A 66,017-nucleotide genomic window follows, 5' to 3' on the forward strand; every position below is an offset into this window, starting at 1 on the left:
ATGCAAAAGAGAAGGAAAATTCAATGAATAAAAATGAGAGGAAAATCCTTATTTATAGACAACAAAGAGTAGTGTGAACAAGTGTTTATTGTGGCTTATCGAAAAAGTCACAATCCTTCACAAAAGTCACAGTCTTTCAGAAAAGTTGCAACTCTTTTAAAGAAGTCACAACTTTTTGAAACAGTCACAACCCTTTTAATGAAAAATCACGACCTTTCATTTCCAATTCACATCTTTAAAAGCCAACATTTTTCACCATTTCTCAATAGGGTAGTTTCCAGGAAAAAACATTTTTTTTTCTCCAAAGAAAAAAAAAAATAACTCATGTCGTGTTTATAAAGGGATTAAGATCACCAATCCACGGTTTCTGACCTATAGGCCCAATGGAAAATTATAGAAGGCCTTGATGTCGACAAAATGGGGCCCAGTCGGCCCAATTTGAAAAGATTTTTTTATCTTCAGAACCACAGCAAGTTATCACTGCTTACGTGGCGTTAACTGAGAAGGGTATGCGCATTACGCACCCCCTATTCTCCATGAAAATCCCAAAACATATCTTCCCCCCTCCATTTTTTTCTACTCTCTCCAAATAGCCAAAAAAATCTATTTCATATTTCAATCGTCTTTTACAAACCCTAACAACTTCAACTTGAGGTTTTTGAAGTAGTAATTACTCTGTTTTGTGGATTCTGATAAGGTAATTTCACTGTTTCTGAGCACCGGCGCCGTCGGAAACGGTTCAATATGAGCTTTTGAGCTAGAGCTGAGTTCTAGAAGCTTCTCTTATCCTGGTATATTTCTGGAAACTTCTACTGGTAGTTTATGTATTACTGAACTTGGATTTTAGTTGGTTAAACTTGAGATAGACTATTACTTATGGAATCTAAGTTGTTATGGATTTGGTGACAATCAGCGAGGTTGTTTAAGTTGTGATCGATGCTTGTTGTAGTAGTACGGTTTGATGCTCTTTTGTTATAGATTGGAATTAAAGGGATATTTTGAATATATTTTAAAGGAATTTAAGGGTGATTTTGGTGAAGGAGGTGAAGTTTTAGTGGAAAATGATGTCTGTAGAGAGATCATTTGAAGCATGGGAAGAGGTGCAAAGACATGGGCAGGATTTAGCGGATAAGCTTGCTCAAGGAGTTACCGGTTTGATTCAGTCGCATATTACTCCTCCGTCGTTTCCATGGCCTTATTCACAAAATTCCAAGTTTTTTGATGTAGAGTTGCCAACTCAAAGTTTTATTCCGAGAGATTTTGGGATAGCTGTGGATAAATCTGCAATTGCAGGGGTTTCAGCAATTTTTGATATGGGGAACAGAATAGGGCAAGCTTCCAAGCTTTTCGATGTAGAGTTGCCAAGTCAAAGTTTCATTCCGAGGGATTTTGGGATAGCTGTGGATAGCTCAGCAATTGCAGGGGTTTCATCAATTTTTGAAATTGGAAACAGAATAGGGCAGGCTGGAGCAGACTTTGGGGCTTGCTTGAATGGAATGGTTCACCAGTTTTTCAGGAAGTTGCCAGTGCCTTTTCGGCAAGATGAGAATTTAGGATTGTCTTTGATGGCTGGGACAGATAGCCAAAGAGCTGATCTGAATATTACCCTACAGGAGGATTTGGGGTTGTTGGCCGAAAGATTTAGGGGATATGGCTATGCTGAAAAGGATTCTGCGGAAGATAGACCAAGTGAAGAGGAGTATTTTGGTGTTAATTTGAAGGCATTCAAACACTTTGGCAGATCACAGGTAAAATTTTAGTGAAAAGTGACAGGGTTATGTTCTTGTCTAGTCACATCTATAAATTTCTTCATTTTTGCGCTCAATATGATTCCTTGCTTTGCGTGTTACAAACATTTGGTTGATGCTTGTTTTATAGAATACTTAAGGTGCAGTTTTATGGAATGAAGATTTCCATTAGTTTGATGTTGGATTCACCCCTTAGTAAGTATAATTTTGATTTTGCACTTAGAAGATACTTAAGCTGCAATGATGTGAAATACGGATATTTCCGCCTGTACTCTGTCTATAAGCATTAGCAAATATGACGTATGCCTACAGTCTACTGGTTTAGAATGCAGCACTAGTTGATCAAGGACTCCAGGCAGTGGTAGAGGTGTTGGGCTTGGCCTATAGTGACGTCAAAGGCTTGCTTTCCGATGCATAGTTAGCTTTCCGTCCTAGGGTGTTAACCCTATAATAAGTAGTGACAGTGGTCCCCTTCGAATGTGTGGGGTAAGTTCTATTATTGAATATGTAGGCAGGAGACCTGTTGAAGTATTTTCCTTGCTTCTCAGAGGAAAACTGAGGGAAAATCCTTTGAGGGGACCTAAGGCTAAACCCTGAAAGTTCCTTTAGAAAAATGTGAAGCCAAAGGCAACATATTATGGAGAATAACAAGTTGAATAATTACCAAGCCATTCTGTTTAAAACAGGTGGCTAAAGAACTCTAATCCGAATCAAACAAGGAATCCTTGTAAATCAAGAAACATTTAAAAGGAAAAGAAGTGATATAAAAAACTGCTAATTTGACTGGGAAACAAGCATGGCGTTGTTATCTAAACCAAATAAAACTAAAATTCAAATCCTTAAAGACTCGTGTAGTGCCCCTAGTGTTTAGCTCAATTGAAAAAACTTGAGGCCTTGTGTCTTTGGTCATAGGTCCGAGCCCTACGCCAAGCGAACTAAATCTGGTATTTAAGTGGGGAAGGGTAAAGGGGCAAGCCCATCTTCCCACTGTTTCAAAGGCTGTGGCTGGCCCAAAAGGCCAGCTCCAGACAGATTTCTCGGTCCTTAGAAAAAACTAGAGCAGTATGTAGATAACTGTAGTATGGACAAAACTGGTTTCACATATGAGAAATGAGTATTTCATTTTTAGCCGTTGACAGCCCTAGATTTTCCTTGTTATTTCATATTATTGGGGGACACATTGTAGCATCAAAAGCAACAAAGATTGCTTTTGGATAATGCTTCAGAACTTCTTTGTGTGCTTCTTATTGTTTATCAGTTTTTCAGTAAAGTATTCATCAATGTTGACATTCAGCCACAGCTGATCCAATTCTAAACTAGCAATTACTTTCCAATTATCTTCTGATATGCTGAGTGATCCTTGTTTTAGAATCTTGGCTAGGATGATCCGCATTTAAATGTCAATTTGCTTCTGTAGATAGAAAAAATATCAAACAGATCACCAAGTGACTGTGTGTTCGTCATGTCATTCATCATGCATGTGTAAAGTAACAATTCTCTTGATCCCTGCCAATTCCTTTTTAATGAATTGGGACTGTGGTTCCAGTTGTGGGATTGTATCTGTTCTAAACTAGTGTGGGTTGACTAGAGGTGAGAAATATGTTGTAATTTATGTTCCTTTCAAAAATATGTTGTGATTTATGCTCCTCTGTTGTGGGTTTTGAGATCTTACTTTCTTGATCTCCAAATGCAGGGTACAATCAACTTTTCATCAACATATGAAAGTAGGACCAGGAATGTAGAAAGTTCTGTGGCTGCTAGAGGAGATTTATGGAGAGTAGAGGCATCACAGGGCAGTTCCACATCAGGAAATGAAAATTCTTCCCTGTTCCTTGTCCAACTTGGACCAGTACTTTTTGTCCGTGATTCAACACTACTTCTGCCTGTTCACTTGTCTAAGCAACACCTTCTTTGGTATGGCTATGACAGGAAGGTATGCAAACTGTAACTTTAGAACATTGTTTGCTTGTGTTGAGAAGTCTTCCAGCACTTTTGGCCTTTTGGGCACCGGTTTGGGTGTGTACTGGTTGTATTGTAGTATGTTCTGTTGTACAGACACAAGTCTATCTATTCATGAATATAGCATCTCTAATTTCCACATGATTTATCTACTCTGCTGGAGATGAGATGCCATGAACTGTTGAATCAGATTTGTCTAAGTGATTGGCAGGGTAGCAGCAAGGTACCGATATGAATATAGCATCTCTAATTTCCACATGATTTATCTACTCTGCTGGAGATGAGTTGCCATGAACTTATCTTGAATACCAAGCCTGCCTGATGTCCTTGTGTACCATATTTAGTCAAGAAATTATTACCTTATTGAGTGAATGATTTCAATAACCTTGTGTACCAAAATGACTCATTTTTACATTTGTTGTGTGTATAATAATTATGTTTATTTACTTGTCTCTTTTGATCAATGGACAGCGTGGGATGCATTCTCTTTGTCCAGCCGTGTGGTCAAAACACCGAAGGTGGCTGCTTATGTCGATGATTTGTCTTAATCCTTTGGCCTGTGTAAGTGGAGTTTTATATTCACGTACACTACTGGTATTTGCTGCTATTTTTGTGGAGTTTTGGTTGCTCCCGTTCTTGATTTATTTATCATGTTTGCGCATGACACTTCTATTTCTTGGGGAATTACTTTTCTTTGACTGTATGCTAGCTGAGGACACAGCTGGTAAGAGTAGAATTTTATATTCATGTACACTATTGGTATTTCTGCTAATTTTGTGGAGTCTGTTCCCATTCTTCTTAATTTATTTATCATGTTTGCGCATGCAACTTCTTTTTATTGAAGAATTACTTTTCTTTTACTATATGCTAGCTGAGGACATAACTGGTAATATTCCCCTGGCAGCGATGATCTATTAAGTCTTTAATTCTTTCCAGAAAGATTTGTAAAGCTTGGTTAGTTCTTAAACTGATGTCTTGAATTTTTGAAGGCCTGGAAAAAAAACAGTTATTTGTATCACTAAACTTTCTTGGCCTCGGTTACGTTTAGCTCGTGCTAGAATAGAGACTCAATGATTGGAGGTGACTTGTAAACCTGATATTTTATTCAGGATGTGGTGTTGAAGTATTGATCTTCATTAACTTGTCTGTTGGTAATCATGCTAAGTTTATACACAAGCAAGAACATAGCATAGGGGAAGACAGTAACTTCTGTTGTGCAGAGAATTCTAGATGCTTTTTGTGGACAACCTAATAATCTTTTTTGTTTTCCAATTCTGAAGCTTAGTGGGTATGTGACCATCCTCCACTTAGGTAGCTGACTTGATTCACAAGGATTTGATCTCAGATGCTTTTCTACCCTGTTGTTTTTCTCTCTTTGCAAGCTTAATTACTCAAAATGTATTTTCTTTTAGCAGCTAATTAAACCTCTTTATTTTGCAGTCGTTTATGGACTTGCAGTTTCCAAATGGTCAAATCACTTACGTATCTGGGGAGGGCTTGTCCACCAGTGCCTTTTTACCTCTATGTGGAGGTTTGCTTCAAGCCCAGGGTCAATACCCGGGGGATCTCAAGTTCAGTTTCTCTTGCAAGGTGAGGTGATGTTTAATGTGAGGAAGTATTTGACATTCGATGATTTCTGTACTTTTTCCCACTTTATCAGTTGTTTTATTTAAGAACAATATTCACTTATTATATGCAGAATAAATGGGGAACGTGCTTTACACCGATGATGCATTGGCCCGACAAATCATTTAGCTTTGGGGTTACCCAGGCATTAGCTTGGAAGAGATCTGGTCTCATGTATAGGCCAACCGTTCAAATAAGGTAATACTAGCTGCTTCATATTTATTTAACACTGAACTTTTCTGCTATCTGCTGTTTTTATGGTGTTGGCATCAACATCTGATGGTGCAGTGGCATGAGCAAATATGAAGGTTTCTATATTTTCATGTGAGGCTGAAATCTTCAATTGTCATAAGCCTTTTCCTGGTTTTCTCTGTGATGTGGCAATTGTGTTCATTGCACTTGCATTCTGCTTACATTTACAGTCACTTATCGCTTGATAAGTATTGTTCATCTCTTCCTTCTTTAATGTGGAAACAAGTTTTATCTGTTGCTGTCTCATCATTTTCTTTTCTCACTATACCTATCCACCCATCAGTGTATGCCCGACATTTGGTGGGAGCAGCCCTGGTTTGCAGGCAGACATCACACATTCTCTAAAGGAGGAATTAAATATCATCTGTGGCTGTGCACTTGCAACACACTCTTCTGCGTTTGCATCATTAGCTGTGAGTCAATCCTGTTTCCCTCTTTCTTTTTTTTTCTATTTTTGTGGGGGGGGGGGGGGGGGCTCTCACTTGTTATATGTCGCTTCACCCATGTTCCTGCTTCTTTCTTATTTTGATATAAATCTTTTTCTTGTGCAAATGCAGCTTGGGCGGTCAAAGTGGAATGGAAATGTTGGGAGCTCGGGGGTGGTTCTTAAGGTTGAAACCCCTCTTGGCAACACTGGCAGGCCTTCGTTCTCCATTCAGTTGAACAGCGGGATTGAGTTTTAATAAAATTTCCCCTGTCCAAAAGCCACGTAATACTGCCATCATCTGTAAATAGCCTATGCATGGCAATGGACTGTCACATGTATAGTTCATCTAATCTCTTTACTGGGGTTTTTTTACTTTAATGGCAGAAAGGGGGAAATTAGCTCTTTAATCACAAAGTTAAGCATATTTCTGGGGCCGATCTTTTAATTTTTGTATCCATTTCCTCTTTTATTAGAGTCTTAAGGTCGTTACACCAATGTTGTGCAGGAGGGAAGTTGTGGTAATTATATATCCCTTTTGTTCTAAATTGACTGGTTTGGACTTCTCTTTTGTGCCTTTCATTTTTCAGGCTTTGTTGAAGTTATGACTAGTTTTCTAAAAATGAAATATTTACCTTTTGTTTTATTGTCCTAATTGTAAATATTTAAATCAGATTAGTCATTCAAAGTGTGACAAAGGGTGGATGTTTTTTTCCCCCTCGTAATCCTTGGAGTTATAGGAGTGGAGCAGATTTGTTGCAATAAGTTCTACCTGGCCAGTGCCATTGCTATTTTGCTGCAGATGCGCCCCATTGCCACAAAATTCCAATAATTGGTAGGTAAGAAGATTTTATAGAAACGTAAAGATTGTCACCTCATACAGCTTATCGTTCAATTCATTCAACTTCATTGGATTCTTTTTCATGTTTGAGAATCCCCTTCTTGTCTTAAAAGGATTTTTTTTTTAAATCTATCCCATCTTATTTTGGATATATCTCAAGTCTCGAGGCATGCTAGTGGTTGCTCTGTCTGGTTAAGGTCAAGCGGCCTTTGCCACTAAAAACTTGTGATATCATTGACCAAATAATATCTGCTTTTCGAAAGAACCCTGTCAAATGTTTTCTTTCATGCAAAAGATGAAGTGACCATATCAAGCATGTTTCAGTTTCAGTTGCATTGAATGTTCAACAACCAACATGGGTTGTGATTCAGTGATGTGATTGTTTCACCCACAGTTATGGGGTTAGAGTTTTAGGAATGAAAAAAATTCTGTTAGGAGCGCTACTCCCGAATGGGCCTTGCAGTGCGTGATTCGAATTTAGTCGGGGCTCCACAGGCTCCGAACACCAGGCGGGAAACCAAAAAAAAAGATTGTTCAACAACAAAACAATGGTGTTGCATAATCATTAAAACGAGTATTCATTCCATACAATCCTAAGAATAAATTAATAAAACTTTGCATTTAATATATATATAGAAAAGCCATTAAAATAGTAGCCTATCCAAGAAACTGACGGTTGTAATCTTCATTGAATAGAGTCATTGTGAATGGATCCGTGGAGCCCTTGAGAGGATCATCAATAATAGCATTGAGCTCTTCACTTTCAATTGTCTCTTTTTGGGTAATTGGATCATCTGCTCCTCTCTTTCTTTTCACTCGGCAAAGTACGTAATTTTCTTTATATCCCTGGATTTTTTTTTTGAGAGTTAATATACTAGTAGTAATTATGCCAAAAAGAATAAGGAAAAGAAAAAAAAAACTATGGTGAAATTTTAATGTACTAGAAACTTATAATGTAGTGAGGTGGGTGCACATAGTTTAGATTGCCTTATTTTAAGTAGTTTTTGGCTTTTAAACTTTCTTTTAGAAAACCTTTGGGTTGACTTATAAGTTGCTGAAACAACTTATAAACTATTTTCAGCTTTTTTGAGTATTTGACATGTCAACTTAAAATCATTTTGTGCTTAAAATAAGCCCCAAAAAATAATTGGTTATGTTTGACTTAGCTTATCTAAAACAGCTTATAAGTTGAAAAAAGATAAGTTGGGTTACCCAACTTTTTTTGACTTATAAGCTGCTTAAAATAAGTTATGTCAAACAGACACTAAAACAGCTTATAAGCATGAAAGTAACTTATAAGTTATTTTAGATAAACTAAGTCAAACAGTTAGTTTTAGAGGTGTTTGGAAAACACAAAAAGTGTGATAAAAAAGTACAAAAGAAGTCAAAAATCAAAAGAATACAGAATAATTATACCAATTTTTTCTTTTCAAATCAAAAACTTGGGAAATTATGATGATTGTGAACTTACACGATGTCGTTGACGCAATTTATTTTTGACTTCTTCACAAAGTGAATATTCTTTCATAAGCCATTGTCCATCTTCTGGTGAACCTAAATGTTGATATCTTAAACTTCTTTTGTATCCTAAAATTGAACCTCTTTCACTACACACTGCTTTACCTTTGTCTTGTGATTTCCATGAACCTTTTCCAACGCTTCTAACAAACCTCGTATTTTCTCTCCTTTTTTTCTTTAACTCTGTAAAAAAATACAATGTCCTCTCTTTTTTACCTTCAAAAAATAACCATGGTTCTTTTGAATAAAGATCTTCAGTCCCAATTGGAACTAATGTAGAAACATGTTTATCAATCACATGGTGTAATAGATATTTCATCAATTCTCTGTCCATTGGATGGAATCGAAATCCCTCTATATGTGTTGAATACGAGGTACTTTCCTGTACTTGCGTCATAGTCGTCGTTTGGTACAAGGTTGAAGATTGTCGGGAAGGGAAAAATGTTTATTTTTTTATTTTTTATGGTATAATTGTTGGTACGAGGTTGTTTTGTGTATTTATAGTTTTACGTAAGATGGATGGATTTGGGAATTTGTGATGTGTTCGGACTATAAAAAAAATATACAATTCTTTTAAACTTGTTTGATTTAGGTTTCTTTGTGTCCTAATTTGATAGGACAAGGAAATTCCCAAAATAAAAGGCATTTGTAGAAAACTAAAAACCATAAACCAAAAACCAAATTTGGGTAGGATTTGGTATTGTTTTAACTTTTTTTAGTTCGCGTCTAAATAGGACTAATTTGTAATTCAATTTAACTAGGACTAAATTTTCAGCTTCTAGTAAGTTTTCCCTTTTATAAATAGATAAGATAGTCAATACTATTTATTTTTCGGTGAATAGTCTAAAATGTCTTCAACTATTTAAATTGGTACAAAACTAACATTCATTCATCTTTTGAACTCCAAATACCCCTACGTCATTCTTTTGGCTAAAAAATACACTTATTTATAACGGGTCACACTGATAAGGAGAATGAAAGGCAATATTGTAACAAATTCCAGAGTCTAAGGGCATGTTAGGTCCTTCTCCGTTAAAATAATATTTAATATAATTTGGATTCCAATAGTAAATTAAAAATAAAAAAAGTTAGTCCTCTACTCCCTACACTCACCCTCCCCCCTTCCTTCACTTCCTCTCTCTTCCATTTTTTTTTCCTTCTTGGATCTTGTCCATCATTTTAAATTTTAATTTTTTTTCAACTTGTGACAACGAGAGGAAAATAGGAGGAAAATAATAATGACATTTATATAAAAATAATTAGTTTTATGGAAGATTATTTAATTAAACAACTATATATGTATACTGCATTTTTCTTTTGTGTGTATCAAAAATTTAAAATAAAAGAGTGCAAATAAACTTTTCTCCTATTCTCACCCCTACCATGATAATAATAAAATTAAAAGAATATGAACATCTAAGTCCATTTCAAGTTTGAGTCCGTGATATTTTAATTAAGAATAAAAGATTTTAAAAAAAGAGGGAATGAACAAGACGATTGTATAATTGATAGAAAAAAATTTATTACTAAAAAATAATAATTTTTTTAATAGATGGACAAACAGACGGACGAGTATGAATTTTAGTTGGATCCATAATTATGAGTTGGATTATAATAAAATTGGGGTTGATTTAAAATAGGCCAATAGGAAGATATCATGAAATTAATAATTTTTTAAAAATAAGGGCAAATATGAGTCAAAGAGTTAATATTGAAGGTGTCTGCTTATGTCGATGGTTTGTCTTAATCCTTTGGCTTGTGTCCTAGATAGCTGATACCATGAAAGAGATTAATCCCGTTGATTTATTTCATTAACCTCATCAGTTTATATACACAAAATATAAAATATAATTAGACTATAATAAAGAAAATTAAATATCGATATATTAGAGACTAAATATATATACAATCTGTTACCATCTGTCAGAATATATTTTCATATATTCTAACAATCCACCCATCAGTGCATGCCCGACATTTGGTGGGAGCAGCCCTGGTTTGCAGGCAGACATCACACATTCTCTAAAGGAGGAATTAAATATCATCTGTGGCTGTGCACTTATAAAGAGGTAAATTATTAATAGAAGAAGGTTTTTGTGATTTGTGAGTGCAGATTTGTAGTTTTTTGTTGTAAATTTGTATAATATTAACAATTCGTTGATATTTACACAAATTAGAATAGAAAGTTTGAAGATTTGAAAGTTTGAATGCTTGAAGATCTGAGGTTTGGATTTGGAGGTTTGAAGATTGTATTGAAGTTTTTTCAAAACTTTATTCAATATAAACGACAGTCGTAAAACATTTAGAATTCAATATTATTCATTATTATGTATTCCACAGTTGCTATTGTGGAAAATATATAATAGATTTTGAAAAACATAAACTAATTTAAATATTAATGTTTGAAATTCAGGTATAATACTCTTTTAATACAAGCACACTTAAAATATATTTATAATACATATTGCAAACGTCGCTTCTTTTTTAGTGATACCAACCAAAATAATTTATAAGAAACATATAATACATATTTTATTCGTAAACAATATATTTATAATACATTTCGCAGATTCTTCTTAGTGATACCAAATAAAATAAATTTATAACACACTTATAATACATTTTTAATACATATTGCCTACATCACTCATTTTTCTTAGTGATACCAAATAAAATAATTTATATCACACTTATAATATATGCATAATATATTTTTAATACATATTGCAGATATCACACTTTTTCTTAATAATACAAACTAGAACAACATTAGACACATATAATATAATATATATTTTATTATCAGTGATATTAACCAGAATAATTTATAACACTTATTACATTTATAATAAGTGCACAATACATTTTTAATACATATTGCAGACATCATTCCAATTTTAATACAATCTTCATATTTTTGAATTTTCATATCCTTGAATCTCCATATCTTCAAATCTCCGTATCTTATCTTCATATCTATAAACATTTATATCTTCAAATCTTATCAAAATCAACTCTAATCTTCACCAGATACCTTCAATATTGAGATATAAATTTCAAACGATATACTCAATCATTTGCAATAATATATAATTCAAATAAAATATATTTTTTATAAATCAAATTTAAAATCAAAGTTTTGAAGAATTTTAATATCGATTGTGGAGAATGGATGATTTTTTTTATTTTTTTTTTCAATTTCGAATCGTATACTTTTTTTTTATTTTATATAAAGTTACTATTTTCTTATTTGTAAAAGAGGTAAATATAGTAGTCTGTGGGTAAAAACATAGTCACTGCAATTAACCTACAGACACTTTCCCATTTGAAGCCCTAATTGCTATGTTCTTCTTCTTCTTCTCTCTTTATTGACATTTTTGCTGTTCTTGTGAAAATGATGATGAGGCCAAAAGATGTTGCTATGATGGTTTCCTTCTGATTCACACCTGATCTAACTTTTTTTTTTTGATGATTCTTTGCTCTGCATGTGTGTTTGTTGCCTTGAATAGTCAGAAGATGACCATTCTCGTCATCTTTAGTTTTCTGTCTTTGTGCTCTTCTCCTCTTACTGTTGAAGATGATGAAGAGACCATTTGATTTGATGGTTTCTTTCTGATTCACATCTGATTGCTCTGCATGTGTGTTTGGTGCGTCGAATTTTATTTTGAAGATGAACCTTTTCCTCGTCTTTTTTCTTTTTCCGTCTTTGTGCTCTTCTCCCCTTAGTGTTGAAAATGATGAAGAGACCAAGTGATTTGATGGTTTCTTCTGATTCTTATTTGGTATAGTTTGATTTTGGTGTGTATTCTACCTCTCTGTTGATCTTGTTGCTTTTGTGTGTTTTTTGAATGTTGTGAAATTTGTGATATGCCTTCTTTGCCTTTGATACAAATAAGTGTAGTTTGTAGACCTGCAAAATGAACAAACAATTATTAAAGAAACCAAACTCATTCTCCTTTTCCTGGGTCTCCAGTGTCCCTTTTCCTTTTTCCTCCCTCTCCTTCAACATTTCTTAATTCTTAGATAAGGAATTTGACTCTTATCACTATTTAGGATTCTTCGCATCTGCACATTCAACTCCTCAAACAAATAAGACTGCAGGGGACCCTCATCTAGGGCATAGTTTGCTAAAGCATCTGCCAATTTATTTGCTTCCCTTAGGGTATGTTTGAAAATGACATCCAAATTCCTCTTGTATTCCTCCACCTCTTCTACCCAACCTGCAATATTCCATAGAGGTTTCCATTCTCCGTTCAAAATTCTTTGAATAGTTTGGGAATCTGTCTGAAAAATGATGTTATTTAACCCCTGTTGCTTACAGTACTTCAAGGCTTCCAAAAGAGCCACAATTTCTGCTTTTATACTGGTGGCATAACCAATTTCCTCACCCTTAGTATATGTTAAGTTCCCTTCTGCATCTCTCACACAAAAACCATAGGCACTCCTCCCTGGGTTGCCTCTAGAAGCACCATCTGTGTTGCAAGCACACCAACTAGGTGGAGGTAGATTCCATTTAACTTTTGTTACCTTCACTCTTGCCTTGCCTTCCTCTAGCATTTGGACCAGATTTTTCCATCCAGGAGGGATAGTTCTAATTGAGGGATTTCTATATTGTACTAGTCTTTGGATAGAGATTAAGACTAGATAAATAACTGAACTATTAATCTTTCTATGTCCATGCTTGATACCATTTCTTCTCTTCCAAAGTTCCCACATTATAATTGATGGCACTGCAGCATAAATCTGTTTCAATCTGTTAGTAACTGGTGCCATCCACCATTTCACAATTAGCTGTTGCAGTTGCACCCCCTCCATCCTTATTCCTGCAGCCTTGCAGAAAAAGGACCAAGTCCTTTTAGCTGTATCTGATGTTAAGAATATATGGTGTATAGTCTCCTCTCTAGGATTTATACAACACCAACACTTAGACACCAAAATAAAGTTCATCTTCTTTAAAACATCATCTGTAGGAATTTTGTATTTCCAGCATCTCCACATGAAGAAGAAAATTTTAAAAGGCAAATCCTTTATCCACATGAACCTGTAAATGTCCAGTTTTGGTCCCCTTAGCCTAATAAAATCCCAAGTTGATTTAATTGTAAATTCTCCACTTGTGTCTAGAATCCACCATGGTCTAATTGAGAAAGAAAAAAGAAAGGAGAGAAATAAAAGAGAAGGACAATAGAGAGAGAGAGAGAGAGAGAGAGAGTGGTGCTTGAGAGAGAGAAAAATATGACTAAAAGCATAGTATTGTTATATATTGTTATAGATGTCAATAATTAAAGATTATATTTAAAAATAATAATTAATTATTAAAAAGAACTCATCCAAGTAATTAATCTTAAAATACTACCCCTTCGTCCTATTTTAACGATTGTTTTATCTTAAAAAAATTATCACAAAATAATTATTACTTTAAAAATTCAAGATTAAATTTGGCTATTATTACCAACTACGTCCTTAATATTATAGAAGAATCCACAATATTTAAGCATATGCAACCAATCTACTTTAATAAATAAGATCAACTTAATAAATTATATTTTATATTTGTTATAATGAGTCAGAAATAAGCTAAAACGACTAAGTTAAAATAAGACGAAAGCAGTAATTATATTGGTTGCATATTTTCGTTGTCATTGTTTCAGGATAACTTTAAGCTAATCCAAAAGGTTGTTGGGATTACTATATAAGATGGAATAGGTGTACTAGATAAAATCATCTTATTAAATAGTCAAAATTTTCTTAACCTACTTGGCATTACCCATATTTGGAATCTTTTATGAGGTATACCCATGCATTACGTTTATTAAATACTTAGTAAATCCAAATCTAAATTAATATGAATATAATATACAAATAAAAAAAGTCGAATAAATCAGCGATGAAACAGTTTGAATATAACTATTGCACGTTTTTTTATAACAAACTATTTGACATTTCCTCATTGTTTAAAGAATAACGGTTTTGAAACTATATAAAAGTAAGAACGATATAATAGAGAGACCTTGAAATGTAATACTTTCATATTTATTCATTCAAACTTGACAACGAGAAATACTACAAGGAGAGGCAACAATGATAATAAGCCTAATAAAATGAAGATGCTAAATGCATTCATGAACAATAAATGTTCTACCATGAAATTTTGTTCATTTGGACATTTTTTTTATTTCCAAGAATAGTCGTAATCCTTCTCCTTGGTAAAATCAGGGTCCGACAAAATATCAAAGAAAAACTCAATTGACTCAGGAAGACGAAAATCCCAATCCACACAAAAACAGTTCTTCTCCAAATCCATATGATTTTTTTAATTTTTGGCAACTCTATTTCCACATGTAATGTTGCTGCATAAATTTCTGGTATACCAGCACCGTGTGGTTGGTACTCTGCTCTTTTTTCAAGAACAACTTTAAAACATGCTGTTGGCTCAAAACCTTCAGTGAAATCATTTATGACAAGTTTAAGGTTTTGTACTTCTGATTGAAATCCAGTGACAAGTGGAACTGATTTAATTGCTGTTTCTACTAATCTGATTGGTTCGGATTTGAATTTCAACATGCTTGGATAGCTTGAAGTCGCTGTCACTTTTCCATTTGCTGATAAACAATCCACCCTTACCTTTAAACACAAAACTTATTAGTACAATCGTAACAAATAACTGCCGCTAAAGACTTTGATGATTCTCGATATAATAACGTCAATTCAATTATTACTAATTACAATAATATAATGTCTCTTTTGTTGTGGTGAATATACATCTAATTCTGCAAGAATAAGGATTAATTTCGCGGATTTATTACCAAACTTTAAGGGTTAATTACATGTATAGTATAGTAAGTATTTAATTATTGTACTTTATGTGCCCATTATAATATTGCAATCACTATTATTTTTTTAAAAAGAATTAGCCCAAATAACTGTCTATCCAATAATTTGAACTGAAAATAGTTTTCAGATGCATAACATATGTATAATTCATGTATAATATATATATATATATATATATATATATATATATATATATATATATATATATAATTAATAAATAATTTATGTATACCGACTAAAAAAACAATGAATCGAGGTGATTATTTGTGTAAAAATTCCCTTTTTATCACATTGAAATAGCTAAACTTTACTCACTATAATTATAAAATTACAAACTTTATTCATTGTAATGGTATGGTTACCTAGACAGGTAGGTCAAGTCATTATAGTGGGTAAAACTTAGAAATTCTATTGTTACAGTGGATAGTTATGTTACTCGGACACTTCAAAATCTATTTCAATGGCATTCATGTTAATCCAACTTACCTCGAATACTTTGACTATATAAGGAATTAAATTTTATTAGTTTTAGTTCACTAATTTTATATCGTAATATCTTAGTAGTCGAAAACTTGACTTTGCTACTAGTTGATAAAAATCAGTGACCATGCGTGAGATTAACTCGAAAAAAACAAACAAAAGAAGGCAACTTTAAAAGAATACCTGGAAAATCCCAAGCTTTCTGTTGTACTCAGATTCTGGCATGGTCAATGAAACAGTAAGCTGCAACTTGTGATTATATGGTATGGGCCTGTCTTCACTTTTGGGCTTTGAAATCAATGGAGTAGAGAGCCCATTAGATGCAAGAGGTGCATAAGCAACTGGGCTAGTTTTTGTATAATCAAAATTCAAGGCCTTTGTAGTTTCAATTGGTTCTTCTAACAAACGTCTCATAGTAAGCCCACTTACTACAAAGCCCATCACCAACAGCCCAACTAGCAGAAAACAAACATAAGCAGCCCAAAACAAAGCCCAACAAAACCTTACTGACAACTTTAACAATGATTTTTGGGCCTTAATTTGGCTGAATACAAAAGACATCATTTTCAACCAAGATTTTGTACCAAGATTCATTAGCTGCTTTTTAAAATTCTCTTTGGCAAAAGTTAGTGTGTTGAATGGTAATGTCAATACCTTTATCCATAAATTCATCAAGAAAATTGGGAATGTTAAAATCTTTACTAGTATACTCATTTGAAACCCGAAAAGTTTGAGCATCGATATCGCTAAAAATGAAGTGATATCGAACGATAATTCGTTATTAAAATGCTCTTTACTTGACAGAATTCCAGAGTTCCTAGAGGTTCCACATGCTAATTTGTCATCCAGAAGGACTGATTTGCCTTTGTTTCTCTTTTTTTCGCGAGCGGTCGCCTCATCGGTCCATGAGCTTAAGCTAGAGCTCGAAAATGCTTCTTGAGATTTTCGGCCCATTAAGACCTTTTCAGCTCCAAGTAGCAAAGAATATTTCACCAAGTTTGTGAAATAATTTGGTGATTTTTTGCAATTGAATTCAACAAAATTAGCACCATCATGAATGCCAACAACATTTTCACCAATTATTGCTTGTTCATCCATGGATCTGATGGAAAAAGATTAATTCAAGAATTAGATAGTGGAAAAAAAGAGAGGTGACAAATTAAGAGGGACTTCCCTGTGAAAATTGTTAATAAAGGCAAGAGGCCTATTTTATAAGGAAGGAATTAATATTTTTTTATTTTCTTGGAATGCTAAACAATTGGAGGGTTCACATTAGTAGATTTGCTTATTGCATTAGCCAATAGCACAGTAAAAATATATTATTCCCTCAGTCCAATTTTAACTACCGTTTTATTTTCCAAAATAACATCATTTTAGAAATTCAAGATTAAAGTTGACTATTATTTTCAACTATGTCCTTAATTAAAAAGAATGCATGGTATTTAAGAGAAAATTAAATAATAAATCTATTTTTTATCAAATAAGGTTAACTTAATAAGTACATCTTATATTTTTTTTTTAATGAGCGTGAATTGAGCTAAAACAACAGTTAAAATTGGACATGAGTAATTGGTTGCATTGTCATCTGATGACTGTGATTCTCAGCTCAACTTTCATTGTCATTGCTTCAGGATAACTTTTGCTGCAGTGTGACACACATATCAACACCCCTTTGATTAATTCCATTTAAAATTTGAAAATTTAATGGGAAAAACAAACAAAAGATAAAGAAATAAGAACGCATATCACTGGAATTTATTTCTATTATATGTTGATTTTTTTAGTATCAGCCTTGGTTATTATAATTATCTCAAAAAATGTAGAAGACCCCTAAGGAGTACTTACAATTAATGATTAACCAACTAAATTGGGATAAAAAAGACCAGTTAACAATCTCGTCATAAGATTTGAAAAGAGTTTATATCTATTGCAAATATTCTATGCACTAATTCAACACATTATAATTACTACAATTTATGAGGAGAGCTAAATTTATAAATCACGGATTTAAATCGTGAAATAAGTTATTGATGGTTACATCAATGTAGACTGTTGCGGAGTGGAGCTGCCGCTACACTTCCTTACTGGATCTCTATCTATCGTACATTTGTACTCCATAAATGTGTAGTCCTTACCTAAATTCTAGGTAAACATGAAATGTCTAGTGCATTGAACTTATACTTGTAATTATTTAAGTAAATAGAATATAGTCCAAATGTCAGACGTTTTATGGAATTGGCACGCTCATCCAGAGAAATTGTGATTTGTTTTTGTATTTTTTGGCTGCATGGGATTCCATTACTACCTCAACAACTGGAAGAAGAATATGTACCTTGCATTAAATTATATTTAAAAATATTGCACAATACAATAAATGATAAAAAACCAAAAAAGAATGGTTTATGTTGTGTCACAGAAAGACCATTGCTATGCAAATAATTGGTAAAAGGAATGGAATACCATTTTTTCTTTAGTAAGAAGTGGAAAAAATCTATACAAATTAGAATGGTTCAATTGTTTTTTCTCAACTTGTTAGATTAACTGGACTTATGGCCCATTACAAAAGTTAGTCCAGGTAAAATTCACACAAAAGGCCCAATATCATATCCACAGATCCACTAAACTGTTTGCTATTTCCTTCAACAAGCCCACTGCACCCTACAATAGTGTTTTCACAAATCAACAAATGAAAGATGTGTGTTTTGATATATATATAATTTACTTTTAACTTTTAATCATTAAAGTTAAATTATTTAATTTGATATAATTATCGCGTACGACAGAATTGCACAAATTTGAATTTGTCAATTATCACTCTTTGCATTTTCCTATGACTTAGGGATTCAAATACATCATGTTTACAAAAAGATATAATTCATTGTGTAGTCTAAAGAGCGTGGACCAAAAAAAATAGAGGTTATTTATCACCCCTTTGAATACAGCATAATGTATGCATAATTAATAGGAGATTGAATGAAATCGATAATATAAATTCTCATTTCTTGTTTTATAACGGAGACGTATCTTATTAACTATATAAGTAGTGATCACTAGATAATTGACTAAATATATTTTGCATTTTCGTAAAAGGGCAACCACAACAAATCGTAATCATAATAATAAATTAAAAGACTAAAAGAATTAAAATAAACCAAAGCATTCGGTCCCAACTTGATGACATCCCTGAAAAAAAAAACCTTTTAAGAAATTTGTGCTTTAATCCCTTAAATCTTGAATTTATTTCTTTTGATCCTTCTGCTAGTATATATAAGGTTCAATTAATCGATATATGCCTTTTGATCTCTCTTACTATGTGCCTCCACAATTTAAATAATTGATATGTTAATTTGCCTATGTTTGTCTTCTGTTTCTCTCTAAAAGAGTTTAAGATGATGAAAGCCGTAGGCTTGCGGAGCGGATGGACATTTTTGACACTATTTATCTGTATTCTAATAAGTCTTTTAGTGCTTCTTCTGCGCCGCACTCCGCACAAAAGAAGCTGCAATTTATTCAGAGGAAATTGGATTAAAGATGAAACTAATAATTATCCTCTCTACAATTCAACTCATTGTCCTTTCATTGAGCGTGAATTCAATTGCCAGAGGAATGGTCGTCTAGATAAAGATTACCTTAAATATAGATGGAAACCCCATGCCTGTTCCTTAACAAGGTACTCCTCCTTTTCTCTCAATTTAACTCTCTTACTTCGAGTATTTCCTAAGTTGTTCAACTCTAACATACTACATGATAAGATTTAAATGATATGTACACATTTATAATTTAACATAATAAATTTTTCTTTTTTAAATTTTATGTTCAACCAAATTAAAATACTTAAATTGAGATAGGGGGTTATTTATTGCCCTTTATCTTCAATATGCTTGGTACTCCATGTGCTTAATTATTTTACCGTGAGTTTACATTATATACACTGATTTTATATAAATATTTTTTTCTACTATTATATTGAGTTGCAATATGTGACCCAGCCTCCATATTAAGAGTCTGTTTTGAGTGACTTATTGTAAGTTTTGGAATATGTAGTTAAATTTTTAAAAAATGTTTATAGTCTTTTAACTTATAAGTCAAAAGCTAAAAGCTAATTTGAATAGGTTCTTAACTCTAATAATGAGATGACTTAGAAAATAACTTTGATAAGAGCATGTGTTTGGCTAAGCTTTTAATTAATCTGATCAAATTAGCTTATCTAAGTATTTGATAAATATAAAGTGCTTATAAGTTAAAATAGATCAAACGTCATAATTTGGTCCTCGACTTATAAATTTTCATAATCTTTCTTCAAAAATGCTTAAACACAATCTTTATTAAAGTGAGTCCAGTATGATATATAAGATTTTAATTGTATTTGGTGGGTAGATCAAAAGAGAGAAGAAGATGTAGAATTAATTTTTCAAAGAGTTAATAATATATATAGTGACGCCTGACCAATTCAGAAAAGTTGCAGGATAAATCATATTTTGAAAGACCACTATAATCAATTTTTGCCTTTTGCCTTGTAGTAATTGGCTAATCCATTTCTCTCTTTTCGCACCCAAAAGTGTTTTATCTAAGAAGTATTATGTTCAAATGAACCTGATATTAATATTCTATACGTCTAACTCTGTAAACGACTTAGTTATAACTATTAAAACCCTAGTTGGTCATTTCATTACGGGTCTCACTGAGCTAGACCTACACATAAAATGCACGATCCAATATCACTATAATTGAAGTTGTTAAAAAGCTCATGCATTTCCAACTTGCTAGTTTTCCGTTCTTGATCTTTGTTGAAAGTTAGCTAAAAAGTTGACATCATATATATCGTATAAGGATGCAAGTAGCAATTATTTTATTTTATTTCTTCACAACTCTTAGTGGATTCTTAAAAAAGATGGCTAGCAACTTTTTGTCTTTATATTATATATTAATATACAGATTTGATGGAGGAGCATTTTTGAAGAAATTCAAAGGAAAAAGCATAATGTTTGTGGGAGATTCTCTTAGCAGGAATCAGTGGCTGTCACTTGTATGCATTCTTTACACATCACAGCCCAAAGCCAATTATAATACAACAAGAGTTGGTGATGTCTCCATTTTCACCTTTTTGGTAAATTCCTTTATTCACTTTACTTCCTAAATATTTATTTGCTCCATGTATAGGTAAATGAGTTTCATTTTATTAGGTAATTATACTATAAAAAAAGATTTAAAAAATTGTAGTTGAGTAGATTGGATTATGATTAATTGTTTAGTCCTTCTTGATTAATTAGCTTATCACAACACATATGTAATATTTGGGCAGGTTATACCAAGAAGTTTATGTAGCTTTAACCATCTAGTTTATCAAATATGATCGAAGTATATATACATGATCACATATACATTCGATTGTATATGTTGTGACATGTATAGGTAGGCATATTAAATGTATATTTAGTATACACTATTTATACAATTATATATTTTATAAACTAGATAACCCGAACACATTAGACTCTAGTTTTTCTTTAATTTTTAACTCCGTCTTCCTTAATTTTAGTCTAATTTGCCATTTTAACACCTTATTTATCCCTATATATTCTTTTTTTTGATAGTGAAGGATTTGACTGGACTGTTAGGTCTTCATTAATCAACGGTGCCTAGACAGGACTAATTGCTCTGAATCTTATCTAAATATAATATACAAGTTCTATCTTAAATTTGGGGCCCTCAAATGTGAAATTGACTGAACGAATTAATAAGTAACCCTATCTTAAGTTTGGGGGCCCTCAAATGTGAAATTGACTGAACGAATTAATAAGTAACCCATATTGGGGAGTATTACTAATATATAGAAGGGGCTTGGAAGCAGCTGGCCGTTGTCTTGCCAGTTTGGCGACCAAGCCCCTTCTTTGTACTCCTTTTGCCTATTTTTAATTCATAATTTATTTTTGTCATTAATTAGTTATTATTTTTTTATTATATTTTTCAAGAAATTATATTTATTATATTTAAAGGGTGATATGATAAAATTATCCTTCTATTTATAGTTTCTTAAAAATTGTGCAAAGTTAATAGTGGACAAGTAAAGATGAATGTTTTTATAATAATTTAAGTATTTTCATGTTTTGTAGTGTAGTTTTTTGATTTTGTTTTTACATAAAAAGAGCAGTAAAATTAGAAGAACATCATTAACGTTTTTTAATTATTATTATCTAAAACACTATTTATATTAAAAAAAATAAAAAATTGAAAAACACTTATTTTGAAACGGAAGGAGTGTAACTCACAACTTAAAATATTTTAAAAATATATTAAAAAAATTGATTGACTCCAAATTTTATTTGTATCACATAAATTGAGATAGAAAAAGTAACACATAATGAGCCCGTGCTAGCATGGACCGCAAGCACCTCTTGATTGACGTATTTGCTTCTTGCTGAGGACATTTATATAATTTCTGTATTTTCCCTATTTTATTTTTTAATATTTTTTTTAGTCTTTTGAATAGGGGAAAATTACATATTTTTTTTATTTATGAATCATGATAATTAACAACTTAAAATATTCAAATTTTAAAAGATATAAAAAAAATGATTAACCCTTGAGATTTTATCCGTGCTAGATAAAATGAGAAAGAAGAAGTAACATATATTATTTGAAAATGACATAAAAAATACTATAAATCATAATAATTAACAATTTGAAATATTTGAAAGACATATCAAAATTTGGTTGATTTTATTTGAGAATGAAATAAAAATCTCTATAAATCACAAACAACTTAATTTTTTTGAAAGACATCAAAATTTGGTTGACTCTTGAAATTTTATATGTGCAACATAAATTGGGACATATAGACTAATATATATTATTTGAAAACTATTTAAAAAGATCAAAATTTGAATAATTCTTCAGATTATAACTGTGTCATATAAATTAAAATTAAAAAAAATAGCATATATTGGACTCATGTTAACACGGGCTTAAATTTTTTGTCCTTCTATAGTGACTTGAGCAATTGGGTCACGTATCTTATCTAATTGTTACATCTTTTAATATAAAAAATTAGTATCAGTTTGTTATTTATGAACCACATGCTTAGCCTTCTAGCCCCTCATGGATTAAATTATTTGTTGGAACTGTTACTATCTCAACGGATTTCATTTTCATCTAAAAAATTAGATAGATATCGAATTATTCATGTCAATAATATATGGTGAGATTTGAATTCAAGACGTCGTCACCATACAAAATCGCAATGAAATTATTAGAGAGACGACACTTTTGTTCATTAATTTATTTTAGCTTTTCACATATTTACGCATTTGAGAGTAGCATGGTTGAGAGAAGTTAGAGGCATCGATGAAAGATGTGGAACCATTTAATGGAACTCCCTACCAAAAAAATTGCAAGTATTACAATTTTTTCTTAGTTTGAGCGTTATGTACTAAAAATGTAAACCTGAAAATATACATAATTGGATCGTTTATATAATCATACGTAAATCTTTATGATAATCTCCAACTTTAATAAGAGATCTTGAATTTGAAGGATAAGAATGAAGACGCTTCTAATAGAAAGTAGGAAGTCTTTTACCCCGAGAGTGGGATTTTTTGATCCTCGTGTCTCACAATTTCTCTATGTTTCATGTTTATGTCATGGTATTCCATTCATGTAGAGATGGTCCGCTCAGTCAAGTTAACGTATGAAGTGTCGATAATCCGCTTCACCAAGTTGGACCGTGACAGATGCATAACCACATTAGTCAATCCTTAAAGCAGGTTCTAAAGACCGGACAAAAAAATACAAAAAATAAAATAAAATTGATAACATGACAAATTAATAATTAACCTATCACATGCTATAAAAGCTCACCTTTTTCATGATTTTTTAACTTCTTTTCTTTCTATTCTCCCTCTTAAGTTAACCTCAAAACCTAAAAGTTATTGAAGTTCACCTTTTTTCAGGATTTTGGGGTGCAAGTGATGTTAGACCGGAGTGTATATTTAGTGGATGTTGTGATGGAAAAAAGGGGCAGAATATTAAAACTAGACTCAATTGAAGGTGGCAAATTGTGGAAAGAAATTGACATGCTCATCTTCAACACTTGGCATTGGTGGAGTCGTAGAGGAATCACTCAACCGTTAGTCCACATTACAACTTTTTACCTGACAAGTAATTTGCTTATTATTAACTTTGCCAAAATTTCACAATATTTTTTTCTTATAATCTTTGCAGATGGGATTATATTAAAGTAGGAGGCAAATATTACAAAGATATGGATCGTATGGTTGCTTTTGAGAAAGCCTTGCTTACATGGGCCAAGTGGATTGACACCAACATTGACCCTTCAAAACAATTGGTCTTCTTTCAAGGAGTTTCACCATCACATTACAAGTAAGAGTAATTTAAACACACCAATCTAATTTGCTATCCATAGGGGGAAAAAAGGCAAGTAACTATTTTTCGGACCGCTATAATTATGTTTTAATCAGTATTTCAAAACTATTTGGTGTTTAGCTATTATTTAATGTAGAAATAAAATTTTAAAGAGAAAAAAAAAACATTCGTTAAAAACATGGAAAAATTCAGGAATTTTTTACTGAAGTTTGAACATTATTAATTTGAATTCCATGAATGATTTATTGAAATTTGAATTGATATAGATTTATACTTTATGAATCATTAATGGAAAATTTGAACTCCATAAATCGTTAATGGAGTTTGAACTACCAAAGGTTTTAGCTCCCTGAATTTAAAGTCCGACAAAATTTTATGAAGTTGTTTCGTGCTTTAGTAAGGGGTACTTTTGTCCATATGTTATTTCCACCTTAAAAAGTTAACCAGTCCAATAACTAGCCATCAAGTGAAACCATTATTTTTTAACATCGATTATGAAATTTAAATTTTAAATTCGTCTCTGTTTTTTCTTCTTCTTTCGTGTTAAATAACAGTGGCACCGACTGGGGTCAACGAGGCGTAAAATCGTGCTCGGGGCAGAGGCAGCCGCTAAGCGGATCGACGTATCCAGCAGGTCTACCGCCAGCATTGTCAGTGCAAAAAAATGTATTAAGAATAATTAAAAAGCCAGTGACATTGCTTGATGTGAGCAATCTTTCTTTATTACGTAAAGATGGACATCCTTCAATTTATGGAATGAATGGAAGAACAGGAATGGATTGTAGTCATTGGTGTCTAGCAGGAGTTCCTGATACTTGGAATGAAATATTATATAACCTTGTTATTTGATTGTTATATATTTTGTAACTCATTATACTACTTATAATTCTTCAAACACTTGAAACGATTCTATGGAATCATAGAAAACGAAAAGAATTCATTATTTTGAGTCTTATAGTCTTAAAATTAAGAAATTGAATTTTGTAGTCTTAAATGATTAATGTCATACATATAACAGAATGTCACGATAGGTAAAGTGATTTTGAAATTTAAAACGTACTTTGTATAGGAAATTAGATTTTAAAAAGAGGTAAAATACGTAAATTAAAACAGAGGGAATTAAGTGCAAGGCAAACTTATATTGCATCCTGAATATCATATGAACTACAAAAATCGGAGAGAAAAAAATTGTACTGACAAGAAAAAGATGTGATTAAAGAGAAGGCTAAGGTAATTTCCTAATAGGGCAAACCCTTTTCGAAGTGGATTAGAAGTCATATGGCTAATAGTCCAAAATCATCAAGCCCAAGGAATTTCTAATTTTTGGCTACATATATATATAACGTTAACGGATTCATCGAAAACAACCTTTTTACTTGTAATATAGAAATAATTAAATTTGCATATACTCAATCTTCGTTATACCTTACATTATGAAATTATAATGGACTGTTATTATTGTTGTTATTGTATAAGCCGGGATTAGAGGATGACAAGATTGAAATTGTAATAAATTTACACAAACAAGGTAAATTCTTTTATATTAAATAGTCAACTTCTTTGATTATACATCTTTACTTTTGATATAGAGGTAATTAGATGTGCATACACTCTAACCTCTTCATATCTTACTTTATGAAATTATAATTGTATGTTGTTGTTGTATTGGCCAGGTAAGGAAATGACAAGGTTGAAATTGTAATAAATTTACACAAACAAGGTAAAATTTTATATTAAATAGTCAATTTCTTTGATTATATACGAAGTTCAAAAGTGAAAAGACCATTTTTGAAATTTATGATCTTATACATGTTTGCCATGATATATGTGTGGTTAAAATACTTCAGAAACTTGTAGTGTTAAATATGTTACACTATTTGTGTGGCTACAGAAACTTCTTAATAAGAGTAAAATGAAATGTTTAAGTTTCCTACCCAAAAAAATATGTTTAAGTTAAATTTTTGTCAAATTTAGAAAGGTAATATTTTTTTAAAATATACTAAAAAGAAAATAGAGTAACATAAATCGAAACAAAAGAATTATCGGCTAATAAGGACATTATAAATAAGTATTGGGGGCCATGTAATATCATTTGATAAAAAAAATGTGGAGAATATATATATATGTTTATAAACTTTGCTTAGAAGTATCAATTTTATAAATTGCTGAAACTTCCTACAAACAAATCGTAAACATCAAGCAATAATGAGAACATTTCTGCTCTACCTAAGGTCACTACATAAAGTGAAAAGAATTATACATTCTACCAAAAAGATCATGTCCTAACAATATATATATATACCACCAATATTGATCCAAATCAAGCCTTCAATCTTTTTTTACTAGTAATTTTCCTCTTTTTCAGATTTATTTTTTCTTCTTTTCTCTGCCTTGATGGAAACTAGACATTATTTCAATTTTATTTGTTTAATTTATGTTATTTTGTGCGTAAATTATGAGTCAACTAGTGCTGTGGTACTATTTAAACATTCCAGTCACTCAAGATTATCAAAATCAAGTAGCTCATGTGATTTATTTCAGGGCAATTGGATTTATGATGATTCATATCCATTCTACAATTCATCCATATGTTCTTTTATTGAAGGACAATTCAATTGCCAAGGAAATGGAAGACCTGATAAACTTTATCTTAAGTACAAATGGAAGCCTAATGCATGTGAATTGCCCAAGTGAGTATAATATCATCAATCAAGTATATACAGCTCATTGTGGTTTATTTGCACCATTTTGAGTTTATAAATTCTGAATAAATTATAATATATACATATTATATGGATTTCTCAACACAAACATGGGTGACACCACCATATAATGGTAATTAAAAATAAATTCGGCAGAAGTCAATAAATTTTGGTTTAAATTTTGTATTTGTGTTACAAAAATTCATTCAATATGTACATATAATCTATTCATTAACCAAAAATTGTGGATGAAATTAAATCCATAAACTAAATATTCTGACTCGACTTCTGATTATACAAATACATGATTTTGGCTAAAATTACTTCAGTTTTGTCAAATCTGTAGCAAGAACTCTAGTTCCGTCTCAAAATTAAATTAAAAAAATCCTATTTATTTATTTATTTATTTTTGTGGACAGATTTGAAGGATTGGATTTTTTGAAGAGGGTGAAGGGGAAGAAGATAATGTTCATAGGGGACTCATTGAGCCTTAACCAATGGCAATCACTTACATGCATGTTGCATGCAGCCTTACCCCATCTCAATTACACACTCCAGAGAAAAGGAGACGTCTCCAATTTTGTTTTTCAGGTTAAATATATCCCAATGTTACCATTTTGGACCATACGTGCCATTATCCATTAATGGAATCCTCCTTACTTGTATAATTAGTATCACATTATGTCACGTGGCATTACCTAAATTCTTTGTTACCTACCAACCCTTTTCTCCTCTGATCCCTTTTTTACGAGTAGCATATATGAGCCATTAACACGCCATTATGGCTTGAATATGTCCTAACCTTTACCATTTTGGACCTTACGTGCCATTAGTCATTAACGGAATCCCACCTTATTTAATTAGTACAACATTATGTTACGTGACATTATCTAAACTCTTCCCTTACTTACTAGTTTCCTTCCCCTCTCACCCCTTTTTACGAGTAGCATATGACATATGTGGTCCTTAAAATTGTAGAAGTTAAATTTTTAAATTATTAGTTAATTATATTTGGGAATTTGTGGCAGGACTATAATGTTTCATTGATTTTATCACGAAATGCGTTTCTGGTAGATTTGGTTAAAGAGAAAATAGGGAGAGTTCTAAAGCTTGATTCAATCCAAAACGGCGTCGCTTGGAAAGGTTTCGATATGCTCATTTTCAATACATGGCATTGGTGGCTCCACAAGGGAAGCCAACAATCGTAAGCTTTTCTTAATTATTAATTTATCTTTTATCTTTAATCTTAAGCTTAATTTTGACTTAATTATTTTAAAGAATTCATCTCCCTTAAATTTGAGAGGGTTAATCACACGTTCATTTATTTTGTTCCACTCATTGAATTCATTTAAAAGTTGAGCCAATTTGGCTTAATATATATCCCATATTGTCCTATGAAAAATCTTATCAAAATAATTTTTTAATATGTTAAACATATCCTTAAAAAGAGAAAAAAAATATATTTGCTTTGTTTTGTAATTAAAACTTAAAGAAAAATCAGTGAATTTAATGACGACCATTTCTTAGCTCGTATTGCTTCAATTCATCTCATTTCAAATTATTTTTAAATAGGTTAATTAACCGCTCATTTATTTTCAATCATTCAAATTTAGCCCAACTCCCATTTGATACCTCTAAATTCTTGTGCAAGGTTTTGAAAAATACCCTCTTTTTTCATTTGTTTTATCTTCTCTTTATAACCAAATAGTACCATTAGTTTAGGCCTTTTTTTTAAACATCTCAAATTGATGAAATTATGTTTTTCCCCTAACCTCCATGCTAATATTAGATATAAGCTATATGATATATGGCTTAATTTATTTCAGATGGGATTTTATACAAAAAGGAGATCAAATATATAAAGACATGGATCGATTGGTGGCCTTTAAAGAAGGACTTAAAACTTGGTCCAATTGGGTAGAATCAAATATTGATCCTAACAAAACAAGAGTATTCTTTCAAGGCATTTCTCCTACACATTACAAGTATGATTTTCACTTCTTCTTGTTATTTACACCACATATATAACAGTTCAATAAACTTCACAATAAAGTATAGTGTCATAATCTTTATTTTATTCAATACAATTATTGTATAATTCAATGAAACACTTACAATAAACTAATAAAGTGTGGCTGACATGGGTCCCGTCCAATGAAGAATCATTCAGCTGGATTGCAAATTTTAAAAAGTCTATTTTAAAATTTAAACATGTAAAATGAAATTTTAGGAATTAGGATCCTAAATTACCTCTTTTATTAAATATCCAAAGTTAGGTGGGCAAGAATATAAAATACCTACAAAAACACACACTAGTAGTGACAAAGGTGTCCCCTTTTTCTCCCCTAATATATTTTCGCACATCTATCATTACGACTTTTCGGCAGGGTCTAAATCAAGTCGTAGTGAATTTCGACAAATAAATCTCATTTAACCTTTCGGGTTCGAGTCTTGGATATGAAAAAAATTATGTTGGAAGCGTTATTCCCGAATGGACCCTACAGTGCGTGATTCGAATTTAATCGGGATTTCAAGGACTCCAAACACCAGGTGAAAAACCAGAAAAGTCTGATTATTTTTAAATTTTAACGGGTCAATTAGTACATGAAAATTCTTTAACAATGAGCGACGGTAAATTTCAAAGTCGGAACCTTTGCGTACCTTAGGGGTGGGCATGGTTTAGTATGATGTGTACCAAATTATCATATCATATCGAAATTTTTGATATCGTGGTTTCGATATTATGGTATTTGATATCGTATATGGTATACATTTTAATTTTTTTTGTATTCGGTATGATATTTGGTATTTACAAATAACATACCGAAATATTGAATACCATACCAAAGTATATAGTTACATAAATAACATATATATATATATATATATATTATTAAAATGTAATTGATTAACAAAAGGATTTGTTTATACTGTCTTTTGAATATATATCTCTACATGTGTAATATATTAGTATGATACAATTGAAACTATTTTTTGAATTGTTGAAGTCATAATACTCTATTGTACGAGTATATATTAATCAAAGTTGAACAAACTATGCCGACCGATTTATCATACCGCAAAATATCAAAATCGAACTTCAAAATATTGAGCCATAACAAATTAAATTAGTATGCTAATGATATAATAATTTTAAAAATCGAATATTAAAATTACCGTATCAAAATTTCAAATACCGTACCATATCATACCATGTCCACCTTAATGTACCTTGATATCAATACTGTCTTAGATTATATGACCATCTTATCTAATAAATTTAAGTTATTAGAGAGACTTTTATTTATAAGTAATTATGAATTGAACAAGGGAAATCAAAATTAGTGCATGAAAATATATGATGTACCAAATTTGTCCAAGTTTAGATGAGTAGATTACTCTCCCATATGCTCAAATTAAACCTATTTAAAAGTAGGACCAATTTGGAAAAGTAAGCAGTCTAAATTGACCCATACTCAAAAGAAGAGAAGAAGGAGACCGCGACATTTTTTATTAGTTTATTATACAAAGAATTATTTTTAATATTTAGTAATAGTTGAGCAGGTTGAGTCATGATCCATTATTTAGCTCGTATTAACTCAATTTATCTTAATCTAACTAATATTAAATATGATTTAAATAGTAATTCATTTATTAATTTAACTCATTTCTCGCTCATTTATTAATTTAGCTCATTACTTCTTTTTTAAAAACTTTTTCCATGGGAGCATAAATCAGTGGGCAAGAATGGAGTGCTAGCAAGGCAAGTAGCAATTGCAATGGACAAACCCAACCAATTAGTGGCTCAGTGTATCCTGGGGGACCAATGGCAGCAGCAACAGTTGTGAAGGATATTTTAAACAATATGTCAAAACCAGTGACATTACTTGACATTACATTACTTTCCCAACTAAGAAAAGATGGACACCCCTCAATTTATGGTATTAATAATAATTTCACAGAGACAAAAAAGGGCAATGATTGTAGTCATTGGTGTCTTGCTGGTGTGCCTGATACTTGGAATCAACTCTTTTATGCTCTTCTTCTTAACCAATACAAATCATCAAATACTATATGATCAAAATACAAAGGATTCTTGTTTTTTTTCCGTCAAATTATTATGATTCTAGCTACCTCAAAACTTCTGACTTTGATTATTCTATTTGCTTAACACAAGTCTTATTTAATTTTCACGGACTAATTTAGTGCCCAACAAGCATCGACTCAAAAGAAGAAGCAAGAGAATAAAAATTGCACTTTACCGCATCGTATTCCTCGTTAGCGTCGCACTAAACTAATTATTAAGAAATTTAAAAAGGTCTTGCTCGCTTATTTAAAGTAATATAAATTAAAAACTTTCTTCAATCATTAAATAAGAAAAAAAGTCTGATAGAGGTTAAAGATATAGAAACTCAAGTGCAATAGTAAAAATAAATAAATAGTAATGTTCTCTTAAGAATATTTACATCAAATTAATAAATATTTAACATATATTTGTACATAATTAAACATCTTGAACTAGAACAAGCTAAGGTAGTTTTAAATAAAATGTTTGTTGTCTACCTAGTAATTATCTATATCAAAATTTTCTGAGTGAAATATTTAACTAATATATACCCGGCATATCTAATACTCCCTTCATCCAAAATAAATAAATTTGTAGTAATAATTTTTTTATAATCCAAAATAAATAATTTTTTTCAAAATTCAAGGATGTACATATTGAGTATTTTCTTCCAAAATTACAACTTTAAATGCATTAACTAACTTTCTTACAGAATCTGCCACACTCCAATAATTTATTTATTTTCGATTGAAGAGAGTAAAAGTTTTACACTGGAAGTACAATTGATTAACCGGGTAGAATAGGTTAATTACCTCAATGTTCAAGTTACTTTAATTATTCCATTTAATATGAGTAGTTGTTATCTATAGCTATATTTGAAGTGACATGACGTCTTGGTCGTGAACATAAGAAGTGAAAGTTCTTTTTCTTAAAGAAGTACATCAAGCTGGAAGCTGAAGTGTTTAAAAAGAATATTTTATTATATATTTAGGTATTCAATCGAAATATTATAACAAAAATAATTTTTAGCGATAATAAAATGTATATTTTTCTAAGAGTGCTAAAGACTTTAGCTGTCATACAGCATCACTAGCCTCATAGGTCATACAACATAATAGGTCTTAGCTAGCATTTTTTTTAAGAGTAAAATATGATAATTAGATGAATGAGTAGCATAGCCTCATAGGCCATAGCATAATAGACCTTAATTAGATTAGCATATCCTTATGTTAAAAGCATAGCCTTATGTTAACAATAAATAAATAAAAGCATATATGATAGTATGTCAAATATTTGATTTTATGATATTTCCTATTCTTGGATTTGATTACAGCGTTAATTGATGAGATTATATAACACATTAGTTAGTTAGTTAGGTTTCAGTTCAGATAGGACTAGCTGAAGTTTGTTATTAATTTGTTAGACTTGTTATTCAGTCACTCACACATTTAGTTAGTTAGTCAGTCATAATTAGTTAATTGATTCATTTCATTCCATCCCTATATATATATATATATATATATATATCCATTGTATATCTTATTCATTCATTTAGTAAGAAATGTAATGAATACATTTCACATAATTTTTTTCTCTAGAATAGTTTTCTCTGCATTGGATTCTTCTCCTTCTTTGTCTGAGTTCAACCTCCATTAATGGAGGAACACCTTAATATTCCTGTTTCTAGTTTTAACATGGTATCAGAGTCATAACTGATTGTTTTCATTCCGCACTCAATTCTATTTTTATTTTGTGAGTAAATTCTCTCTTTTTTTCAAAATTGGAATTCATAATTGCGAGATTGAAATTATTGGATTGGGCGAGCTAAAGTACCATTTGGCGACTCGTCAAATAGGTCGGCGAGGAGACTTCCAGCTCATCGAAATTGCCGACGAGATTTATTAAAAGGTGATTTTTCTGATTCTTTCAACCTAATAATATTCTTATACGTTGAGATACTCTCAAAATGCCAAATTCTCCTTCTCCCAAAGATCAAGAACTTCAAGAAAGGGATTTCTCCAATATTGGGAGATCTAAAGACTCTGAGTTCAAGATCTCCTTCACAAATCCATAGATGGGTTACTCAACTTCAAGCTACAAGGTTTCAAACCTAACAATTTTATCCAATAACTCTTAAGATTCAGGTATGTAAGGCTACTCATAATATTGTATTGATTTCATCCACGTGCCCTACATCTTCATTGATTTGATTTTGAGGTTCCATGAGTTGAGTTCTTGAATTATCTATAATTTCTATTGAGTTTTTTTTGTATATAAATGCATATGTATTAATGATGTTCTTGAGTTGAGTTTTGTTGAGAGTATAGATTCATATATTCATTCACATGAACCCAAGATGGAATTTCATTTTTGTCATAATTTGTCTTGAGATTGAGATTGATGATTTTCATGTAATTGAACATAGAGTTAAATGAGTATTTTGGAGCAAGATATTTGATGATGATGTAAATAATGTTTAGTTTTAAAAAAGGTAAAATGATTAATGAAGAAGTAGTGTTAATGATGATGTCTTGACATTGAGTGAATTGGAGTCTAATGTAATTACATGATATAAATTGAGTTTTGAAAGAAGGTCCAATGAGACTAGATTGATTGAATTTTGAAAAGAGTCCAATGAAATTAAATGAGTTGATTTGAACTAAGTCGAAAAGAGACTAAATGAGTATTTTGAGTATTTTAATCACTTGATAAATATGAGCATATTGAGTCTTGGGAGGAGTATTGAGCATCGAATTGGATAAGAGTATAGTCCATACTCGAATTCCATAAACTACGTAGCCAACGTAGAAAGGGATTGAATTGTTAAAGTTGAATATTTCCCTATTTCACTGTCCTGACATTGTAGGACTTGATTGATTGATGGATCTATGATTGACTGATTCGTTCATACCGTGGCAAAGTATGGACAGATGTGGCAACAACGTCGTTTTGTTGCACATCACTGCCTCATAGGTGATGACTGTCGATTAGAAAAACTCCCAAATTGAGTAAATTGTGCATGATATGATTGGTTTGATTTAGATTATAAATGATTGAGTCGAATTATCAAACATTTCTAAATTCTAATTTGCATATCTATTGAGCCAAATCCTTTAAGTTTATTATTAAGTTGATTGAATACTTGGTTGATTAGTTTGATTGATATTATAGATGATTAAGTCGATTTGTATAATATTTCTAAATTCTAATTCATATGTCTATTGAGTTGAGTCCTTTGACTTTATTCGTTGAGTTGATGGTATATGATTGGATTAGATTGGATAGTATACGATTGGATTGAATCGGATTGTATATGATTGGATTGGATCGGATTGTATATGATTGGATTGGATTGGATGGTATGTGATTAAATTGAATTGGATTGTATGTGATTAGATTGGATTGTATATGATTGTTCTCTGTCTAAACCATATTCTTTCTTTAGACTTATGACACCTTGATTGAGTCTCTCTTATTTTTCTGATTTGAGAAATCTGAACTAATATTATTCTACCTTGATGCATGTTTCATTCTGTTATATTATATACTCATACATTTCACGTACTGACGTCCATTTGGACATGCATCATTTTATGATGCAGAGACAAGTTTAAGAGATCATCAATAGGTGCACCGTTGAGGATTTGTTCACACTCAGCTTATTGGTGAGTCTCTCTTACATTCGGAGGATACCACTTATGTTATTCTTGCATTGAGTTTAGTCTTTTCATTCTGATTTGAGGTAGCCATGAACCTGTCATTGACACTAATTAGATAGTAGTGATAGAGGCTTCATAGACTAGATAGTGATAGGTCGATTGAGTATTTTATTTTCTTGAATTGTTCTTATCAGACTATTTAATGACATAGATTAAAGTTCGATTGTTGGCCTATGACATTTCTTTCTTGAGGTAGATTATTGATTGGAATTACCCACTTAATTACCTCATTATTTTAAGTCTTCCATTTATTGAATAAATGAACGGATGTGTGATCATGCCAAGTGGTTCACTTGGGAGTCAGTAATTATTTCTGAGTGTCGGTCACATCTAGGGTACTCTCCCGGAGTGTGATAAACTTGGTATCAGAGCACAGAGTTCAAGAATCTTAGGAAATCTATGAAGCCGTGTCTAGTAAAGTCTTGCTTATGGGTGTGTTGTACACCTATGGCAAGAAAACTAAAATGCCTTTTCCATAAAGTACCAACACGGCCAGTAGGATTTTTGAAATACTGTGTTTTGATATATAGGGACCATATCACATACCCACTTATGATGGTTATAATTACTTCTTGACCATGGTGGATGATCGTAATATGGGGACCATACCACATACCCACTCAGATTCAAAAGCAATGCACTGGAAATTGTGAAAGTTTTCATTTATCTCATAGAGATCTAGTTTCAAACTAAATTAAAGACCATCAAATCTGGCAGTGGCCTAGAATTCACAAGTGATGAGGCAGCAAATTTTTTCTAAGAAAAAAATCATGCCCCTACATACCCCAATAGAATGGGGTTATGGAAAGAAAACACAAGTATCATTTGAAAACAACAAGAGTACTCTTTTACCAATCAAAGTTGCCCATGAGATATTGGGGAAAGTGTTTTTAATTGCCACTTACCTTACTAACAGACTACCTACTTAGATACTACAAAACAAATTATCATATGAACTATTATACCAAAGAAAGCTCACATATTCTCACCTTAGGAGTTTTGGATGCCTTTTTTCCCCATCACTCTAAAAACTCACAAAGACAAATTTGAACCAAGGATAACACCACACATTTTTATTGGATATCCTTTCAATACAAAATGGTACAAAGTCTTGGATTTACCTACTAAGAGAGTTCATATATCTAGAGATGTTCTTTTTCATGAAACTGTCTTTCTTTTTGTTGTTGCTTTTGAGGGTTCTAGTTTTAATTCTATTCTAAAAATGCTTGTTCATCACTCTGATAAATTGACTTGTATGCCTGATAGAACAAATACTTTTGTTACTGATGAATTGTTAGATACAACTACAACCCATACAGTTAATACTAACCGAACTGTCAACGGAGTTCCTGAACACACACTAGATATAGAATCACAATCACTCAACCATGTAACTTCACCACTTAGCCTTCACACTATTGTTTCTAGTGATGCTCCACCGGCACCAGCATCTAAGAGGTCAACTAAACTACCTTATACTCCTAAATACCTTAAGGAGTATAACTATACTTTACCTAACTTGCAATCTACACCTGCACCTAACAATCCATATCCACAACGTTCCCTCACTTCACTCATATCAAATCATGATCATATTTGTTTTACCTCTCTATGTTCTGATAGTCAGCAGTTGGTAAAAATCATTTCGCATGAGTGTAAACCTTCCTCTTATGAAGAGGCAATCCTGAATCCTATTTGGTAAATGGCAATGACACAAAAGTTTAAGGCATTATATGCAAATGATACATGGGATCTGATTTCTCTATCTATAGGAAAGAATGCTATTGGGTACAGATGAGTGTACAAAATTAAACATAAGGTAGGTGAAAGTGTGAAAAAGTTCAAGACTAAGTTGGTAGATAAGAGTTACACTCAACAAGATGGAATTGACTATACTGAAACATTATCACCTGTTGTTAAAATGACCATTGTTAGAACTCTGATCTGTTCAATTGTGAAGAAGGGATGAAGCCCATATCAGCTAGATATAAGCAATGCCTTCCTTCATGGTGATTTACATGAAGAGGTGTACATGGCATTACCACAAGGTCTTATGGTAGAAGGTGACAATTTGATCTGTAAACTCAAGAAGTCTTTGTATGGGCTAAAACAGTCTAGTAGGCAATGGTATAACAAGTTGGCCAGCAACTTTTGTTCCAGAGGATAAAAACATTCAAACAGTGACTACTCATTGTTTTAAAAAAGAAAGGGATACTCTGTAGTACTTGTTGCTGTCTATGTGGTTGATGTAATCTTGACTGGAACTGACTTAGAAGAAATTACCTCCTTAAAAGTTTTCCTACATGATCAATTTAAGATAAAAGATCTTGAAAATTTGCACTATTTTATGGGATTGGAAATATTGTACAAACAAGATGGTATCATCATTTCTCAAAGGAAGTTCACCACTCATCTTTTGAAAGAATTTGACCTTATAAATTACAAGCTTGCTATATCACCACTTGACTCTAATAAGAAGCTCAAAGCTATTGATGGGAAGCTATTGTCAGATCCTACTCATTATAGAAAGTTTGTTGGCAAGCTTAACTTCCTTACAAACACAAGGATGGCTATAACATTCAGTGTCTAGTATCTTAGCTAGTTTATGCAATCACCTAGAGAACCACACATGAAGGTTGTTTATCATATCCTTAGATATTTGAAACAAGATCCTACATTGGGAATCTTCATTCCAAACAAACCTGAACTTACTGTGAGTGCTTATTGTGACTTAGATTGGATAGCTTGCCCTGACTCAAGGAGATCAGTTAGTGGATATCTAGTGCTTATGGGTGATAGTCCAATTAGTTGGAAGTCCAAAAAAAGACTATTGTGTCACTGTCATCTGCAAAGGCAGAATACAGAGTTGTGAGACAGGTAGTAGGGGATCTGGTATGGTTTGAGAGATTACTTGATAAATTAGCAGTACCAAGTTCTTTGCCCATTGTCTTTTGTGATAGTCAAGCAGTAGTTCATATAGCCAAGAATTCAGTTTTCCATGAAAGAACAAAGCACATAGAAGTGGATTGTCATTTTATTAGAGATAAGCTTCAACAAGAACTAATTACACTTCACTACATCTCCAAGATTCACAATTAGCAGGCATCTTCACTAAAGCCTTGACTGGAGTCAAACATTCTACAATTTTAAACAAGTTGTCCATGAATACCTCACCTCCAACTTGGGGGGAGGGGGTGATGAGACTATATAACAAATTAATTAGTTAGTTAGGTTTCAGTTCAATTATGACTAGTTGAAGTTTGTTATTAGTTTGTTAGACTTGTTACTCAGTCACTGACATAGTTAGTTAGTTAGACATAGTTAATTGATTCCTTTCAATCCATCCGTGTATGTATATATATACACTCATTGTATGTCTTATTCATTCATTCAGTAAGAAATGTAATGCACACATTTCACACAATTTCTCTCTAGAATAGTTTTCTCTGCATTGGATTCTTCTCCTATGAAAACAAAAAATAATATTCAAAAGGGAGTAGGTATCATAAACGATGTTCCAACCAAACATTTTAATTATGTATTTGATTTGTTATTTTAGGTATATTCATAATTGGTTTATGATCTCACCAAAGCCAACTAATTAATTAATTTATTTTTAATTAAAGACCACAAGGGTCGAATTAATGAATTATGTTTTATAATTTATTTATTTTTAATTATAGACCACAAGGGTCGAATTAAAGAATTAAGTATGTTTCAAAAAAAAATGAATTAAGTATGTGCCTTGATATGACGTCTTCTCAATCAAATTAACAATATTTAACCACTTAATATTTATTTTATAAATAAAAATTTAAATGGAAATTTTGAGATCTAAAATGCAATTAATTACGTAATATGCTATATATATTGGGACGGAGAAAGTAATAGTAATAGTAATTTTGCATCCTTCTTATACCCTTTATTACCTTGTTATCTATAATCTATTATGTTTTACTATTTCTTCCGCTCCATTTTATATATACTGTTCGTCTTTTGCATGATCCTTAAGAAAATATTTGTTGTTTACTCAACGCTTTATCAAGTATATTTCGGATATTTTTTTCCTTTATCATTTACTTCATGTATTTGCTTATTTGGATTAGGATTAAAATATTAAAGAAATTAAAGATTTAAGTATAACCCGTTTAAGGATGACAATTTGTAACGACCCTTTAGGTCATTTTGTATACTATGACTTTTTATTTCATAAAAGACTCACCCCGTAAATTTTAATGGGTACTTTGGACTAATTGATAACTAAGGTTATTTAATTGAGGGGTAACTTTAGATATTTAATTTAAATTTGTGGTTAAAGTATTAATTTAATTAATACCCTATACCACTTATCCCCTATTTATTTAATTAAAATAGATTAGGGTTGTATTTTTCTTCATGAGTTGCTACAACTGAAACAAAAAAAAATGAAACGAAAGAAGAGGCAGAACCGTGAAAAGGAGGAGATAGCGAGCAATTACATTCAGGTGGCTAAACTCAATTGCTTTCTGCATGCTAATTCCTAAGTTATGTAAACATATATATAGTCAGCGCATTATTTGTGTTCTAGTGTACCTAGGCATTATTAGAATGTTATTATTATATTATTTTCATTCGGTTTAGATGTTAATTTACGTAATGTTGTTGTTGATTCAAAATTGTTCTTATGGTCATAATATTGTAATTCAAGTTTCGACATATTGAGATATGTAATTAAATATTAGATGTAGTGTTTATATGAAATCCATCAAAGTTATATTATTTGGAGGAATTAAGACTTAACCCTAGGCTTGAGTTTTAGGAAATTGATAATAGAATTTGGTGAGTTGTTGGGTCTAGGTTAAACATGTATATAGTAAGGAGGTCTACAAACTCGTTTACTTATAAGTATGGTATACTTGATAGATTGGAAACGTTTTGAGGCATCGAAGAAAGGGAAATCACCGGTGAATTAGCTTGCTTGACTTTGGTTCTTCGGTGGAGGTAGGTTATGGTTTTTATTCTATATCATAGATAGATTCTTAATAGTGATTGATAGTCATTGAGTAATGCGTGAAGCTTACTATGCATTTAATTATTGTGGTTTGGATGATTGATATGTAGTTGTGATTGGTCTGAAATCTCGAGGCCATAAAATCCATAATCTTGAACTTGCCCTATCAAAAATGGTGCCATGAATAAAGAAGGCTTGATGAAATATTGTTAATGAAGTGGAATGTAATCATGAAGAATGATAAATTAATTATATTTGGATCGGGTGTCACGTTCCGACACGGTATATTTAGATCGGGTGTCATATTCTGACACGGTATATTTGGATCGGGTGTCACGTTCCGACATGATATATTTGGATCGGGTGTCACATTCTGACACGGTATATTTGGATCGGGTGTCACGTTCCGACACGATATATTTGGATCGGGTATCACGCTCCGACACGGTATATTTGGATCGGGTGTCACATTTCGGCACGGTAATATTAAAGGAAAATAAATTAAAATGACTTAATACTACTCAATCTCCAATAACTCATTTTCCAAAAGGGTGTGATATGGAGGTTTGAGTCCTCATGTGTGATCTTAATATTGTTGATTGGTTATGAAATTGTTTATTGTGTTGTCACTTGATCTTGATCTTGTTGGTTGCCACCTGTTAAGTGTTACGGTTGATTTTCCGCTATTACTTATTGCATATTGATTCCTATTTTGAGTCGGCCGATGATACCTACTCAGTACATGTTGTCCTGTACTGACCCCTACTTGTATCTTTTCTTGTTTTATTTTGTGGGGTACAGCGAGTGTTCCACCTACTTCGACTCGACCTCAGCTCTAGTCAGTCTCCAGTTCATAAGATTTTAGAGTGAGCTATCCTTCTAGCTGGTGATGGATTCTCTCGGTTATGGCATAGTGTCTTTAGTTTTCAGACACATTTTATTATTTGTTCATTTTGGTGCTTGATGTTCCAGACTTAGTTTTAGAATTTAGATGTCCTTCATGTGATGACTTTCAGATTTTGGAGAACGTTATGTAGTAAACTCTTGTGGATTGTTAATTCTTACTTCATAAGTTTGAGCTTCCGTGTTATTGTTATACTTTATAAGTTGGGGTTCACATCGTTGGTTCTCCCACCTAGGAGGTTAAGGGTGGATGCCACTCACGGCCCATTTTGGGTCGTGACAAACTTGGTATAAGAGCTTTAGGTTCGGTGATCTCATCATACAAGGACATGTCTAGTAGAGTCTTGCGGAACGGTACGGGGACGCCTTTACTTTTCTTCGAGAGGCTACATGACTTTAGAAAAACTCCATTCCTTCTTTCTTTCGTGCTGTTACTTGAATTCAATTGGTACCTTGGTGATACAAATTGGTATCTGACCTTCTTCACTCTATTTTTGCAAACGTTCATAACTAAAGCAACAACAACGACTGAGCCATTCGTTAGAGTTGGTACTATAGTACAACACTGTAAGGAGTATGTGAGATTTGATAAATCGAGTAAGTGTACGATTGTAATGGGGACCAGACTGGTTGATTGTGGTTGGCTAAAACTCAAAGAGGTGGAGTCAGATGAGTGCAAATGTTTGATATGGCACTATGAAAGTAGTATCTTATGTTATTCGACCTTGGTTTTGTACATTCTTATGTGACCACCTACTTATTTTGGAGTATGGCTTGCTATATATGCCCACATGTGTTTCCATATCTATAGGTGATTTCTTAGTGGTAGATCGGGTGTACCGATCCTATGATTGTCATCTTGGCAGGATGACATCCTTGGAAAAACTTAGACATTTGAGTTATGGCACATTTGGTATTGTTTGAGATAGTTGAAGTATATAAATGGTTTTATACGTACCAGTTTCCTTATAAGAATATATAGAAGAGTTACCATGAATACATACTATTTTCCGATAGTCTTAAGATTCATCTAGTCGTTGGGGTCACTTCTTGGCTATGTGTGATTGAATATGGGGGTCATTGAGTCTAGTTTTGTCTCTCTTAAGGATTGTTTACAATCATAGCTATTGATCTAATGTATTTTGATAGTATTGTTAGAGGTTTTGTATGACTTAGGCAACGTCTTCTGACTTCTTTGTAGAGAAGTATATCCCCCAGACCTTGAGGGACGAGAGGGGAGATGAGTTCCTAAATATAGAGTAACGAAAGATTTCCATTGCAGCCTATGGGGACATATTTTGTGCCTTATCTAGATATGATACTCACCTTTGCTTCTGTCCAGAAGAGCATATTTCACCGCTTTGTGAAAGAATTGAGGTTAGAATATCTACTGCGGTTTCATAGATTGAGTGTATATCAAAAAGGGACATGATACGACTACTACAACAATATCGATGCTTACTTAGTTAGAGTTATGGATTGTGTTATTTCTGCTAGTGACCTGATCTACGAAAGAATGAATATCTCTTGGGCTAGAGATGGAACACATTTGGTAATGTTTTGCAGCTATTCAATGGGTAGAAATGTGTGGGCCATTTGGGTATGATCTTCTCAATAGGTATAATGTGGTACTAGTTGTATATGGAAATGAATATACTGATTATCAAGTGTGAATACTAACTACTTAAGGAGTTATTAATTGTATCACATGCTCATATAATGAGATTCGATGTTGCATTCACAGTTGAGAAACCAACTAGTTTGTTACTACGGACGCTTGGGTTAAGCATTATTTATAAGAAAAATTTTAATGGTGGATCTTTGATAAGATTAATGTGTTTAGATTGTTGAGTGTATCATGAGGATTCTAAATGAGGACCGGTGATTTCATGATAAGCTCCAAGGAAGAAGATCGATATATGAACGATAAGATTATGGATAAAGAAAGTCCGAGTGAGTAAACTTGGGTAAAGGCTATATGCCAAATTCTCCAAGTATGAGTTCTGGCTTGATTCAGTGTCTTTCTTAGGGCACGTGGTTTCTAAATATGGAGTAATGGTGGATTCCCAGAAGATTGAAGCAGCGAAGAGTTGGGCAAGGCCCACTAATATCTCAGAGGTAAGGAGCTTTATTGGTTTGCCTAGCTACTACCGCAGGTTTGTCAAGGGATTTGCTTCTATTGCTTCCCAACTGACTAATCTGACCAAGCAGAAAGTTCCATTTGTGTGGTCGGATGAGTGTGAAGAGAGTTTTCTGAAACTCAAGACCTTATTGACTACTGCACCGATTCTTGCCCTACTAGTAGAAGGTAAGAATTTCATTGTTTATTGTGATGCATCATATTCTGGTTTAGGTGCAGTGTTAATGCAGGAGAAGAAGGTAATTGCCTATGCTTCAAGGCAATTAAAGGTGCATGAGCGTAATTACCCCACTCATGATTTGGAGTTAGCTGCGGTTGTATTTGCATTGAAGCAGTGGAGACATTATCTATATGGGGTGAAGTGTGAAGTGTATACAGATCATCGCAGCTTACAACATGTGTTCACTCAAAGAGACTTGAATTTGAGGCAAAGGAGGTGGATGGAATTGTTAAAGGACTATGATATCACTATTCTTTATCACCCCGGAAAAGCTAATATAGTGGCCGATGCCTTGAGCAGAAAAGCAGGGAGTATGGCAAGTTTAGCTCATTTGCAGGTTTCCCAACGCCCATTGGCTAGAGAGGTTCAAACTCTGCCTAATGAATTTATAAGGCTAGAAGTAACGGAGAAAGGAGGATTTTTGGCCTGTGTGGAGGCAAAATCTTCTTTCCTTGACAAGATTAAAGAAAAGCAGTTTGATGATGAGAAGCTGAGCCGGATTCGTGATATGGTCTTGCAGGGAGAGGCCAAAGAGGCTGTGATCGATGAGGAAGGCGTCTTGAGGATTAAAGGGCGGGTATGTATGCCCCGTATTGATACTTTGATCCAGACTATTCTTGCAGAGGCTCATAGTTCGAGGTACTCTATACATCCTAGTGCAACCAAGATGTATCGCGATCTGAGACAACATTATTGGTGGAGCAGAATAAAGCATGACATTGCTGATTTTGTTGCCCATTGTCCAAATTGTCAGCAAGTAAAATATGAACACCAAAGGCCTGGAGGGACACTTCAAAGAATGTCCATTCCTGAATGAGAGTGGGAAAGAATTGCAATGGATTTTGTGGTCGGCCTTCCAAAGACATTGGGTGAGTTTGATTTGATATGGGTGATTGTTGATAGGTTAACTAAGTCTGTTCACTTCGTTCCAGTCAAGGTGACTTATGATGCCGAGAAGTTATCCAAACTCTATATCCGCGAGATTGTTCGATTACATGGAGTTCCGGTTTCTATCATATCAGATAGAGGTACGCAATTCACTTCTAACTTTTGGAGAACCTTGCATGCCGAGTTAGGTACTAGATTGGATCTTAGTACTGCATTTCACCCTCAGACCGATGGGCAGTCTGAGAGGACAATTCAAGTGCTAGAGGATATGCTTCGGGCATGCGTGATAGATTTTGGTGGTCATTGGGATCAATTTCTACCCCTGGCAGAGTTTTCGTATAATAATAGCTATCACTCGAGTATTGATATGGCTCCGTTTGAGGCATTGTATAGGAGGAGATGTAGGTCTCCTATTGGTTGGTTTGACGCATTTGAGGTGAGACCTTGGGGAACTGATCTTTTGAGAGAATCACTAGAGAAGGTGAAATTTATTTAGGAGAAGCTTCTAGCAGCTCAGAGCAGGCAGAAGGAGTATGCAGACCGAAAGGTCAGGGACATAGAGTTTATGGAGGGAGAGAAAGTGTTGTTGAAGGTTTCACCCATGAAGGGTGTGGTGAGATTCGGTAAGCGAGGTAAGCTTAGTCCGAGGTATATTGGTCCGTTTGAAGTTCTTAAGCGTGTTGGAGAGGTGGCCTATGAATTGGCTTTACCTCCAGGTTTATCTGGAGTGCACCCAGTGTTTCATGTGTCTATGCTAAAGAAATATCATGGAGATGGGAACTACATTATTCACTGGGATTCGGTCTTGCTTGATGAGAATTTATCTTATGAGGAGGAGCCTGTAGCTATTCTTGATAGGGAGGTCCGCAAGTTGAGGTCAAGAGAGATTGCGTCTGTGAAGGTCCAGTGGAAGAATCGTCCTATTGAGGAGTCCACTTGGGAGATTGAGGCTGATATGCGTGGAACATATCCACATTTGTTCGTCGAGTCAGGTACCCTTTTCTACCCTCGCTCTTCTTTGATCATTCGGGGACGAACGGTGGGTAAATTGGTATCTGTTGTAACGACCCTTTAGGTCATTTTGTATACTATGGCTTTTTATTTCATAAAAGACTCATCCCGTAAATTTTTAATGGGTACTTTGGACTAATTGATAACTAAGGTTATTTAATTGAAGGGTAACTTTAGATATTTAATTTAAATTTATAGTTAAAGTATTAATTTAATTAATACCCTATACCACTTATCCCTTATTTATTAAATTAAAGTAGATTAGGGTTGTATTTTTCTTCATGAGTTGCTACAACTGAAACAAAAAAAACGAAACAAAAGAAGAGGCAGAACCGTGAAAAGGAGGAGATAGCGAGCAATTACATTCAGGTGGCTAAACTCAATTGCTTTCTGCATGCTAATTCCTAAGTTATGTAAACATATATATAATCAGCGCATTATTTGTGTTCTAGTGTACCTAGGCATTATTAGAATGTTATTATTATATTACTTTCATTCGGTTTAGATGTTAATTTACGTAATGTTGTTGTTGATTCAAAATTGTTCTTATGGTTATAATATTGTAATTCAAGTTTCGACATATTGAGATATGTAATTAAATATTAGATGTAGTGTTTATATGAAATCCATCAAAGTTATATTATTTGGAGGAATTAAGACTTAACCCTAGGCTTGAGTTTTAGGAAATTGATAATAGAATTTGGTGAGTTGTTGGGTCTAGGTTAAACATGTATATAGTAAGGAGGTCTACAAACTCGTTTACTTATAAGTATGGTATACTTGATAGATTGGAAACGTTTTGAGGCATCGAAGAAAGGGAAATCACCGGTGAATTAACTTGCTTGACTTTGGTTCTTCGGTGGAGGTAGGTTATGGTTTTTATTCTATATCATAGATAGATTCTTAATAGTGATTGATAGTCATTGAGTAATGCGTGAAGTTTACTATGCATTTAATTATTGTAGTTTGGATGATTGATATGTTGTTGTGATTGGTCTGAAATCCCGAGGCCATAAAATCCATAATCTTGAACTTGCCCTATCAAAAATGGTGCCATGAATAAAGAAGGCTTGATGAAATATTGTTAATGAAGTGGAATGTAATCATGAAGAATGATAAATTAATTATATTTGGATCAGATGTCACGTTCCGATACGGTATATTTGGATCGGGTGTCACGTTTCGACACGGTATATTTGGATCGGGTGTCACGTTCCGACACGATATATTTGGATCGGGTATCACGCTCCGACATGGTATATTTGGATCGGGTGTCACATTCCGGCACGATAATATTAAAGGAAAATAAATTAAAATGACTTAATACTATTCAATCTCCAATAACTCATTTTTCAAAAGGGTGTGATATGGAGGTTTGAGTCCTCATGTGTGATCTTAATATTGTTGATTGGTTATGAAATTGTTTATTGTGTTGTCACTTGATCTTGATCTTGTTGGTTGCCACCTGTTAAGTGTTACGGTTGATTTTCCGCTATTACTTATTGCATATTGATTCCTATTTTGAGTCGGCCGATGATACCTACTTAGTACATGTTGTCCTATACTGACCCCTACTTGTATCTTTTCTTGTTTTATTTTGTGGGGTACAGCGAGTGTTCCACCGACTTCGACTCGACCTCAGCTCTAGTCAGTCTCAAGTTCATAAGATTTTAGAGTGAGCTATCCTTCTAGCTGGTGATGGATTCTCTCGGTTATGGCATAGTGTCTTTAGTTTTCAGACACATTTTATTATTTGTTCATTTTGGTGCTTGATGTTCCAGACTTAGTTTTAGAATTTAGATGTCCTTCATGTGATGACTTTCAGATTTTGGAGAACGTTATGTAGTAAACTCTTGTGGATTGTTAATTCTTACTTCATAAGTTTGAGCTTCCGCGTTGTTGTTATACTTTATAAGTTGGGGTTCACATCATTGGTTCTCCCACCTAGGAGGTTAAGGGTGGATGCCACTCACGGCCCATTTTGGGTTGTGACACAATTAATAGGGGTAAATAGAGGTTTTCATCCCTGAATTATTGCATAATTTTAATTTTAGTTCTTATATTTTTTGACTATGCACATTTCACCTTCAATTATTTGAAGTGTGCGTTTTGGTTCTTGATGTTAACAAAAATTAATTATTTAACAAAATAATTATTTGAAAATACATAAATTAAAACAAATTGAAGGGTTGGTGATTCTAATTGCTTGAAGAATTATGTGTACTAAAAAAATTGAATTTAGTAAAAATTAAATGTTAAATTTTTGAAAGATTGAAAGTTGTTAGGACAATATTGATAGCCTTAAGGAGTATGTCCACCTACTAAATTTTCAAAAGTAATTGTATTTGATCTTGATTAGTGACCATTAAAAAAGAAAGGAAGAACGAGTTGCTAATAAATCAAAAACAGAGCAAACAGAGAAGCAAATGGAATCATTTTATATAGTTAAAATAATCATTCTAATTGTATATATTTTTTAAAATATATAAAATATTTTAATTTTATATACATAATTCTTCAAGCATTTATAATCACCAACCCTTTATTTTATTTTATATATTTTTAAATAATCATTTTTAAAAATAGTTATCTTTTTTAACTTGAAGGACCAAAGCCCGCACACTTCAAATAATTGAAGGTTAAATGTGCATAGTCAAATAATATAGAGACTAAAACTGAAATATGCAATAATTCGGAAACTAAAACCGCTATTTTTCCAAATTAATATCTAGAATTATTTTATGGGTCCAAAAGGAATTTATATTTTATTCTCGTCATTTGTAAGAAAATAAATGCTATCCTTATGCGAACTTAATTATTAGACGCCATAATTAAATCCCGTTATAAGATTTGGAAATCTACTGATGACAAGACTATCGTATTTAAATAGTCCAACTTGATATTTAATACTATCCTTTTGTCCATAAAATGGATTACATTTTCTATACTTGGTCAATAGAGCATATTGGGGATATGAAGTTCGAAGGATAACCTCGATTACGTACTATCATAAGTAAGAATTTTATTCTTTATTTTTATATAATAAATTTTTTATTTTATTTTATTTTATTTTATATTAGACTTAAAATATATTGGGATGAGCTAATATTAAGAATTTGAATAAATAAAAAATTATTTTTTAGAATAAATTAAAAAATTAACTAATTGGTAAAAGAATTCAATTCAATTAAATTTGGTTTGAGAGTAATTTTAGAACAAGATAGAAGGAGGGGTATCTTTGAACCAAAAATAAAGTTGGGAGGGGGAGGGGGGGAGGGGGGTATTTTTAGACCAAAAAGTAGAAGAGGGTGGAGGTATTTTTGAGTCATTTCTATTAGGTTAGGAATATTTTTGGACCAAAAGGTGAAAGATGAATATTTTTGAGCCATTTCCAATCGATTAAAAATATTCTTGGCTCTTTTCCCCTTTTATATAGAAGAGGCGGGGATCATATTTAGTAGTTTTACCTAATATTCGCATAATATTTTTATCCTTCCATTTTGCTACTATCTACTTTCTAGTTTTCTTTGTTTACCTTGCTATTGCTATTTTTCTTTTTGCCTAGCTTTGATAACACTTTTTTTATGTTGAAGATCTGTCGAAAATAATTTTTTTATTTTATAAAATTACATAATTAATATGTGTTATATTTTACCCCTCCTCAAACTCTATTCGTGAAATTACATTATATATGGGAGAAGTTGTTGTCCATAGAGCATTTTGCCTCGTGGTTGAGTTACTATTTAGTTTAAATTATTGCTTTCTCTTTCCAAAAATGGCTACTCCTGGTCCAATTTCCATAGAGTAGTAAGTTATTGTATTTTTATTTTATTTGGCTTGAGTATGTGAACTATTGATTTTTTAATTTTATTTTATTGTCGATCAACACCTCAAAACTTTAAACTTCTTTATATTTTCCCTTTTTGAATGATAACATTTACGTGATAGGGAGAAAGTTATAATTAATTTATAATGATACATAACATATTTTCACAAGATAAATGCAAATTTTACCTTTTTTATTTTTATGAGACGGTATGGATCTTATTTCTGATAGACCTTATAGAAAAAAAGCTAAGAGAAGAAGCTAGAAAGCAACAAATAGTACTAATATACATTGCAAAAAAGAAAGAAAATACGCAGTACTAAATAATATTTATGTAACGACTCATTAGGTTGTTTTGAGTTCTAGGGCTTTTTATTTTATAAAAGACTCACCCCGTAAAATTTTAATGGGTATTTTGGACTATTTGATAACCATAATTATTTAATTGAGTGGTAAATTTAAATAACTAATTAATTAGTGGGCTAAGTTGATAATTTATTTAATACTCTATACCACATATCCTATTTTATTAAAATAAATAAAGATCGAGGTTTGAGTCATAACTCAAAACCAGCCGCAACTCTGACGAAAAGAAATTAGACGAAGAACCGGAGGGGATCAAGTAAGGTAACAAAGCTTTATGTTTATGATTTTACATGTGAATAAATGGTTATGTTAGGTATTATTATCATTATTATTATATTAATAATTAAAGTGGCTGAGAAATTGAAAGTGTACACTTCGTAGGGCCACCGTAATGTTATGTTTGTTTTGGATTTTTGAGGGGGAATTTTAGTTTAATCATTAACTAATGATTAGGCCATGATTGAGTAATGATGGTTGGGTTTGAGATATAAGAATGTATGGCGTAGGGTTGAGATTCTGGAATTGTTGTTTCCAGTAGATTGTTCATATTTGGTCTTTGTTGTTTTTCTAGATTTTTCCTTAGTAGTATCACATTATAATCCAGTTTTGATATATTGAGATGTGTAATTAAATAATAGGTGTAGTATATTATATGAATACCATTAGAGTTAGGAAATTAGAGGAATTGAAGCTTAACCATAGGCTTGAATTTTAGGAATTAATTATAGAGTTGGGTGAGTTGTTCGGTCTAGGTTAAACATATTTATAATATGGTGTCTACGGACTAGTTTACTTATAAATATTATATATTTGATAGATTGGAAACGGTCTGAGACATTGAAGAAAGGAAAGACATTGGTGGATTAGCTTGCTTTACTTCGGATCTTCGATTGAGGTAGGTTATAGTTTTTATTCTATATCATAGATAGACTCTTAATAGTGATTGATATTCATTGAGTAATGTGTGAAGTTTACTAGGCATTTAATTATTGTGGTTTGGATGGTTGAAATGTTGTTGTGATTGGTCTGAAATCCAGAAGCCATGAAATCCATAATCTTGAACTTGCCCTATAAAAAATGGTGTCTTGAATAAAGAAGGCTTGATGAAATATTGTTAATGAAGTGGAATATAATCATAAAGAATGATAAATTAATTATATTTGGATCGGGTGCCACGTTCCGACACGGTATATTTGGATTGGATGTCACATTCCAACACGATATAATTGGATCGGGTGTCACGTTTCGACACGGTATATTTGGATCGGGTGTCACATTCCGGCACGGTAATATTAAAGGAAAATAAATTAAAATGACTTAATGTTACCCAATCTCCAATAACTCATTTCCTAAAAGAGCATGATGTGGAGGCCTGAGTCCTCATGTGTGATCTTGATATTGTTGACTGGTTATGAAATTGTTCATTGTGTTGTCACTTGATCTTGTTGGTTGCCACCTGTTTAGTGCTATGGTTGATTTCCCGCTACTACTTTATGCATATTGATTTCTATTTTGAGTCGGCCGATGATATCTACTCAGTACGTGTTGTGCTGTACTGACCCCTACTTGTATTTTTCTTTGTTTTATTTTGTGGAGTGCAGCGAGTGTTCCACCGACTTCGACTCAACCCCAGATCTAGGTAGTCTCCAGTTTATCGGATTGCAGGGTGAGCTATCCTTCTAGTTGGCGATGGAATCTCTTGGTTATGGCATAGTGTCCTTAGTTTTCGGACACACTATGTTAATTGTTTATTTTGGTATTTGATATTTCCAGACTTAGTTTTAGAATTTAGATGTCCTTCATGTGATGACTTTCAGATTTTGGGGAACGTCAAGTAATAGATTTTAGTGGCTTTTGTTATTTCTGACTTTAATAAGATTGAGCTTCCGCATTATTATCGTGATTTATAAGTTGAATCATTAATGTAAGTTGAGATTTGTATCGTTGGTTCTCCCACCTAGAAGGTTAAGTATGGGTGCCACTCACGGCCCATTTTGGATCGTGACAATTTAATATTGAGAAGCAAAGAAGAGGAGACTCTCGCAATATCCCCACATAAAAATGTGATAATACTTAACTATCTACTACTTTTCTATTATAATCCTCAATATTCTTACCCTTCTATTTAAGATCATACATATCTTGTGTGATGAAAACTTAAAAGAGGCACTCCTTTAATTAACGATATCAAAGTATTGGGGTACTTGAAATGTTTAAAAGGACATATAATTAATTAATGTGGAGTGGTGGAGGGTAATAAAATTTAAAATTTACATGGACACACATACATAATATATAATAGACACTTGTGCAAATTAAAGAATTGATGGTGAAGGAGTCTTTCTCAAGTTTATATGATTTTGCTTTCTTTAAATTGGAGAAAATCAAGTAGCCTAATCAATAGATTTTGCTTCTACTTAGAAGTAATACAAAATTTAAAAAATGCACTGATTTTTCTATGTATATGTGCGCGTATAGTCCTATATAACCTAAAAAATAATAATATAGATATTACTCTATTAAATAATACATTTAAGTTATAAATTTAAAGACAAAAGTTGATCCTATTTAGCTAAATTGCTAATTCAATAAAAAAAATATTGGCAAATCTATTGGACTAACTTGATTTAGTGTTCAACACAAAAGGATTAGATATTTCTTGAATTAGCAAAGTTGAACATCTCAATTTAGTTAAGTTGGTAAGATGTATAGAGACATTAATTTGAAGTTATTTGGTACAAATAAGTGTTATGATCGTGTTTCGCTTAATACTTTTTTATATGAGATGTTCTTTATTAAAATTACCATTGTGTTATATTTATGATATATATTGTCTTGACGTAAAATTCAATACAATTAAGTAATATTCAAGTAAATTCAATTCTAACATATCAAATATTTAATTTGTAAAAAAATAATGGAATAAGGTATGTTAATTTATTTATTTTTAAAGAAACTTCCAACAATTTATGGAGTCATAGACTTTTCATTAGACAAAAAATGTTGACCATTTGAGCAAAGTTTAAATAATCAATTAATCATAATGTAACAAACAAATTTCATCAATATGGTACGAAATACTAAGTAGGTTTTGGCCATATATTCTTTTTTTTTACTTTATTTAAAATTGGGATATGAAATTGAAGTTGAAAATAAAGTTGTGTTTAATTATAAGTTTTGTCAATTGTGCCTTTTCCTTTCTTTATTTTCCAACACATGTACGTCTATGAAGGAAATAGAACAGAGGAAGTAATCAGTACTCAGTAGTATTAGGGTGAAACGAAAAAAAAATTGCTTTAATTTTATAAAATAATAAATATTTTGAGATAAAGTTTTTTTAGTAATTTTGATAACTATATAATATGAGACGGAGGGATTTGTTTACTGCTATAAAAAGATATATATTAATTTGTCTGAAGCCTGTCAGCTAATTGCATCATATCTTGCATTTTGGCCTTTTTAACTTTTTTATTTACAAATATACTCTCTTATTAGACGATTTTACAAACCTTACAATTTTTCCACATAAACATGTTTATTATTTTAGGGAAAATTATATAAAATGGATTCTTTAAATAAATTATTTACCACTCCATACTCCTTCTCTAAATAATTTTTTTATAGACTCCTTCGGCCAAACTAATTACCCCTGTACTTTTTTTAATTATTTTTAAATTCGCACGCTGACATCATACTGACGTCACCGTCCTCCCTTGATGATACCGATAAGGTATCATATATCGATGGAGTATCACAGAGGATTAAGCTAAGTTCTAGATGATATCGATATGATATTAACATATCGACGGAGTATCACAAAGAATATATTTACTAATTAGTTTAATAAATAAGATTGTGATTTTAATAATTTTCTCTTAATTATTTTATTTTTATTTCTTAAAAAAGAGCTCAATCCTTTATGATACCGACAAGGTATCAATATATTGTTATGGTATCATTGAGGATTTTAAAAGTGTCTTATTAAGGATTTTCAATATCATTATAATATACGAATATACTATAGTAGTATCATTCATGTGATATCAAATGAATTAAGAAAATCTTTATGATACCATCATAGTATATATACTTTGATGGTATCATTCAACATTTGTATGAAACGATCCTTAGTGATACCATGCTAGTATATGATAGTTTTCATGGAGATGTAGCTGCAGAATTGAAGTAGATATCAATGACACCATGACAATATATAGATATATTGTGGTGGTATCATTAAGGACTGAAGCAGCCTCAATGATACCATGTTAGTATATTGATACTGCAACGATATCTTGCTCGCGAATCTCATGTCTTGGGTATGAATTGTAAAGGAATATTTATTTGTAATTAATTTACTTTTATGGAGCATGAACTTAGTTTTTCCTTTATTTTATCAGAGACAGATTAATCCCCGTTTGGACTTTCGGTCCACGCTTCAGTTAGGACTGACGTGAAGGGGGTGTTATAGTAGGTTGAAAAGACCACAATTGTTGAGAAATAGACTGGTGGTTTGTTTATATGGACTTGAAAAGCTAGTTTTTAGGGTTGAGTTAGACCCAAAGGTCATATCTTTACGATACTCTTTATTACCTGCATGAAATTTGAAAATTTGAATTTAACTACTAATAAGTTATAAAATATAATTATCTAATAATAAATATTATTGAATTTGTAAATAAAACGGAAAATTTATTTTTAGTATATTAGACTAAGTAAAAAAATCCGAAGGGACTACATTTTTGGACGAAATTTACAGAATCTGTCAAACCAAAAGTCAAACATTTATGATCAATTAAGTGAAAGGACTGAAAATTAACAAAATAAAAAAGTAGGATAATATGTGGACAGAAACAGCATTGGTATATCACATAATCTAAGGTATTGTTTGGAAAGCCATTTAATAATTGGAATTGATGTAATTACTAGGATAGTAATTATTAATTTAATAATTACATAATTTAATAATTATAATGACATATTTATTCGTCATAATATAATTATAGTGTAATTACAAGTGTAATTAAAAAGTTATATTAAAATTTAAAAATAAAAGTTAATTATCTAAACTTAAAATTCATATTAGACAAATAAAAGCTTTTATAAATGATATTAAATTAAATATTTAAGATATATATTGTCTTTTGAAAATATATTAATTAATATACATACGTTCTTACTAATATTGTAAAAATAATCTATTTTTATTTTTTAAATTAGTATATTGTTATTAAATTAATCATAAAAACTAAAAATACAAGATTTTCTTGAGCTTCATGAAATGCATGTTTGACAAAAATATTAGTATTATAAATATAAGTCATAAAATTATTAAATCATTTGACAAAAAGATAATTTATCAAATCTAACTAAAAAATAAATGACTTGTAATGTAAAATATCAAGTCAATACTCCTAAAATAAATGAAATTGAAAATATAACATAAGTTCTAAATTCAAAATAAAAGTTTTAATATAATTCTATTGTTATGTCAAATTTCAACGAAACATACATAAATATGATTTAAAAGAAAAGAAACCATAAGTCTATAACTTTATTCAATAATGACTTCTACTTTAATTTAAAAATTAGAAAACTAATAAAATTATGCTTATTAAAAAAAAATATAGAATTAAAAAAGGGTAATACGAAAAATTGCATGGAATCACATGAAGTAAATGTTGAGAATGAGAATGAAATGAAATATAAATTATAAAAAATATAAAATATATTTTTAAAAAATATTAGAAAAATAAAATTTAAAATAGTAATAAAAATAAATTAAAAGAAAAAAAGAAAAAATAAATAAAAATAAAAAATTTAAAAGTAATCAACTTGTAATTACACTAATTCACAACCTCCTTCTTTGAATTAGAGAGTGTAATTATCCTCTATCAATTACACTTAATTACCTGCTGATCATATAATTACATGGCCAACCAGGCTTAAGAGAAAAAGTAAGTAAATATTATGGCACATTGATCATGTGACTGTTTTACTTGTGCCTTTTATCTTTCATTATTTTATTGTCTGATTACTCTGTTATACATTTAAAAAGTTCCTTAATTTCATTGATGTTGAGAGCTGAAATAATTGCTTTATAAATATAATACTTTCCCACGTACGAAATCCGAAGAGATCTTATAAAATCTCGATTAGTTCATCGTATTATAAATAAATAAAAAATCATCTTGAGCTAAAACAAAAAAAATAATGGATGATTCCGAATTTGACTTTGGCCAATTAGATCAACTATTCAACTTTCTTTCTTCTCCTCCTCCGCCACCTCCGACTACTCTTCAAAATCAAGATTCATCATTTTCATTACAAACACAAAACTCTAATTTTGTCATTACAAGTACTCATCATGTGCCTACAAAGAAACCAATTGTCACCAATCATGTGATTAAAAAGAAACCAATTTTGATCAAGAATATTAATATTATTGTTGATCAAGTTCAAGATAAAGAAAAAGTAGTGGAGAAGAAGAAAGTTATGAGAAGAGATGTTGAAAGGCAAAGAAGGTGCGATATGGCTAAGCTTTACCAACGTTTGCGCCTTCTTATTCCTTCCAAGTATCTCATGGTGAGTACAACATTTTATTTATATTTTGTGTGTGTGTTTTGACACAAACATAAACATAAAAATATTTTCATTAATTTTTTTTCAAAAAATGTTTTCCGTGTTTGCTTGGTCAATGAAAATATTCTTTGACAAATCAAACATAGCCGAGTTTGTTCCACATGAGTTGTGGGAGGCTTGATTGGTTGCCGGTCCTCACCGTTCAACTAGTGTTTGAAGTCGACTTATGCTCAATATTCATTTCTTATCAAACATCAAATTTATGACTTTTTTTATGAAAAACATTTTCCCCAAACCATACGCGTCAAATGGATTAAGATCTCTATCGTGTTAAATATATTATATGTGTCAAAAACACACATAAACTATCATTTTTTATGAGTTTCATACTTAAACTATCACTTATTACTTTCAGAAACACATCTCATAGTGTATGTAATACACTCTCTACATGGATAAAATATTACACCTTGACAAAAATTAAATAAACTATTAATATTAGTTAAAAATTAAAGACTAAAGTGTTTCTATCCCAAAAAAAGAAATTATTTTTTTATAAAAGAAATTACTTTTTGAAAAAAAATTAAAATTAAAAAATATTTTGCTCACGCACTCCACCATCTCTATTTTTTTAAAATCTCTTTTATAAAATATTATAAAAAAAAATTCATACTTCACCCCTTCCCCCACCTCTTCCTAAAAAATGTTATTATTTTTATTTTTTATTTTTGAAAATAAAATTATACTCACCTAATCTATCCCTCCGCTCTTAATTTATATATATATATATATATATATATATATATATATATATATATATTAAATATTTTTCTCATTTTGTATTAGATATGTACATAAATGTTTAGGAAAATATTTTTTCTACTTGCGTACCGAATATAACAGAAATAAAAATTTTATTTGAAGAAAAGTATTGCAGCAAATAAAAAATATTTTTCAAAAATCATATGTATATATCTAACACAAAACAAGAAAAAAAAAATTGAAAACGGAGGGTTAGGAGGGGTGGGGTAGAATTTTTTTTTGGTTTAAGAAAATATCTAAATTATTCTATGAAGGGGAGCGGGAGGTGAAGTAAGAATTTTTTAAAAAACTTTTATAAAATAAATTTAATAAATAAAATTAAAACTAAATAATGGGGGGTATGATGAGAGAAAGTGGCGGAGTCAGGTAAGAAAAATATTTTTATTTTATTTTATAATTTTTTTGGGCGGAAGATAGTAATACTTTAATCTTTAATTTTAACTAATTCTAATAATTTATTTAATTTTTGTTAAGGTGGAATATTTTGTCCATGTAGAATGTGATGTGACAAAAAAATTTATATGAAAGAGAGAGTGCAGTACACACACCATGATGAGAGTGTAATAAAATAGAGATGTGTGTTTCTCAAACTAATAAATAACAGTTTAGGTATGAAACTCAGACTCCCAATAGTTTAGATATGAAACTCAAAAAAAAAGGATAGTTTAGATGTGTTTTTGACACTTATCTCTTATATGTTCCAAGTGAGAAACTATTACAGTCCAACATTGGTATAAGATGGGCAATTTGTTTTCTTATATTATTTTTGAACATTCTCATCTCAAGCTAATTTGTTGAGATTGAACTACGATCAAGGTTCATTTTTTATCATGGTATTATTGTTAGTCAGCAGGTCCATCCCATTTTGCTGTTTATCGGTATTGTGCCCCATATATTATATTGTCCATATTTTAGATGTTCAATTTTAATTACATGGTAATTTATTTTTATATCATCTTGTAAGGCAATTGTCATTTCAAGAACTAGTTTTTGTGGTAATTCTTATAATATAAATCATTTTTTTTCTAATGATGATACAGGGAAAGAGATCTATATCTGATCATCTAGAAGAGATTGTGGATTATGTAAAAGACTTGAGGAAGAATATAGAGGACTTGGAAATAAAAAGAGAAAAATTGAAAGATATAAAAAATGTTATTTGTAGCTCTCAATTGGCACCATCTTCTTCCTCTATGAAATTAAGTGACGATGATGGAGATAGAATAATAGTGAAATCATGCAATGGAGGAGTGGAAATTTCAATAAAAGGAGGGATTTCTCTTTCAAAAGTGCTTAAAGTTGTTATGAAAGGAGGACTTATTGTTAATTGTTGTGTTTCCTCCACAATTAATCGAAGGCTTATTCACATCATTCAATCTAAGGTAAGCTGCTAAACTAAGTTATTTCTTATTTTTGTGTAGGTGAATACAAAAAAAAAAAAATTATACCATGTATATTACTTCGTTTATTTCATTTTATGTGACATATTTTATTTATTAATTAATTCAGAAAGAAATGACACATATTTATATTTAAAAATAATTAACTTTACACTACTCATGTTTCCCTTATAGTGAAAAATTCTATCTCACCATGTGAATGTTATTGTATGTTTAAGGCTCCAATTTTCAAAAGTTTTACAGACATACAAATATTATGATATATAGTCGAGTCTATAAATTTCAAAACTCTTAATTTATTTCTTGAACTGAGATAAACTGTCACAATAATTAAATTGAGGTGAGGGGTAGTTAAACCCTATATATTACTCCTTAGCCATTTTAATTTGTTTTTCCTATTTAGTTTTTTCCTACTTTGTTTCAAAAAGGATATTTATTGTTTTTGCAACTCTTTAATTCTAACTTTCAGAGTGACATGCTTAAGATCATAAAATTAAAGTATATTTAATATATTTTACATATCTTTAATTTAAAATCATAAGATTTATAAAAAAAAAATTACTTTTGTAAACTCCATGTGAAATTAAAATCATACAAACAAAATGAATCGGAGAGAGTACTATTGAGGAGAATAGAATCCTAGATTGACTTTGTGTGTGTTGAAATCTCAATCTGTTGAGTCTAATCTTTATATGCAGTGACCTAATTGAAAGAACTGAATATATTTGGAACTTATTTATGTGCAGGTTAATACAAGAGGGGATATTGATCTTGCAATGCTACGATCCAAGTTAATGAGTATATCTTAGGCATAATATTTCGGGATTTTCTGAATTTAAACTTTTTTTGTTTGATGTACATTTAAATTATTATTTTTCATAAGAAAAGAAATAAAAAAGTCTATTTATTTTTTTCATAAAAATATTTCTCTTCATACCGGACACACCTTAGTGATTCTCTTTTGTGTTTACATAAAAACTATTCCTAGCTACTTATAAAAGGACAATTTCAAATATATACAATAAACTAATTAGTTTACAATAAATATAGTCATATTTTATTTACATAAAAATAGTCAAAAATCATAAAAAATATACAGTGACTATACACTATAGCTTGCCAAAAGTTATAGAAGTATACACTGACTATACAATATGGATAACTTATACATGAATTATACACTGAATATACATTATGGTACATTCTATACATGAAATATATACTAAATATACATGAATATACACCAAATATATATGAATATACACCGAATTAAAAAAAATTTAACAATTAAAATGACCAAATAACTATCTACTGTTATTATCCCTTTATAAAACCAATGTCCTCATATGTCAAAATCATTTAAAGATCGAACTTTTTCTACCGATGTCCCCAAAGGAACCTAATATCATGTTGAGAAAAAAAATAAGAAGTCCACGAAGGCACAAAAACTGAAAAAAGGATAGGGACATCACTTATCTTATTTATTTTCAGGATGAAGAATTATATTCTTTTCTTCTGTTCATATATATGATGTTTTTAATTTTTTTAAAAAATATATTTTAGATAATTAAAAAGGTATTAGCTTTTTGTCAAATTTATTTTTATTTACTTAAACAAAATTTTAACATAATTGAAAAATAATATTGATAAATTACTTAAGAAGTGTGCTCAGGTTAAAAATATCATAAAATATAAAGGAAAATTACTTGAGTGGGTATTTTTTAATAATTAATTACTAATTCTAGCGATACTTTTTATTTATTAATTATCATCTATAACAATACATATCAATACTATGATAAATTTGTTATGTATGAAAAGTGAATTATGCATGTAATATAAATGTGTTTTAAAATATAATAGACTTGTTTGATAAGAAATTGACACAATGTATTATAAGTGTATTAAAGTGTATAATAAATATATTATCTATGAATAAAACTTATATTATATGTGTTTTATAAATTGTTCTTTCTAATATATATTAAAATTGTATTATAAATATCTAATAAAAACATAATACTATAATTATAATTAATAAATATTTTTTTAATATCGCATATCCACCTAAGTTCCCCAAATATAAATCGTAGGAAGTATCTGGAGTATATGAAACTAACGCACAATGTTGGTTGTATTTGTCGAAAGTCTTCAAGTGTTCAATAATTGTGTCACATCTTGGTAGAGGCGGAATAATAGAAATTCAATAGTTTGATTTAAATTAAAAATTTATTTAATTAAAGCAATTTATATATAGTGCTATTACCTAATTTTTGTGAACTCTTTTTTTCCCAGGTCATTTTAGCCACTCCCCCCCCCCCCCCCCCCAGGCTCATCATTTAGGTTTCGGACTCTTATTCAAGTGAAAAGAGTGAATGAAATATGGCATTAAAATGGATTAAACGTGAGAATATTAAATTCAATTATTCTACCTACTTGTGTTTTTTCTCTCTCATAAATGATTTTATTAGTATGTCGTATACTCTATCATGATAGAAAAGAATTTTTTATTGTAGGGGTAACTTTTTTCAAATTTTAATTTTTTTTTTGTGTGCATGAAATATCAAACTGAATTAATTCGATTTGATTCAACGTTTTTAAATTTGATTACTTCGATATGAATCCGATTAATGAACTATTTTTCTGCTTGTATACTAGACTACATCCAAAATTGAATTCAAAATGAGCTGTGTTTAGTAGCAGCCAATAACAATGCAATGTAGCACAACATAGAGAAAGGAGCCCTCTCTATTTTGTGCATGCAGTAGTTGGATTTTACTAAGCAAAGGCTTTGGACATGCAAAATGAAAATCATGATTAATCAATGCTTGAATATGTAATTTTTAGATTATGATATCATATTTTAAATTCTCAAAAAAAAAATTATTTGAGATTTCAATTCATGATTTTAAAGACTCATGCTCCATGTGAAGTGATTGTCTACTAAATAATAATTAGATACTACTATTATTGTTGACTAATATATTTTTATAAAATTGTGTGTATTTAAAACTGTGCAAACACAAACATTTGTGGCGCATTAAAATATTCCTATATCTTGCTTATGAATTATTGTTGTTTGCGCATTCGGTAAGATTGTATTATAAGAATTGGGGAAATTTAGATAATTTTCTTGTGGACTTTTTATGCTTATGAGAAAAAAATACAATTTAAGAATTCAACTTGTATGGCTATAAATCATTTCATTAAGAGTAAAAAATGATAATTTTAAAATTAATTTTTTCTAATATAAAAATGTGATATTTTTAAGTGGAATTTTTGTAACTCATCTGGTTAGCTACCTGAATTTTCACCTTATTTGTATGACTATAAATCATTTCATTAAGAGTAAAAAATGATAATTTTAAAATTAATTTTTTCTAATATAAAAATGTGATATTTTTAAGTGGAATTTTTGTAACTCATCTGGTTAGCTACCTGAATTTTCACCTTATTTGTATGGCTATAAATCATTTCATTAAGAGTAAAAAATGATGATTTTAAAATTAATTTTTTCTAATATAAAAATGTGATATTTTTAAGTGGAATTTTTGTAACTCATCTGGTTAGCTACCTGAATTTTCACCTTATTTGTATGGCTATAAATCATTTCATTAAGAGTAAAAAATGATAATTTTAAAATTAATTTTTTCTAATATAAAAATGTGATATTTTTAAGTGGAATTTTTGTAACTCATCTGGTTAGCTACCTGAATTTTCACCTTATTTGTATGACTATAAATCATTTCATTAAGAGTAAAAAATGATAATTTTAAAATTAATTTTTTCTAATATAAAAATGTGATATTTTTAAGTGGAATTTTTGTAACTCATCTGGTTAGCTACCTGAATTTTCACCTTATTTGTATGGCTATAAATCATTTCATTAAGAGTAAAAAATGATGATTTTAAAATTAATTTTTTCTAATATAAAAATGTGATATTTTTAAGTGGAATTTTTGTAACTCATCTGGTTAGCTACCTGAATTTTCACCTTATTTGTATGGCTATAATTCATTTCATTAAGAGTAAAAAATGATAATTTTAAAATTAATTTTTTCTAATATAAAAATGTGATATTTTTAAGTGGAATTTTTGTAACTCATCTGGTTAGCTACCTGAATTTTCACCTTATTTGTATGACTATAAATCATTTCATTAAGAGTAAAAAATGATAATTTTAAAATTAATTTTTTTCTAATATAAAAATGTGATATTTTTAAGTGGAATTTTTGTAACTCATCTAGTTAGCTACCTGAATTTCCACCTTATTTGTATGGATATAATTCATTTCATTAAGAGTAAAAAATGATAATTTTAAAAATAATTTTTTTCTAATATAAAAATGTGATATTTTTAAGTGGAATTTTTGTAACTCATCTGGTTAGCTACCTGAATTTTCACCTTATTAGTGAGAATTCAACTGTATACCTTCTTTTGCCCCTCCTCAAAATTTTCGCACTTTTTTATTTTTCTAATGATTGAAACCCATAACTTTAAGATTGAAACTGATTGTCATTTACCATTCGAACAATCCCGCTCTTATCCTGAAAACCTCGATTAGTTCATCCAATTATATATAAAAGACCAATAGCAATAACCACAACTAAAAATTAAGTCATCTTGGGCATAAGAAAACAATGGATGATTCGGAATTTGACTTTGACCAATTAGATCAACTATTGAACTTTTTTTCTTCTCCTCCTCCTTGTCTTTCGGCTATTAGTTTAGAAAAACATGATTCATCAATTATTTCATCACAAACACAGAACTCTAATGATGGAAAGAAGCCAACTATCACCACTACTATTGTTGATGATGATCAAAGTCAAGATCCTCCTAAAGAGAAAGAGAAGAAGAAAGTCTTACGCAAAGATGTTGAAAGGCAAAGAAGGCGCGATATGGCTAAGCTTTACCAGCGTTTGCGCCTTCTTATTCCTTCCAAGTATCTCATGGTATGTATAACAACAACATTTACATTTACACGATTGATTTTGATAGGAAGAAAGATATTTTTCACGAAAATTATTTTTATTTTTTTCATGAAAAATATTATCGGTGTTTGATTGGTGAGTACAATGCAAACACTCTCTATCATTAATAAAACGTCAGATCTATGCCGTACTAGCTTATATTTAAAAGAATCATTTATCTATAAAATGATTCTCATTTGATAAGTGTACGTACTACATTGGAGTATGATTTTTGTTAATTCTCTTCTCGAGAGTTAATTTAGTTGGTCTATCTCAATTCTTTGTTTACCTGATGGTGAGCCCCATATTATATTATTCACACTCTAAATATTCAATTCTAGGTATAAAGGGGTATATTAGAGTCTCCAATTGGTGTGGAACATTTCGAGAATTAGCATTTGTGATAATTCTTATAATATAAATCTTTTTAATACAGGGAAAGAGATCTATATCTGATCATCTAGAAGAGATTGTGGATTATGTAAAAGACTTGAGGAAGAATATAGAGGACTTGGAAATAAAAAGAGAAAAATTGAAAGAAATGAAAAATAATATTTGTAGCTCTCAATTGGCACCATCTTCTTCCTCTATGAAATTAAGTGATGATGATGAAGATAGAATAATAGTGAAATCATGCAATGGAGGAGTGGAAATTTCAATAAAAGGAGGGATTTCTCTTTCAAAAGTGCTTAAAGTAGTTATGAAAGAAGGACTTATTGTTAATAGTTGTGTTTCCTCCACAATTGATCAAAGGCTTCATCACATCATTCAATCTAAGGTAAGTTGCTTAATCTTCTCTTTTCTTAATTTTCAAATAGTACGTACATTTTTTTAAATAATTTGCTTAACTAATTTGATGTTTAATCAAGTGTCTTGTGCCTTCTAACTTTTATTAATTAATACATTATGTACAAACTCGTGGCCACCCTTGTTTTTGTTTTGTTTTTCAAAAATGAGGGGAAATTGCCATAATACATATATAGTGCCACTAAGTACGAATCAAATAAAAGACGATAATAATAGTAATAAATGAATGCTTATTCATCACAAGACTAAGAGGAAGAATCAAATTACTATACATTGTTTGAACTATACATCTACAAAAAAATAAGGCAGATTATTTGTTCCAACAAACATAAATAATTTAATAGGGTAAAAGTTTATATCCCAAACACTACGAAAAAAACAACAGGATTTAGCGAAATAAATTTTGTAGCTAAACAGCAAAATTCGTGGCTCATTCGATTTAGCAACGGATTTTTTTTCGCTCCTAGAAAAATAGTTACAGATTAGCGACGAAGTTCATATATTAATTCAGTTTTTCTTTTATTTTTTTATTTGGTGTTTGATATCTGTATTGGAGCCTGATTAATTGAGATTCATGTCGGGTAGAGTCCATTCGGGGAATGGGGATCATAGCACTCTCTATCAATAATTTTGTCATACCCTATGACTTAAAACCAGAACCTCTTATTAAGGAAGAGCAATATCATTCAACAACAACAACAACTCAGTGAAATCCCACAACATGGGGTCTGGGAAGAGTAGAATGTACGCAGACCTTACTCCTACCAAGGTAGAACGGTTGTTTTCTGATAGCAATATCATTCACTATACCACATATATATATATTCAAGATTTTTTGGCGAATCTATTTCTTTTTAGACATATGTTTGCTAAATGTTTACTTCCTCTATTTCAGTTTGAATAGTATTACTTTTTTGTTAGTCCATTCAAAAAATAGTGACACATTTTTGTATTCGAAAATAATAAATTTTAGACTACCCATTTTTTTTCCGGGGAAAAACCTCTAGTCACATAAATGTTATTAAACTCCATTTTAAAACAAACTATGTCACATAAATAAAATTAAAACAAGCTTGACTTTATGTGTAGTGAAAGAACTAAATATATTTGAAACTTATTTATGTGCAGGTTAATACAAGAGGGGATATTGATCTTGCAATGCTACGATCCAAGTTAATGAGTTTATCTTAGGCATAATATTTTGGGATTTTTTGAACTTGACACTTTTAGTTCAATATATATTTAAATTGATGCTTGTCCTAATTATCTCTCTGAACTTGTTTCCGCGATTTGAGAACCTTCACCCATATGAATGTTTACATATAAAAGAGCGTGAATGCATGATTACACTTTCTTTTAAGCATAAAAACAGAAAATATAGCTTCTAAGTAGGGAACTTTAAAAATTTTAATTGCCACATAATCATATACGTAAAATGGTTTATTTATTCCAAGTTACCTATATTTTCTTATTCTTAATATGTCACACAGATTTTATCTCAACTTTATATTTTTACATTTCTTATTTTTGGTGCAATATATTATTTGTTTCAGTCGTGTACTTTTTTTTTCTTTTTCTGTCCAAATATCTTTAAACACATAAATGGTTTTAGCCAAAAATAATAAAAATTTTAACTCTGTATTTCTTCTTTTTATACTTACTTTATTAAAAATAATTTTTAAAAAGGGCCTAACTAATGCAATTTCAAACAAATTTTTTTTACAAATTTGGCACGTAAAATGATCTAAAAAAATAATTAATTTAAAAGGTAAAGGTAAAAGAGATGTTTTAATATTACTAATTAATAATGATTTTTAACAGCTGTGTAGCAACCTTTTTGAACCGATCATTCGATATACGATGTCAAGTTTAGGGAAGTCACGCAATATTAAGACTTTATCTTATAAACTGTGAATTATTTTTATTGATTTTTTCTTCTGTATTCCTCTATCGTTTCAATTATTGTCACGACCCAAAATGGGTCATGAGTGGCACTCACACTTAGCCTCCTAGGTGGGAGAACCAACGATACAAACCCCAACTAATAAATATGACAATAACGCGGAAGCTCAATTAAATACGTTTTTCCAAAATCTGAAAGTCATCACATGAAGGACATCTAAATTCTAAAACTAGGTCTAAAAATATCAACACCAGAATAAACAATTAACATAGTGTGTCCGAAAACTAAGGACGTCATGCCATGACAAGAGATTCCATCGTCAGCCAGAAGGATAGCTTACCCTGCAATCCGATGAACTGGAGACTGACTAGAACTGAAGTCGAGTCGAAGCCGATGGAAGACTCGCTGCACTACACAAATAAAACAAAGAAAGATACAAGTAGGGGTCAGTACAGGACAACATGTACTAAGTAGGTATCATCGGCCGACTCAAAATAGGAATCAATATGCAATAAGTAATAGCGGGAAATCAACCGTAACACTTAACATGTGGCAACCAACAAGATCAAGATCAAGTGACAATACAATGAACAATTTCATAACCAATCAACAATATCAAGATCACACAGGAGGACTCA

The 66,017-nt window shown here is 31.1% G+C and overlaps 7 protein-coding genes across 7 annotated transcripts; 5 read left to right on the top strand and 2 right to left on the bottom strand.

Annotated features, from left to right (window-relative positions):
- The first annotated feature begins 513 nt into the window (after positions 1–513).
- Positions 514–6,682, top strand: LOC129891896 (uncharacterized). Its single transcript, XM_055967373.1, has 7 exons — positions 514–1,748; positions 3,442–3,681; positions 4,179–4,268; positions 5,148–5,297; positions 5,407–5,531; positions 5,869–5,998; positions 6,143–6,682. Exons 1-7 carry the CDS (start codon positions 1,062–1,064, stop codon positions 6,266–6,268), a joined length of 1,548 nt encoding a protein of 515 aa, XP_055823348.1. The 5' UTR covers positions 514–1,061; the 3' UTR covers positions 6,269–6,682.
- Positions 6,683–7,389: 707 nt separating this feature from the next.
- LOC129893142 (NAC domain-containing protein 96-like) lies at positions 7,390–8,964 on the bottom strand. The gene is made up of 2 exons (XM_055968636.1): positions 8,322–8,964; positions 7,390–7,696 (listed from the first exon to the last, which is right to left on the bottom strand). The coding sequence occupies exons 1-2, from the start codon at positions 8,763–8,765 to the stop codon at positions 7,508–7,510; spliced, it is 633 nt and encodes a 210-aa protein (XP_055824611.1). The 5' UTR covers positions 8,766–8,964; the 3' UTR covers positions 7,390–7,507.
- Positions 8,965–14,437: 5,473 nt separating this feature from the next.
- LOC129891830 (seipin-2-like) lies at positions 14,438–16,777 on the bottom strand. The gene is made up of 2 exons (XM_055967315.1): positions 15,863–16,777; positions 14,438–14,989 (listed from the first exon to the last, which is right to left on the bottom strand). Exons 1-2 carry the CDS (start codon positions 16,775–16,777, stop codon positions 14,504–14,506), a joined length of 1,401 nt encoding a protein of 466 aa, XP_055823290.1. The 3' UTR covers positions 14,438–14,503.
- Positions 16,778–18,703: 1,926 nt separating this feature from the next.
- Positions 18,704–25,004, top strand: LOC129893443 (protein trichome birefringence-like 41). Its single transcript, XM_055968973.1, has 5 exons — positions 18,704–19,349; positions 20,615–20,786; positions 23,629–23,804; positions 23,900–24,058; positions 24,616–25,004. Exons 1-5 carry the CDS (start codon positions 19,033–19,035, stop codon positions 24,908–24,910), a joined length of 1,119 nt encoding a protein of 372 aa, XP_055824948.1. The 5' UTR covers positions 18,704–19,032; the 3' UTR covers positions 24,911–25,004.
- A 1,371-nt stretch (positions 25,005–26,375) lies between these two features.
- On the top strand, positions 26,376–30,887 carry LOC129893422 (protein trichome birefringence-like 41). The gene is made up of 5 exons (XM_055968949.1): positions 26,376–26,751; positions 27,183–27,354; positions 27,792–27,967; positions 28,590–28,748; positions 30,502–30,887. Exons 1-5 carry the CDS (start codon positions 26,456–26,458, stop codon positions 30,839–30,841), a joined length of 1,143 nt encoding a protein of 380 aa, XP_055824924.1. The 5' UTR covers positions 26,376–26,455; the 3' UTR covers positions 30,842–30,887.
- A 24,218-nt stretch (positions 30,888–55,105) lies between these two features.
- Positions 55,106–58,515, top strand: LOC129892580 (transcription factor bHLH120-like). The gene is made up of 3 exons (XM_055968158.1): positions 55,106–55,477; positions 57,337–57,678; positions 58,443–58,515. Exons 1-3 carry the CDS (start codon positions 55,106–55,108, stop codon positions 58,503–58,505), a joined length of 777 nt encoding a protein of 258 aa, XP_055824133.1. The 3' UTR covers positions 58,506–58,515.
- Positions 58,516–62,336: 3,821 nt separating this feature from the next.
- LOC129891831 (transcription factor bHLH120-like) lies at positions 62,337–64,667 on the top strand. The gene is made up of 3 exons (XM_055967316.1): positions 62,337–62,651; positions 63,106–63,447; positions 64,605–64,667. The coding sequence occupies exons 1-3, from the start codon at positions 62,337–62,339 to the stop codon at positions 64,665–64,667; spliced, it is 720 nt and encodes a 239-aa protein (XP_055823291.1).
- The last annotated feature ends 1,350 nt before the right edge of the window (positions 64,668–66,017 follow it).

The sequence above is a fragment of the Solanum dulcamara genome, chromosome 6 (genome assembly GCF_947179165.1).
Source record: "Solanum dulcamara chromosome 6, daSolDulc1.2, whole genome shotgun sequence".
Taxonomy (NCBI): Eukaryota; Viridiplantae; Streptophyta; class Magnoliopsida; order Solanales; family Solanaceae; genus Solanum; species Solanum dulcamara.

Bases quoted from the DNA above. Each gene is read 5' to 3' on its own strand.
- LOC129891896 (XM_055967373.1), top strand. From the start codon at position 1,062: ATGATGTCTGTAGAGAGATCATTTGAAGCATGGGAAGAGGTGCAAAGA. The intron at 1,749-3,441 runs GTAAAATTTTAG...CTCCAAATGCAG, and splicing joins AACACTTTGGCAGATCACAG to GGTACAATCAACTTTTCATC. The intron at 5,532-5,868 runs GTAATACTAGCT...TCCACCCATCAG, and splicing joins AGGCCAACCGTTCAAATAAG to TGTATGCCCGACATTTGGTG.
- LOC129893142 (XM_055968636.1), bottom strand. From the start codon at position 8,765: ATGACGCAAGTACAGGAAAGTACCTCGTATTCAACACATATAGAGGGA. The intron at 7,697-8,321 runs GTAAGTTCACAA...AAAAAAATCCAG, and splicing joins AATTGCGTCAACGACATCGT to GGATATAAAGAAAATTACGT.
- LOC129891830 (XM_055967315.1), bottom strand. From the start codon at position 16,777: ATGGATGAACAAGCAATAATTGGTGAAAATGTTGTTGGCATTCATGAT. The intron at 14,990-15,862 runs GTATTCTTTTAA...TTGTGTTTAAAG, and splicing joins GAAAGCTTGGGATTTTCCAG to GTAAGGGTGGATTGTTTATC.
- LOC129893443 (XM_055968973.1), top strand. From the start codon at position 19,033: ATGTTTGTCTTCTGTTTCTCTCTAAAAGAGTTTAAGATGATGAAAGCC. The intron at 19,350-20,614 runs GTACTCCTCCTT...ATTAATATACAG, and splicing joins CATGCCTGTTCCTTAACAAG to ATTTGATGGAGGAGCATTTT. The intron at 23,805-23,899 runs GTTAGTCCACAT...TAATCTTTGCAG, and splicing joins CGTAGAGGAATCACTCAACC to ATGGGATTATATTAAAGTAG.
- LOC129893422 (XM_055968949.1), top strand. From the start codon at position 26,456: ATGGAAACTAGACATTATTTCAATTTTATTTGTTTAATTTATGTTATT. The intron at 27,355-27,791 runs GTTAAATATATC...AATTTGTGGCAG, and splicing joins TCTCCAATTTTGTTTTTCAG to GACTATAATGTTTCATTGAT. The intron at 27,968-28,589 runs GTAAGCTTTTCT...AATTTATTTCAG, and splicing joins CACAAGGGAAGCCAACAATC to ATGGGATTTTATACAAAAAG.
- LOC129892580 (XM_055968158.1), top strand. From the start codon at position 55,106: ATGGATGATTCCGAATTTGACTTTGGCCAATTAGATCAACTATTCAAC. The intron at 55,478-57,336 runs GTGAGTACAACA...ATGATGATACAG, and splicing joins TTCCTTCCAAGTATCTCATG to GGAAAGAGATCTATATCTGA. The intron at 57,679-58,442 runs GTAAGCTGCTAA...ATTTATGTGCAG, and splicing joins TTCACATCATTCAATCTAAG to GTTAATACAAGAGGGGATAT.
- LOC129891831 (XM_055967316.1), top strand. From the start codon at position 62,337: ATGGATGATTCGGAATTTGACTTTGACCAATTAGATCAACTATTGAAC. The intron at 62,652-63,105 runs GTATGTATAACA...TTTTTAATACAG, and splicing joins TTCCTTCCAAGTATCTCATG to GGAAAGAGATCTATATCTGA. The intron at 63,448-64,604 runs GTAAGTTGCTTA...ATTTATGTGCAG, and splicing joins ATCACATCATTCAATCTAAG to GTTAATACAAGAGGGGATAT.